Below are 72089 nucleotides of genomic sequence, written 5' to 3' on the forward strand. Positions count from 1 at the left end.
TTTTATTTAGTGTATCTGTGTCTCTTGAATTAATGTTGGTTCTTTTCAATTTCTTAGAGAACTTAGAGACTTACACCTGATTTTTTTATTTGTTTGTTTTCCTTGTTCCTGAATTTTTAAGTTAGCTACACTTTGTGTAAAAGTGGTGCTAATGGTGGAAATTCAATATTTTAAAAAGTATTACATATAGAAGTAATTCTCAAGAATGTTTATCACAGATGTTAATAGGATAACAAAAAAAAAAAAAAGAAGAAGAAGAAGAAGTTGAAGACCCATAGTCCTTACCATTGGGAAATGCTTTAAAACAAATATTAAAGACTTTTTTTCTATAGTGTTTCCCAGGGTCCTTACATCCTGGTGCCATTTTAACCCTTTAAAGGGAGCTCAGGGTATATTACATTTTCTATTCTTGGCTGTATAATCCTCTCCACTTTTATTAAGGAGAATCTCAAGGGATGTGTGTCTTTTTGTACACACTGAGGAAAAAGTCAAAAGAAATTTGAAGAGCAAGGTTATTATGGCAGAAATATTCTCAGGATTGATGAGACTAGGACATTCTGAGAAAAAACCCTTCTAGGAAACCCATCAAATGCAATAAAAATATATAAACTTCAAAGACTCAGAAAGACACTTTTTTATTTGATTTGAGCATTTTTCACTTTCATACCTGTTTGCAAATCACTCTGAAAAATCCAAGAAAACTTAAATATTACATGAAATTATGGAGCTAGGACCACTGGAAATTTTGAACATTAAAATGTGTTAAACTTTAGCTTAAGTAACCAGGGACTTTGTGAATTTTTTTATATTGCCAAAAGAACTGCTTATTTAAGTAGAAGGTGTATTACAAATATTGATCACCAAATCAAACTCACTGCCTTCCACAGTATTTTGCCATTTCCAACTTAGAAATGGAGAAGTGTCATATTCTTTGAAAGTTTTTGTTAAACTCTTTAGATATTTGATCTTTTAGAAACTCACCTATAATGTCACCTGAAAATGTTTCAAATATCTAAAGAAAAGTAAGTGCTAATGTGTGACTTCATCTTGTCAATAACAAATGTGCATTTAGGCAGAACATGCTCAGAAATTGATATTTTTCTCATTTTTTGAAACCCATTAAAGGAAACAGAAGATAGGCCCAAGTTAAAAGCTATGCTCCAGTAACTCAAAATGAGTGAGTAAAGTCTTCCTGTATTTAAAAATTTCTATACTTTTCTTGGGAAATTATTACCACCTCAGGCCTAGTTAAGAACATAAATAAAAATTTGAACTTATTGCCTATAATTGCTTGAGGAAATTCAGAAAAAAAATGAGTACAACTCTTCAAGATAATCTGCCTCACATATATTGACTTTTTTTACCAATTTATTGAAAGATGTAACTAAGCAAAACAATAAGATGCTACTCGATGTCAACAGAAAAATCAGAGTTTAGTAGTGATGTGCTAGAACTAGCTTGTGAAGTTTCCCAGAGTCAGCTATGCTTCTCTTCCTAAACTTCCATTCAAAAGCCTTGCATTAGTGCCCTGAAATGGACTGTGGTAGGACATTTATACCACAGGAATCACCAAACATGCAAATCAAATTGTTTTCCCCAGAGAGCTGTTTATTAAAGATTCATTATAAGTGCTAACATAATGCTTCTAAATTACTAAGAGCATAACATTAATATCAATATCAGTTTTGCTCTATGTATCATGTGAATTACATCATAAACCATATACTCATTCATTCTAAAAGTCTCCAAAAGTACATGTATTGCACATGAAATACATTTTACTATTTTAACATATGGCAAATTCTACAACTAATATCTCAATTGTGATAACTTTCTTCATAGATCTATTTTATTACTACATGTATAATTTTGAAAAACAACACAATATTTGGTATAATTAGTCATTCCTGATGGGAAAAATCAAATTTATAAAATTTGAGAACATTCACGAATAGTTTCATATGTGTTTTTCCATTTGATATGATATATACTTTTTCTAGATGATAACCAATTTATATATATCAATATTTTTTCCTATATGTCTAAATATCTGTATCATAGACTTCATATTTAATTTTCTACCATAATACCTTTAATATATTTGATTCTATATATTCAACTAGGACTTTTTAGGAGACATGGGTAATTATTGATCAAGAAAATTATTTAAAGTTTATTGAATTTAATATTGTCTTTATTTAAGATATTCAAATTTCTGTTCATTGTTTTCAGTCTTAAATCTCCAAACAATAAAAGCTGCCTTCTTGGTGGTAGAATGCTCTTTTTTATATGAAAATTTTTTTCATATGAAATAGGAATCTTAATCATTTTTTTATAGCATATTGGAAAATTTCAATAATCTGATGCATCTATAAGCATTAAAAGGTATCAGATTAACACGGTTAGTACTTTTGTTCTTACATTTAGCTGTCTGCTACCCCATAGGTGGTGGGAAAGGTGGAAGAAGGATAAAAGTTGCTGCCTTACCATTGGAAAAATAAAAGTTTTATTTTTTCCAGGGACACAATATTTCTTCCTATTTAATTTATTTAATAAGTTCGTCATTAAATATCTATTAATTGACTACTGTATGTTAGGCACTACACTGATTCTATAGAAATGGATCAGCCATGGAAGAGGGATAAATGTAATAAATGGAACCAAGTGTAACATGTGCCTTGATGTAATGTTATAGAACACTATGGGATACCAATGAGTGAGTAATACATCTAATCTAGGGGCATGATCACGAGTGTTTCATAGACGCTTTTCCCAAAAAGACTTTAAATATATCTTTATATGAAAGGCATTTCAAGTACAGAGTGACACAAGAAGAAGAATAAAAGCCCAGAACAGCGGGGTACATTCAGGGAACTTCTAGATCCTGTAGTTCTATTGGGAGTGTGGAGTTTGGGGAGAATGGAACGAGATTGAAGGTCACAACTTACAGACTGAAACAGATAACAGAACAAGAAAATTGGGAATATTGACAAGGTCTACTTTGAGAGAAAATAAGCCTAAACAACAGGGGGTGAGAAGGGAGGCTGACAGGAAGAAAGAACAGATTTCTAGGCACTGAGCAGTCAGTGTGTGAGTTGGGAAGCTAAGAGACTGTGCTAAGAGTGAGTTAATCTTCCAAAGGAAGAGGAAATCCAAGTTCTTCTCAATGAAGAGAATTTTGATGGAGATAACCATGATGAAATAGTAGTGAAGATAACAGAAAATAAGAAGCTCAAGGAGGTGAGAGGCTAAGATTAGAATATTCCAATTAGGAACTGGGGTAAAAAGGGAAATGGCAAGGTATAGTATGCCTATGCTCTTGTTGATCTTTAAAACATTGTAGACTATTGAATCACCAAATTACTTACCTTTCTCCAGAAACTACTGAATAAAAATGGTGCTGGAAGATGACTTACTTTACAAATATTTTGACTTGTCACTTATGGCAAACTGTCACATCGTGTGTGTGTGTGTGTGTGTGTGTGTGTGTATGTGTAAATGTTAGAAAGTAGGTGGCATGCTCCAGCACGAGTTATACATAGTGTGAATAAAAGAAAGCAGCTTGGGGTTTTCATGCCAGCAAATGTGGTTGTTTGCTATTTTCCAGGCCATGTTTAGATCCTATCACTTTCACCAGTTTCCAAAGATGAAACTGAGATGTAGTGAGGTTAAGTGAGAATCAGACCTGGACTAAAGCCCATCCTATCTGACAAAGGCTCCACTCCAAATATCATACCAGGCTAATTACTTAAGTGTTTACCTAGGAATAACACTTGCCTCATAAAGATAGAATTAAAGATTTGCAGGAAGGATTAGAAGTGGTTAAGCACTGTTAACTCCTTTCGCCTCCAAGCCAGATGTTTGTTTATGCATGTGTATGTGTACATATGTAAGTAGACATTCATGTGCTAATTCATTCTAGAAAGAACTTTATAAGTGTCAATGATTAAGGAATACATTGAACTACAAAGACCGAATCTAATTATGCAAAGACACAAAAATAATTATATTCAAGAGAATCAACTTTCAAAAGTCTTTTGTTTACTTAAAAAACTTACACCATATACATGTAGCAAAGTTCTAAGCAAATTACTCGTTACTTCATCCACTCATTAACATTCATTACAATATAACAAGCATTAAGACAAATGAGGAATCAAATAAATATGCACATTAAGAGGCACCTGAATTGTTCTTAAATAAAAGTTTTCTTCACTGTTGATGTGTCATGTTACAGTTGACAATAAGAAGGATGGGGGCAGAGTGCAAAAGTTGGGTTTACAAATTATTAGTGGATATTTTGGGATCATAGGGAGAATGTAATGGAAAAGAAAGAGTATACTATGCTATTAAAATTAGTCAATGCAAACATCATTACTCTATGTAAATGTATGAATATGCAAATGGTATGCTGTTACTCCATGTACAAACAGAAACAACATGTATCCCATTTGTTTACAATAAAAATAAATTTTAAAAAAAGAAAAATATAAATTGATTCATGCAGGAAATAGCAGTTTCTATCAAAATTAAAAATGGACATATTTTTGACCTTCAAATTTACTTCCAGGAATTTATCTGACATTCATGCATATGTGCAAAATGATTTATGTACAAGTGATACATTATAGTATTAATTAATAGTAATAGCAAAAATTTGGACACAGGGCTGGGATTGTGGCTCAGTGGTGGAGCACTTGCCTAGCATGTGCAGGACACTGGGTTCGATTCTCAGCACCGCATACAAATAAATAATGGTTCATCAACAACTAATAAAAAAAATTAATCAGTGCTTGCAATATGATCCAATATGGCTAACAATATCTTTATCTATATTCTGTTTTGCAACATTCCAAAAGTATTAAATCAAGTTTTAACTATCTCTGTTTTAATTACATGAATCTTAAAAATTAATTTTAGATTTTTTCTAATGTATTGGGTCAAAGAACCACTGCTTTTTTTCTGTCCAGAGCCTTTTCTTATCATTCTCTTTTGCCCATAGTAGATGATTTTCTGGTCAAACACATTGGCCATGTTATCCATGCTTGGTCAATCATTATTCCCAACATTTTGAGGTTGGTTGATGTGATGGAAATGCACCTTTGACCTAAGCAGGGGTAATTGGGATCCTGAAAGATATACAAATAATGACCTCTTGATGCATGACTAACAATTTTACAAAAGTTAGCCTAATTGTTTTCTGTTTCTTACCATTGAAAGAATCATGAACAATCCTTCAGACTTGAATCACAAGCTTATTTCTAATTCTCACTAGTTGTACAGAGGTAGACAAATCATATCTCCCTGAGTCTGAGCCTTTTTACATACACATGATTGAAATGGAATTGATCTCTAGATTGCTGTCTTCCAAATATTTCATGATTCTATCAACTGAAATGTCATTAATTTGAAATATTTTCACACTACATTCTACATTTATTCAAATATTCCATTTCTGTCCATTTCCCTGATTGTAACCATGTACAATTCCTACATTATGGGATCAACCAAGAAACCAAGAAGAAAGAGTACAAAAGGAAGTCATGATCAGCAGTATTTTGCAGGGTTTAATTATTAATTGGCACTGTTTTCAGGAGAATAAAAATTGTAGATAAATTATCCCTGTCCCAGAAAAGCTATTCATTCTCTACAGAAATAAAGTCTGTTTCTTTATATCTATTACTAAGTATTTTATGTTAGAACTTATTATCTGAATTGAAAACCATAATAAAGTCTACGCCAATTAGATTTGATTCAGGAAAGTTTATTAAACACTCATTCTGATGAAAATATAATTTACATATCACCCAAACTGGGTCTCTTTGGGTCTCATGCTTAGTGCTTTGCTTTGCACATTAAACACTCAATAAATGTTTGTTAAATTAAATTAAATTAAAGGAGTTGCTTTTACTGCAGCTCACATGCCCTTCCATGATTAATGAATCATCACTAAGTGAGAAATTAATGAGTGTGCTCTGCGCGTGAGGAAAAAAAATGTATTCTGTTTCGGAAAGGAACAAAATTTCACAGCAGGAAAGAATACAGACAACTCCAAGAATTAACAAGAAAGAAGCTTGCAATAGCAGCAACTGAAATGTAGATAAACTCAAAAGAGTTCCCCAAATCACTTCCTGGGAGCTGACATACACACTAGCTTCAATTTAATAAAGGCTTCATGAACCCCTTTTTCATACAATTAGAAAGGAAAAAAGAAATGGAAGTCTCTTTCCAGGCTAACTCCAAAGCAGAAAAGACTCCAAAGTCCACATTTCTTACTGCTGTCATGTTTCTAGTCCCTCTGTCCACACTTTTCTTCTGCTTTTCATAATCAGAAAACCAGAACATACAATGAAGTTCAGACTGTAAAACTAGGATGACCTGAAAGAAAAGAGGGACCCTGAGCAATGAATCAATCCCAAAGTAGGCAAAGTAGAAAAATAGTATTTCTGTATCCACATGTGGTTTGTTAGGAAACTTCAGCAAATAGGGGAATCTAAATAATCAGAGATCCAATTGAAGGAAGAACCCAGCATGGAGCAGCTGCTACTGAAGATGGAAATTAATTATCAGTGAAAAGCAGCTCCATACAATAAGAAGTCTGAAGGGTCAAGCAAACAAAACAGATACAAAAACACTAGAGATTCTGGTAGTAGGGAAAGCTGGATATGGTTCAAAAAGAACAAGTCATGGAGAAATTAAGTAGGAGACAAGGAGAAGTCACATTTTGGGGGGCTGGGGAGATAGCTCAGTTAGTAGAGTGCTTGCCTTGTAAGCACAAGGCCCTGGGTTCGATCCCCAGCACCCCCCAAAAAAGAAGAAGTCACATTTTTGGTCAAAGATTTGACAACACCATTTATTCCAACTGGAACACAAGCCATGAGCAAGGCCGTTCATACAGATGGTCTGATACTGAGTCAGCAAGGTAGTGTCCCAAGGCTCTTTATTTCTTAATGATGAACAAAACTGGTCTTGAGCCTAGAACCAGAAAAATGATACAGATAATATATGTCAAATATCTATCATAGAATATATATTTCACTAATCCCATTTTCTTTTTTTATTTTCTTAAGTTATATTACTTAGGGAAAAGAGAGGAAAAAATTTCTCATGAGTAAAGCAGTATAATACTCCCAATTGTTGTTGTTGTTGTTAGTGCCATGTTCTAATAAAAATATCTTGTGCCAACGTGAAGAAGATTTGGGCCTGCTTTGTCTTCTATTTGGTGCAGGGTCTCTGATCTAATTCCTAAGTTCTTGATCCATTTTGAGTTGAGTTTTGTGCAGGGTGAGACATAGAGGTTTAGTTTCATTTTACTGCATATGGATTTCTGGTTTTCCCAGCAACATGTGTTGAACAAGCTATCTTTTTTCCATTGTATGTTTTTGGCACCTTTGTCTAGTATGAGGTAACTGTATTTATGTGAGTTCATCTCTGTGTCCTCTATTCTGCACCATTGATCTGCCTGTCTATTTTGGTGCCAATACCATGCCATTTTTGCTACTATTGCTCTGTAGTATAGTTGAAGGTCTGGTATTGTGATACCTCCTATTTCACTTTTCCTGATCAGGATTGTTTTGGCTATTCGAGGTCTCTTGTTCTTCCAGATGAAGTTCATGATTGCTTTCTCTATTTCTATAGGAATGCCATTGGCATTTTAATTGGAATGCATTGAATCTGTATAGCACCTTGGATAAAATGGTCATTTTAACAGGATTAATTCTTCCTCTCCAAGAACCTTCATCATGTTGGCCTAGGATCAGACTTCCTTAACAAGACTCCCAAAGTGCAAGAATCAATAAATGGGAAGGATTCAAACTAAAAAACTTTTTCTCAGCAAAGGATACAATCAACAATGTGAAAAGAGAGCCTACAGAGTGGGAGAAAATCTTTTCCACATGCACTTCAGATAGAGCACTAATCTCCAAAATTTATAAAGAGCTTACAAAATTTTACACCAAAAATACAAAGAACCCAATCAATAAATGGGCCAAGGAACTGGACAGACATTTTATAGAAGAAGATATACAGGCGATTAATAAATGTGTAAGGGCTGGGGAGATAGCTCAGCTGGTAGAGTGCTTGCCTCCCAAGCACAAGGCCCTGAGTTCGATCCCCAGTACCGCAAAATAAATAAATAAATAAATAAATGTGTAAAAAAAATGTTCAACATCTCTAGTAATTAGGAAATGCAAATTAAAATAACTCTAAGATTTCATCTTACTCCGATTAGAATGGCTATTATCAATAACACAACAATAATAGATGTTGGCATGGATGTTGAGAAAAAGGCACAGTTTTACATTGGTGGTGGAGTTGCAAATTTGGTGCAGCCACTCTGATAGCAGTATAGAGAATCCTCAGAAAACTTGGAATGGACCCACCTTTTGACCCAGCTATCCCACTCCTGGGTTTATACCCAAAGGACTTAAAATTAGCATACTACATTAACGCAGACACCTCAATGTTTATAGCAGCTAAATTCACAATAGCTAGATTGTGGAACCAATCTAGATGCCCTTCAACAGAGGAATAGACAAACTGTGGTGTATATATATATATATATATATATATATATATATATATATATACACCCACACAACGGAATATTATTCAGTCATAAAGAATAATAATATTATGGCGTTTGCAGATAAATGGATGGAATTGGAGAATATTATGCTAAGTGAAATAAGTCAATCCCAAAAAACCAAAGGTTGAAAGCTTTCCCTGATAAGTGAATGATGATATATAGTGGGGTTGGGGGTGGGGATTGGGGTGAAAGAAGAATGGAGGAACTTTAGATTAGGTAGAGGGAAATGAGAGGGGTATAAAAAAATTAAATTAAATTAAATTAATCTCAAATAATGATTTAGTATTCAAAACTATTCTGAACCTAGATAAATGAGGCAAATGCGTCAAAATGTATCAAAAAGATACATTTTATATGTGTTAATGTAATATCCCTTTTGAGTAACCTAGAGAGAAAAAAATATATTTAATTCTGGTTACCTTTATGTTTCTAGTTTTAAGAATTTATTTAATTCAATAAATACTTAACTGTTTTTTCTTTTAAAAAATATATCATGTGCTGTGAATAGACAATAAATCATTAATTTGTGCCCTTGGAAAATAATGAGTGGGAGTAATAATAAGAAGAAACAAGTAGAACATGACTTGCACACTCTTGGCATACATAGGGCCATTTCAGATGGCTTAAGTATCTATAGAGGTAGGAAGGAGTCTACCCTTCTCACGCATTCTTGGACACTACTGAGTTTTGTCAATGGAGATAAGGGTCTTTATTTTTCATTCAGAATAAATTGTTAATGTACTCATCTAACGAGAGTAAAAGAGCCGGTTATAAAATTATACTAATGTCCCCTTTATTATTATTGTGTTCCAAAATTACTCCTTCCCTCCCCCATAGGTCTGAAAAAATAAGCTCAATAATTTCCATATTGCCCTTACTGGGTATCAGTAATCTAAAACAAAACAAAAAAACATGAGTGTTTGCTTTTGTTTGGTCAAGGTGTATGTAGAGATGGAATATAGTTTTCAGATATGATATTGACTAACATTGATATTAAAATTTAATGGCAATTAATTTTATTTCTTTAAAATGGAGAAAATAATTATCTACTGAAACAAATTTCTCCCACACTTGTCAATTAAATATAGATTAGCATGTTTTTCCTTTACTTTCAAAGTTATATACACCCATAGCAACCTTCACATAGTCACTGTCTTTATAATATTTCAAATTTTAAAAATCTGTGTGAATTAGTTTTCTTCAATTATACTAGGACATACTTATTCCTTACTGTAAGATACCACCATCATAACATTTTAGGGCTATAATTTTCAATCTTCCATGATTAAAGACATGATACAGTCATGAAGATTTGCTTTCTTTAGAATTATTATGAAAGTCATTAATTTTAAGATTTTCAGTTCTACCAATGATGCAGAAATTTAAGTTTACAATTTTTAGAATGCAGGCTCAATGTGGACTAAAAGAAAACTTGCTAAATTATATATCAAAATAACTGCTAAAAAGAAACTATGAACACTTTTCATATTAGGAGGCGGTAGCAATTAGTATTTACTCCTGCCAACAGGTTTTTTTTCTTCATTTATGATCTCAGGTTTTACAGTGTATTCAGCAGGCCAGCAATAGCTAATCAGGGCATGAAATAAACTTAAAATGTTTTACCAGCCTTATAAACATTTGTGCCGCTCTATTCTTCACTAGTCGAAAGCAACAAGACAGCCTGTTAGGTGGCTGAATATAGAGTATATTGGAATTGCACCATATGCTGTTTCAAAGAAACATCTGACTTAGCCACGAACATGCTTTTGATTTATTAGTTGACTTCTGTGCAGACATATGTGATTTCTTGATTCTTTTATTCGTGTCACACTTTTGATGCAATCAACCCTCATGTTCTCTTCTCCTTTTCTTCAATTCCTGGGAGAAAATACAATCAATCACTGAGGAAATGTAGTAGGGTAACAGCCCTTTTTCTAATATAATTTTCCTTTTTTATCCTGCTGTTTTAAAAAAATGTACTTTTGAAAGAGAAAATAAATGAAGTGATTTAGTGGTGATCTTCCTCTCTACACATTTTTGATTTTAGAGTACCTCAACTTGTCAATTTTGATATTGAATTGATATAAAAATGATTACATCCCTCTTACTTTTATACTAATTTTATCATTAAAAAGTGGTAGCTTATCAGATCATCCAGAAATTAGAATTCCAAAGTAAAAATGGAATTTTTAAAAATCAGAAGGGTCATTGGTATATGTTCATAAGGGCAATACTGAAATTAAAAAGAAATGTATTTTGTTAGTAGTTGTTTAGTATATATTGAGTATATGCAGATGAATATCAAAGCATTTTACTTTTATTATTACAGTTTATGCTCTCAACCACCCATGAGGCAAATTCTAGACTTAGCCCCGTTTTGTGATCAAATTAACAGAGTCTTAGGAATGGAGTCATTGCCCAAGGTCATAGAGCCAGTAAGTTATCAAACCATGAATCAAGCACAGGCCTATTGGGTCCATGACTTGCAATCCTAAATTGTTCTTCTTCTTGTCAACTTGCAAACATGATATATCATCTATACTCTCTTAGCTTCTATTCCCAAATTTCTAAAATATGAATCATACTATCAACATCTTCAGACATACTTGAAGAACTGAGAAAAGTAAGGCAGAGACATCCAGGGACCTGAGAATCATAAAAAACTCTCATTTCAGAGATGATATTTTATAATTTTATAAGTGATTTGCCCAGATATTCTTACAACTAAGAACCTTTACTTAATCACCTAATTATTTTCAAATCAGGGGTAGAACCCAGGAGTTCTGCCAACACTATTCTTTGACTAAGTACCTTGAAATGGAACTTAATAATTTCAGACCCTTAAATCCTATTCTGAGCTGGAATTTGGTTTGATAGGAAGGGAAACACTAAATTAGGAGGATAAGGGGAACTGCTATCATAATTAAAACTACTTAGTGCTAACCTTGATGCTACATGGTGAGGTAAAATACAATTGTAATTTCAAAGGTCTACAAGCAGATCAGACTAATGGATGAGATGTGGACACAGTATTAAAGTAGGTATAATTAGTCCATCTCTCCCACTTTCTAATGAGGAATGATACTGTGCGGCTCTGATTACTGGGATGTTTGGTTGTGATTGAGTTGATTAGTGGAAATGTAGAACAAAATAAGCAGAGAGAAGGGGATTTTTTTTTTATAAAATGAAGAAACAAGACATGATTTCATTTCCTCTTGAATTCATTGCAACTCATTTCCAACTGTATTACTATGACAAAATTGCTCTATTCCAGTTCACCAGTGACCCATATGGCTAAAGCAAATGGTCAATTCTTAGTTCTCTTCTAACTTTCTTTTTCTTTTTCTTTTTTTTTTTTTTTTTTTTTTTTTTGCATTGGGGGAAGGGAACCAGGGACTGAAGTCAGGGGCAGTCAACCACTGCGTCACACCCACAGTCCTATTTTGTATTTTGTTTAGAGACGGGGTCTCACTGAGTTGCTTAGTACCTTGCTTTTGCTGAGGCTGGCTTTAAACTCCAGATCCTCCTGCCTCAGCCTCCCAAGCTGCTGGGATTACAGGTGTGCACCCCCACATCCAGCCCTCGTCTACCTTTTTAATAACTTTGAGCACAATTGTTCTTTTTTCCTCTTGGTATCCAGAATATCCTACTTTTTCAGTTTTTTTCTCCCCCTTCATTGGTTCCATCTTCTCAGTTTCTTCATATGGTTCCCCTTCTTCCCTCTGATATTTACATGTTGGAGTATCCCCCAGTGTATTCTTTTTTCTCTTTTTTTATGTGTTGTACCAGAAAGGTTTAAAAAAAAAATGAGTGAGTTTCTATCAGGGTAAATTAAAACAAACAGCAAAAGTGTGGAATTGACCTAGATTTCACACTTGTTTATAAAAATTTTGAAAATCCATCAAAGTAAGCATAAATATCATGCTAAGTGAAATAAGTCAATCCCAAAAAACTAAAGGCCGAATGTGTTCCCTGATAAGTGGATGATGATATATAATGGGGGTGGGTGGTGTGGGAGGTGAAAGAAGAATGAAGGAACTTTAGATTATGTAGAGGGAAATGAGAGGGAGGAGGGGCGGGAGTATGAAAGATGGTGGACTGAGACAGACATCACCACCCTATGTACATGTATGATTACACGAATGGTATGAATCTACATCATGCACAACCATAGAAATGAAAATGTGTACAATGAATCAAAATGCAGTCTGTAAAAAATAAAAATAAATAAATAAAAATAAAGACTTTGGATGTAGCAAGTGTGTGAATGTTCAACTTGCAGGGCAATCTGCAACATGGTATTTTTTTCTTTTAATTTTTTAATTTTTTTTATTTTTGCAGACTGCATTTTGATTCATTGTACGCAAATAGGGTACATCTTTTCATTTCTATGGTTGTGTGTGATGTAGAGTCATACTATTCCTGTAACCACACATGTACATAGGGTAATGATGTCTATCTCATTCCACCATTTTTTATACCCCTTTCCCTGTCATTTCCCTCTACATAATCTAAAGTTCCTCCACATAAACAACATTGTCTAATAGTAATATAGCAAGTGGAAAGGTAAATATTAAACAGAGTCTCAGGATTCTACAAAAACTGTCAAACAGACAAAGAATGAGGGTCAGTATGGCATTGTATAAACAAAACCCCTATAGAAAAACGATGTGAAATCTTTCTAGGGTCTCTGTGGCTCAGTGAAAGACAACTAAACTGGCTCTCCCACAGAAGACTATTCTTTTAAGTCATTAGCAATTAAGTCTAGAGACAGAGAAGCATGTCTCAAAATGAAACTCTGGTGTGACTGTCAGCAAATTGAGCCAATCAGGATTAAACAATAAAACATCATGTTTTTGAGAGAGTTGCATTGTCAGCAGCCAGAGGCTAAAAGAAAGTGACCATTTGTTATTTAATATGTCAATTAGGCTTCTAATATTCTGAAGCAGAAAGCAGAGACTGAGAAAGTTACTCATCCCTCAAAAAGAAAGAAATAAAAGAAAAATGTATTCTTTACACTTCACAGGAGAAGATCTACAAGCAATCAACAAACATATGAAAAAATGTTCAACATCTCTAGTAATAAGAGAAATGCAAATCAAAACTACCCTAAGATTCTATCTCACCCCAATTAGAATGGCAATTATCAAGAATACAAGCAACAATAGGTGTTGGAGAGGATGTAGGGAAAAAGATACACTCATACATTGCTGGTGGGGCTGCAAATTAGTGTAGCCACTCTGGAAAGTAGTGTGGAGATTCCTTAGAAAACTTGGAATGGAACCACCATTTGATCCAACTATCCCACTCCTTGGCCTATACCCAAAGGACTTAAAATCAGCATACTACAGAGATACAGCCACAACTATGTTCACAGCTGTTCAATTCACAATAGCCAGATTGTGGAACCAACCTAGATGCCCTTCAGTTGATGAATGGATAAAGAAACTGTGGTATATATATACCATGGAATATTACTCAGTCATAAAGAATAATAAAATTATGGCATTTGCAGGCAAATGGATGCAGTTGGAGAATATCATGCTAAGTGAGATAAGCCAATCTGAAAAAACCAAATGACAAATGATCTCACTGATAAGCGGATGCTGACACATATAGGGGATGGGAAGGGGGCAAGAATGGAGGAAGGAGGGACTCTATACAGGGATAAGAGGGGTGGGAGGGGTAGGGGGGAGAAAAAAAATAACAGAATGAATCAAAAACTATTACCCTAGGTAAATGTATGATTACACAAATGGTATGCCTTTACTTCATGTACAAACAGAGAAACAAGATGTATTCCATTTGTTTACAATGAAAATGAATTAAAAAAAAGAAAAAAGAAAAATGTTGCCTTGTGACTTTTCCTTGGTAGATGCTTTCTGGTGATCTTTAAGGCTAAAAGGCAATTCATATTTTGTATATTCCCATATGTCAACCCACATGCCTCTACTCCAGAGCTCCTCCTCTCTAATCTTCCAGTCTTTTCCTTCTAGGCTTCTGAAGATCACCAGACCATGGCCTGCTTTCCATGAACCTATGAACATTCACACTTGTTTACTTCTCCTTCCATACAAAATGGATGATCAGATTCACTGCTTCTAGTGATTTTTCATTGAGAAAATCTGCCCTCTCTACCATCTTGTGTGGCTGTGATGTAGTTGCCATTCATTCATTGCTTATAATCATTACATAACCAAGACAGCAATAGTTCAGACTCAGGCTTTTTCTTTTTCCTTCTGTATATGAATATTTTCATCTGACCAATACAAATGTGAACTGTTTCTGATCCCCTTTTATCACTGGAATGGAAAAGGCCTTATTGATCTGTTTTCATAACAGTACCATATTTGATGCAGCAGTTGCACTCAGAGCTTCTGCTGTTAGACCTGGGTTAGTCTATAGTCATTTTACTGAATCAATCTTTTTGCTACAAGAGCCAGATTGACAATGAATTTGATATATGATAGAGAACACTATCTCTGCATCTTCTCGCTCTTTAATAGTGGCACTATGTTCCACCATCTCTACTGGAATCAAATATTGTTTTGATTTACTATCTCACCTGAGACTTAGGTGGGACCAGTTTTAGACTTTTCTATTTTTCCTCTCTCATTATTATAGCTCTTACTCCAGGAACCCAATATTGGGGTTAATCCAATTGCCTATTAGATCAAGTCTGAATATATATTCAAGGATAAGGAAGTGACCCCTTGGTGGGTCCTGAGTAAACCTGAGGGATTGGAAGAGACATAAGAACTCCAGTCTGAACAAGGAGCAAGAGATGCCTGCAGGGTCCCTGAAATAGGAGACACTTGGAAAGGGATTCTCATTAAAAGTAATAGCAGTAGTGATGGTCCTGGGGCAGTGGGGCATGTAAGAGGAAAAGCCCTCATAGAACCTTCTCTACAGCAGAGCCCTTCCCAAGCCACTTTTGACAACACTATTTCCTTCAATACCTGATTATCTTCTTCTTCTTGTTTTACTTGTTTATCTATCTTCTATCATCAAAATAGAAGTTCCATGAGGGTAAACACCCTTGTCTTACGCAGCCCAGGTTCTAATTAATTTATGAATTAATAAAGGCCTTACGCCAGAAGCACGAAGGAATAAGGGGAAAGTGGCTGAAAGAGGAAGTGGAGGCAAAGGGCACATCTTGCAGCAACTGTAGGCCAAAGTCAGAATTTGGGTGTTTAACCTAAGAACGATAGAAAGCCAATGAAGGGATTAACAGAAGAACGAAATGCTCATAATTAGCTTTCTAAAATATTATCCTGACTGCATTGTGTACAGTGGATTGGAAGGGATAGAAATGGATGGGGGAAGATCAGTTAAGGAGGTCCTTGTGGTGCTTTTGGGAAGATGTTTGGACTAGGAAGTGCAGAAAATAAAGAAAATTCCTGAATATGTAATCCTCATGTACTTTGGGAAAAAATAAGCTTGAGAGCCATATTTTTAAATGGTTCCTATATCCTCATGATGCTAGTTGACTTTTGAGGTGTCCTCAGTGGTAGAAAGTGAATAATCAGTGGATTGTGAAACTTAGAGTTGGAAAATGGGGTAATTTGGGCAGAAGGCAGTGAGATCATAAGTATATTCCCCATTGACTAGACAGATCTTTTGTGTTTGGCAGGAACGTAAGTACCTACTCTTCTAATATCTGATTAATATCTGAGTGATAGATGGTGAATATTTAGATGGACTCTGAACAGTTTGGATAACTTTAAATCTAGCCTTCACAAACCTGGTTGGAAACTGGAGGGCTTGAAGAGAAAGACTAGGAACTCGCCATACTCTTAGCATCTCTCTAGTACCTAGAAGTATTTGAATAAATAATAAACAGATCAACTGAATCTGGCCGGAAGTTATGGATTGGTGTGGAGGAGGGGAGTGCTACAGATGATAATGCTTCCCACCCAATGAAGCATCTGAACAGCAAGATAATCTGATTGGGAGAACAGGAGGTGGGGTTAGACCTAAAGTGAAATTCATCTTAATTGTGTAAGGATTAAGTGGCCAGTACTATTGAATAGGCGTTCCCATATGTGGCATAAGAAATGCAATAATCTTGTCTTGGAACTGACAACAGTGTTAGATGGGCCTTGTCAGGGTTGAGGCAAGTCAGTTTAATCAGAAAAGTTTTAAGCCCATTCCTGTAACACGGAGTCACAGAAAGGAAATGTTCAAACTACTTTTTTAAACATTTTTTACAGACTGCATTTTGATTCATTGTACACATTTTCATTTCTATGGTTGTACACGATGTAGAGTCATACCATTTGTGTAAGCATACATGTACATAGGGAAATGATGTCGGTCTCATTCCACCATCTTTCATAGCCCCAGCCCTCCCCCTCTCACTTCTCTTTATTTAATCTAACAATAAATGGACCAAGGAACTGGACACTTTACAGAAGATATATTGGCAATTAATAAATATATGAAAAAGTGTTCAACATCTCTAGTAATTAGAGAAATGCAAATTAAAATAATTTTAAGATTTTATCTTACTCCAATTAGAACGGCTATTATCAAGAATACAAACAATAATAGATGTTGGTGTGGATGAGGGGAAAAAGGCATATTTTTCATCGCTGGTGGAGTTGCAAACTGGTGCAGCCACTCTGGAAAGCAGTATGGAGATTCCTCAGAAAACTTGGAATTGACCCACCTTTTGACCCAGTTATCCCACTCATCAGTTTTTACCCAAAGGACTTAAAATTAGCAAATCACTTTTTTGCCTTATTTGAAACAAGTAAAATTCAAGCAAATGAAGATAGTAGCTAGTGGGACTAGCACTCACTCTGGAGATGGTTGATGCCCTAGCCTTGTGAATCTTCTGAGGCAGACAGGCAAGATGGGTCCAAAAGAACTCTTGTTGGCCTCCTGAAATCCCAGTGTCTACCTAGACCCACCAGAGATTGATGTTTAATGCTGACTTCCCTGGATCTTGAGTGGAACATAGGACGAAGTTGCCTGAGAAATACAGCAAGTTAGCTGATCTGGGGTGACAGTTCCCAGGTATCAAAGATGTCCGGTTAAGAGCTTGCTCTTGAAAAGTTCTGAGAATCTTTGGCTCTGATCCTGGTTAGTGACTGAATGTGTAGGCACTGTGTACCACATATGTGCTCTCCAGCTGCACTCTCCAATAGAATAGCCATTAGCCACATGTGACTACTTAAATTTAGTTAAATTTAAATCAATGAGAAATACAGCTCTCAGTCACACTAGCCACTTTTCAAGTGCCCGATAATATATGTAGCAAGTGAGATATTAGACAACTATAGAACATTTCAATCATTGCATAAAGTTTTGTTGGATAATTCTGCTTTAGACTTTCTAAGCATTTTCATTTGTAAAATGGGAAAATAATTCTTGCCTGTCTCATGGAAATAGGGCTTGAAGAAGATAATGTGGGTGAAAAATGCTTTGAAAAAAATATTGCATGCATTATAGGGCAGTGTGGTAGTATGATTATTGATTCTTCACTGGCCCCTAAATTAAACCTCCAGGGCCAAACCAGCACCAGCAGCCTCCATATACCCACCTCTATCCTACAGGAACAAACCAACCTGTGAGGATACAACTTTTTCTGAGGAAATTCTTCAGGTTGCAGAAGGTGTTTATTGAGCATGGTCTCATGGTTACCCAGTCAGCCTCTCTCGGTTATCAAAGTTGCTTGATAGAAGCCTCTCCAAATCACTCTTGCCCTGTCTTGATCACCTGAACCACACTTAACCCTCCCAGACCAATCCCTTTTGTCCTTTTAAGTTGACTAGGAAAATAGCTTCAGTCCAATATGGTTTCCACATCATCCAGTGTCCTAAAGCAGGGCCTGCTTCAGAGATGTGTAATGTGTATATTTACATGAGATTTTTATGCTCAAACAGGTTGTGTTATAGTCATTCTGAAACTCTCAATAATTTAATATTTGGACATATTTGTAATAGAAGTCCAAAGGAACACTGGAACATACAGATGAGCAGAGACACAAGAAAAATCATATAGGCCTGTTTTGTTCCTTACCTTCCAATTCCCATGCAGTGTTCATGATGTTCATGATTTTAAGTAGGAGATTAAACACAGATCAAGTACTAGTATATATGTCACATCCACCCTTGAGAACACAAGGTAGCTGATAGCTGCAAATAGGCCATGCTTTCTATTTGAATCAGAACTTGCTTCAATAACAGAAAGACAATGATGTTCTAAGAAACAGGAAGAACCAAGGAAACTTATCATATTCCCTTACTCATATTCATTCCCTGTATTAGTGACTATGTCCACTGAAAATGATGACACAGAAGGAAAGGATAAAACAAAACAACCCACATGTCCTTTTCCATTCAGTCCATCTTATTCATATAAAGACAAAGGTAGAGTATTAGTAGAATGTGTGTGTGTGAAGAAGTGAGATTTTAAAAGTTGAGATAGATTTGAGCAGAGTTCTCACTGTTCTGGTAAGAAAAAGAAATGTTTATCTGCAAGCTACAAAACAAAGAGTTGTGCAATTTTAGCAATTCCACATATGAATTAAACACTCATATTTTCATTTAAAACAGGCATTACATAATATAAAGAGGAATAGCAAATATGCTAATTAAAAATGTTGATTTCTTTACCTAGAATTGAATTGAATTAAATGGCAAACAAAATATCATGACAAATAAAAGACAGCAAAGAAAGGACAATGCTTCATATTTTCATATCTTTTACTTTTTTCTTACTTTTCAAAAAAATTTTTCATTTTGTATTAAGTTCTGAAATTATGTAGCCAGCCCCAGTCACAACTAGTTATTTGACTTCTCATCTTATTCATTTAATATTGAGTGACTAAATAAAAAAAACAGATTTTGGCAGATGCTCAAGTTTAGAATGTTTCCAAAACAAAAGAAACTGAGGCATAGGCTGCTTTGTTGAGAGGAAGCATAGCTCAGTAATGAAAAGGACTGATGTCAGAGTCAGGGTGCCAGAAGTAAAATTCTAATGCTTGTCAACTTAATTATCTAGATCAATTTACTTAAACTTTATGGGCCTCAGTCTGCTTATCAATAAAATAGAATTTTGGTAATAACACTGCTTTGTATATTGGATTGCTGTGAATATTAAGATCATTGATAAATGTAAAACACTAAAAAATAGTGTCTGGCATCTATCAGTACTACAAAATACCATGTTACTATTATTTCATGAAATAGAAAGTGCTTACTTTTGATCAGAAATCAGTCACTTATAGTGCTTTATTATAAATTAACACTTTTTAAAAAATTATAAGTGATAAATATATTTTCCTTCACTAAACACTATATAAGCATATATTTATATGACTTAAGGTCTTAATAAGTAAGCAGGAATTCAACATGATTTTCCAAAAATGAGTATTTTCTGGTAGTTTTTAGCTTTTCACTAAACACATCCAGACATTCTTTAAAGTAATCTGTCCATAAATAGCCAGACTTCATGATTGCTGCTTTGTGTTTGAGTTACAAACATAATGGAATCAGGAGAAATTTAAAAATCCAAATTACATTTTTGTTAATCCACTAACCACAGAAAAAAAAGTAATTCATAACAAAAGTTAGCTAAACAAGCTTGCCTTAATATATCTTAGAAATTTAACTATATATGGACGTCCAGGCACAAATCATACATTTTATTGATGTAACACAACTTTGAAGGTTCAATCCCACAGAGCATACAGAACTCAGAAATGGGAAGCACTGTTTGTAATTACAAAGACCTAAATTCTTATATCTCTAAACAGCTATGAAACTCTTCCATGTTCCAAATCTTCTTGGATTTTGAATGTAAGAAGGAAATAACTGTCCAGCCTAACTATTAAAAGGAATAAAGTAACATCTTTAAAGAGAGTTTTGTAGGCTGAGAAAACAAATAATTTAACCTGTTTCAAAGTAGGATACTCTCTATCAAAGCACTCTGAAATTATTTTACCAGAAAACCAAAGGATACATTTACCCTTTAAAATAATTCTATCCTGCAAAATATCCTCAGAATTTTTTTCACTCCAGTTCATATTTTTATTTCCTTTTGACTTTCCTCTCCTCTTACCATAGAAGTCGTCTAAAATGAATACTTTCCCATGATGTTTATATCCTCCCAAAGTAACTAATATGGTATCGCATACATGGTGTTAATAAAAATAATTTCATTGACCATAATTTAGGACTTTTTAACAAATTAATTTTACAATGATAGGATTTGAAAGGAGTAAGAAACCGTCAGTTTTGATACTTCCTGTAGTAGTGGCTAAAAAGAATACTTCGAAGTTATAAACCTCTGTAAGCTGAATATTATAAAACAGAATTCTATAAAATAGAATAGATGGTATGATATTGGCAAACACAGTTCTACATACTGAGGGCTAGTTTCCTTCTTAGTTTTGAGAACCTAAATACATTGAAACTGCACCTCAACTACTCTGGATAATGTCAAAGCCTAGCTAAGTGACACTATTTTTTGACACCCACCTTTGTGTCTGGGTCTATTCAAAGTATCTATAGACTTCTGATAATTTACTCCTAGATTCATATAGATTCAAACCAGAAGTTCTCAACATTCATCTAGTACCTACTTTTTATTTTTATACAAGGTACTGAAACCCCAGTTCTATCACTTGTTCAAGGACATGACTTATAAGTATGGAGGACATAAATGATCAAGTCTCCTTCGCTTCAAGCCCAGTTCTTACTCTACTCACCTTTATCTACCTTTCAGGTAATTTTGTGCCCAGATATACTCTGGAGCAAGGCTTAATCATTAGGTCCTTCTAATAAAATGCATTAACTCAGAAACTCAAGAAGAATCTGGACTTCTTGCTGTTTGGAAGTCATGTGATATTCTAGTACACCTATATAATCCTTTATTCTCCTCATGGGTGTTGAGGGATATAAGAATGTTGATATCAGACCATTCCTGAACATCTGCAGTAACGAGTGAAAACCCCTTGTTCATATTGCCTTATCCAGAGTCCTTATTGTTCCAGAGACTTTTTGAAGACATTTCTTGCCAATAAAAGTCATTATAGTCTTTCAGGTTTGGAGGACAGGGAAAATGGAAATGAAGTTCAGCATTGGATGCTGAAGCTGTTAAAGTTAATGGTGTCAGGTTAAATCATTGCCATATTTATTTCTTTCTCTTTACCTCACTCACTTCTTCTGTTATGGCATTAAGATATACAGTAAAAATAAATACATGCAGAAAAGGAAAGTGTTTTACAATGAAATGACTTTAAGCTTATTCCTCTAGGGCCAATATAGAACCTGTTTGCCTGAGAGGTGAAGAGAGTGTCCTCTTCTAAACTATAGGATCAAGCAAGAAGAGGTTCCAAATTGGGGATAGGCTAAGAATCTAGGACTTAGTCTCTCTTATGGATGTAATTAGGCTATTGCAGAAAACCTGCAGACATGGAAAAGATGATCTCAAATAATACATGCAGACAGCCATGTTTAAGTGCAGAATGGGTTGAAATCAGAGCCATAAAAAATTGGCCTTTAGAATCCTAATCCATTAAAACAAAAAGAAATCTTCGAGGACATGTCAAACAGATGAGAGATTAAGAAACTAAGGCCCATGACAGGTAAAGACCTTTCAAAGGTCACGTTACTGTCAAAAACAAAGTCTGTCCTCCTCGTGTATTTTATATTTGTGATTGCTTGCTTAATATTGCTGCAAAGCATAAGTTCAACCACTAAATTTAAATTGAAGTAAACTGCTTAAATCTAGAAAGAGGAGAATTTTGAGATATGTGAAGACTCTGGGAAGAGGATTACATATTTTCCTTTTGTCACTATTCAGTGAGCTCTCCATTCCTGCATGGCCACTGCTTTTGGCTACGATGAGGCTGTGGAAATATTTCTCCTGGATACATCTATTCCCTGGAAAGGAAACTCAATCTGGCTTAAGAGAAAAAAATTCTCTCCAAGTAATGATAAATTGTCTAAATTGAAAGCTCACACCATAAACAAATCTGAACAGCACAGACATCTTACAAAATTAAATTTCCATCTAGTGAATTTGAATGATGTTTTGCAAAAAAGGAGAGGATGATATTTTAAGCCCTGCTTTATATGACTTCCTCCCATCATTTTGTTTTTAAGGCTCACTCCCAGGTAACTAAAAACACAGTCATAAAGGGTTTTCTTCCTTATTTCTATAGAATTTCTTTTTAGTGAAATTCTGAATGTGCTTTGAATGTAACAGCTACAAATATTGTTTCCACAAGAAAACAAAGGCCTACAAATTTTAATGTATAATGAATTGTGCCATTTTACTGAAATTTAATATAAATATATTATTGAATGTGAAAGGAAGTTTAGCCACAAAAAATATTCAGTGTACATTTCTTTTACTATGTTACTGCAACTGAATTTTATCTTTTCATCAGTGTATATAATCTGATTTTTTAGTATTTCAAATTCACCAAAATATTACGTTAACAATAGTACCACTATACAGTTGAAACTAAGATGCAGTTGATTTACTCATCGAAATCTCAGGAATTTGAGTCTTCAATTTTTTTTAATAAAAAATACACAATAAATTTTTATATAACTGTAACCAGGACCCTAAGTATCTTTCTGAATTTATCTCCCACTTCTATCCTGTGCAGCTTGAGACTCCATGCAGTGATATTTCCTCATATTTGTCTCATGCTTTTCCTCTGCTTTGCTCAGCTGCTTTGTTCTTTAATAGTACATGCCTGAATTCTACCCAAGCTTCCACAGCCAGACCAGAGCTTTCCTAGAGCTCAGCATTTCCATATTAATCTGGTTTGGAATAATTGCATATTCCAGACAACCCTCGTAGGCCTTCCCTCTCTTCATGCTGCACTACCAACTTTTACATTATAATGTGAGTATTTAGGAAGTTAAAGTATTATAGTGATTAAAAGTGAAAATTCAAACTCAAGTAACTTGGGTTCAAATCCTGCCATTCTATTAACTAACTACCGGTTTTAAGCCTGACCTTCTATCTTTCTTAGCTCTAAGTACATCATTTATAAAATGGAGATAAAGCAGTAAATCTACCTCAGAGTTACTGTAATAAACTAAGATTTTTATATGTGTGGTGTGGTTTGTATGTGTATAGCTTTGAAAGGTCCCTAATACCTAGTAAGTTCTCAATAAATATAAACTACTACCAATACTCTGATATCATCATCATTACTTATAGTAGAAAGAGCTTCCACTGATAACTGGGTAACCCAGGAAGTGACCTTATCTCGCTAATGCTTTATTATCTGAACTAAAATAGTATTAACCTTTGTATTAGTTATTAATTGCTGCCTAACAAATTATCCCAAAATTAGTGAAAAACACTCATTAGCCAGGCATGGTGGCACATATACTTATAATCCTTAGTGGCTAGGAAAGCTGAGGAAGGAGGATTGCAAGATCAAGACCAGCTTAGCAACTTATAGAAACTCTACCTCAGAATCAAAAACCAACAGTGCTGAGGATGTAGCTCAGTGGTGGAGAGCCTCTGAGTTCAGTCACCAATAACCCTGACCTCACACACACAACAAAAAATTCATTAGTTCATAAACTCTAGGGGTCAGAAATCTGGGCAATACTGATATTAAATTCACAGTTTAGATAACATTATCTCTATTTTCAGAAGGTACAACCTATGCAGCTTTCAGCAATGATTGACTTACAGTGTAAAAGTGTGTTACAATTCTTGTGAATAAATTAATTCACATAGTAAAAAAGACATTACATATGTAGTTTCATTAAGAATCTTGAAATGGGGAGATTGACCTGGATTATCCAGGTAGGCCCATTCTTATCACAAGAATCCTTAAATGCAAAGAACTTTCCCTGGCTATAGTCAGAGAAAGAGACATAATGATAGAAGAATGATTAGACAGATGCCACATTGCTGGCTTTGAAGATGGAAGAAGGGGGCCATAAGCAAAGAATATGGACAGTCTTTAGAAGACAGATTCTAGCCTAGGGACTCCAGAAAGAAGGCAAACTAGTGATTACATGATCTTAAGTTGGTGATGGTGCTATTCTGCTGACCTTTGGAACAACATGCTAATAAACTGATGTTTTAAGTCACTGTGTTTGTGGTAATTTGTTATAAGAGCAATAGAAAGAATACTACAAAAGGGAACATATATAAACTACTCATAAGAAGGTTATATAAAAGTACTCTCTAAATAATTAAAGAATATCCAGGGTCATTCTATAAGATAATAAGAATCATTAAGAGTAAAAATCTCTAACACCACAAATCATGGAGCTGCTTTTTTAAATCACTGTATTATAAACAATTACTTATCATCAAAAGCAATGAGAATATAAACTATTTTATTTTATTTAAGAAATGCTTATAAGACATTTACTATGTGGTAGACAGTTATAAACGCTTTGTAAATATTATTCATTTAACAAGGTTAAAGAATTAACCATCCAGTGGGACATGGTGGTGTATGCCTGTGATTCCAGTGACTTGGGAGGCTCAGGCAGGAGGATTACAAGTTTGAGGCCAGCCTCAGCAATTTAGCAAGACCCTTTCTTGAAGAAAAAAGGTAAGGGTCTCAGGGTATAACTCAGCGGTAAAGTGCCCTGGATTCAATCCTCAGTACCACACATAAAAAGAACTATCTCTGTTTTACAAAGAACAGGCATGGGGTAATGAGATTGCCTAACAGTGCAGAGCCAGAATTCATTTCAGGTGCTATGGCTCCAATTTCACACTTTTAACTACCACATTTCTTTAAAAATAATAACCAAATTATATATAATATTCACAATGTAATCATATATATTCCCAGTAAATTGTTTCGTGTACTTTTTTTTCATTTAGACCTAAAACAACCCATGTATTCTGGGTTATTTTTATCAATTCATTCATTCAAAATCACTAAGGGTCTCCTATGCCACAGGCACGTAGGGAAAGAAAAAAAAAATGACTCTCCCCCTAAAGAGTTCACAGATTAGTGAGAAGAAACAGATAAGACAAAGTGATGTAATAATTTATATATGATAAAATAATATAAGTTCATTGAAGTAAAAGCATCTCTTATGACAACATTTTCAATGAGTTAATGATTTAGAAGGGAAGAAAAGTATCTAAACAATTGTGTGACACCTTAAATAAATACTAAAATGGCCTTGTGTGGTGGTACATGCCTATAATCCCAGCGATCTGGGAGGCTGAAACAAGAGGATCACAAGTTCAAGGCCAGCTACAGCAATTTAGCAAGGCCCTAAAGTAACTTAGTGAAACTCCACCTTAAAATTAAACAAAATAAAAAGGACCGGGGATGTAGCTCAGTGGTAAAGCACTCCTGGGTTCAAATCCCATTTCCACTAGAAACACATAATTGGTGCCAAGAAGCATAGAAAAAGGCAAAATATTTCAGGAACTGACTGAGGAGACATTGAAGATTTTAAAGAAGGAGGATGATGTGGAGTTTTGTATTTTTTTGAAAAATCATTCTAATGAGCAGGGAAGAGAGAAAAACTGAAGACATGAAGCTGGAGGGCACTAACTTGTTAATAAATGACTTAAAGTGCAAGAAGAATGAAGATTTAAATTAAGACAATGTCAGCAAAGAGGAGATAAGAGTTTTGGAGTGGTATTAGAAGACATGATGGACAAGGACTCAGAATATACATTGTCCCCACTCCCATAAACACATGGGCCTCCTTCAGAAAATAATAACAGCACGTGAGAATAGGGAGAAGTTAGAATCAATAGCTATGTAAATACCAGACAAAGAAAGGGCAGGAAAAATATCTGGAGTATTTGGAAGGTCCTGGTGTTTTTCCAAGGCATTTGGACATTAATTTGGAGAAATCAGTCTGGAAAAATGTGCCGCAATCCTTGCAACCTGTGAATGTTACCTTACTCTGGCAAAAGGGAATTTGCAGATATGGTTAAAGTTGTGAACCTTGACAAAGGTAGATTCAACGGATTCAAATAGATTTTTTTAAAGGCTATAATCAGAGGGACATAACCATGGAAGAAAAGAAGCTTAGAAGGATGAAAAGCTCTCAACCCATCACTGCTGACTACAAGACAGAGGAAGAGGACCCCAATCCTAGAAATGTGGGCAGCCTCTGGAAGCTGACAGCCAACAAGGAAAAAAAAAAGAGACCTCAATCCTACAACAGCAAGGGATTGAATTTTGCCAATGAACTGCATAAGCAAAAAACCACATTCTTTAATTGAGCCTCCAGAAAAGAAAACAGACCATGGATATCTTGATTTTGGTCCTTTAGTACCCACATTGGATGCCTGGCCTACAGAACTCTAAAATAATACATTGGTGTTGTTTTGAACTGTTAACTGTGTTAATTTGTTATAGCAACAATGGTAAAATAACATAAGCTCTATGTTCAACTTTTTCCTTAAAAAAATCAAATATATTGATTTAAGAACAATGTAATATGCTAATATAAATTTAACTTCATAAAGTCAGCAATCTTAAACTATGTTAGAAGCATAAATCAATGATTTCTTTACATTTTTATTATTAAATTCCTTAGAATCTAAAAGTCACTAAAAGGCTAAAAGAGGATATAAGATGATATTATATTTTTAAATCATTTCCTTATATTTAAAGGTAAAGAAATAATCGATTTTATTTTTTCTTCAAGTTCTCATAGTTAATGAATTAAATATATTCTGGCTTTTAGTAAGCCCACAGCCAAGCCTTAAAACTCATAGCATGTCTGCAGGAATATATAAATCCTAGGTTTAAAACAACTAATATGTTGCATTTACAGAAGTAAATCATTCACTCAAAGGCAAAAAACATCATACCTTGGTTATTCTGTCTCTGAATTGATATTCTTAAGCTTCTAGAAAGTTAAGGGCCATGTCTGTCTTGTCTGGTTCATATTTATATCGATATTAACAAGCAATACTTCTGGTCCCCAAGAGGTTTTTGTTAAATAAAAAGTGAAAAAATATTTTTAAGCAAATATTAGAAAACTGGAATCAAAGCTTTCCTGAAACCTCAGCTTACTAGTCCACTACAAAACCAAAGAGATAAAATACTTAGAGGTTAAACCCAAAACTTACTTTGAACATTTTCAACAGAAAATTTGACTGCCATACATATTTCCCTCCAATCTTAATCAGATTCATTTAATATAGTTCAAATATCTTCACAGGTAGGTTATCATTATCAATAGATACTGTGGATGCTCACATGACCTACATAAAGCTTTACCAACTAGATGGGCTTTCTGAAAAGGTCCTCTACGCCGGTCTTTCCCTCCCAACACACAAAAATTTAGTTAAGTACAGTACATCTGGGCGTTACCTGAGAAGTGCCACATAGCTGCCTACTTCCCAGCGCTTAAGTGAAAGACTTAGTCTTCTTCAAAGAGAATTTTTCTCTAGAACAGGAGTATCCGGTGTAAATGTTGTGGAAATTGCGTAATTTTAAATTTTTCAAAACATTCTCATTTCAATATATAATCAGTATAAAATTAATATTTTACATTCTTTATTATTTTCTTCCTTCATACCACGTCTTAAAAACCCTGTGCATATTTTACACTTAGAGCAGACCTCAATTAAGACTAACCACATGTGGCTAATGGCTACCATACTGAACAGCTGCAGTCTAGAAAACCTCCTCGGCTATCCCTAAGTGAACTACAAACCCTATTAACTTGTAGCCCCCACTCCATATCATTTGTACTCTAGGCTCTCACGGTGGGAAGGACTTTGATTCACCAATTAAACCATCACCCTCCTATTCAGGCCCATTCCCTGTCCCTCCCACGCCCAAGATGCCCTTAACATACAGAAGGCAACATTCCAGGTATAAATCAAATTGTGTGTCTTTAATGTAAAAATGAATTTGGACAATTTTGGAGTTCATTTGTATGTTTTATCTTGTTCGTGTTTCGTAACAACTGTTCCACAGAATAATTTCTGAAATAAAATATAAGCCAAAAAATAAATAAGCCAAATTTAAAAAAGCATTTCTGTAATATTGCTTTTATAGGATAAGTTATCAGTGTTTAACAATAGACTCCTTGTAAGACTGAGCGCTCTCCTGAGGGGTTTGGGACCAGAACTAAAAGGTTTTTAAAACCTACTATGTGCGGGAAATCTTTACTTCTTTAACAACTCGATTTCGTCCAAACCTTAGCCATTTCTAAAACGGGTTGCACACAACTGCCTGCTGAGCGCTCTTCCTTCGGACCCCACTCTCAAATTTTGACTGGATTCCGCGGGGAGGGCGAGCTGGCTGCACGTGCGCCTGAGAACTACAGGGAAGATCTGAGGGAGGGATTCCTGTCCAAGTGGGCACTACCCCGAATTTACCCGGCCTCTCGGGCGCAACTCTGCAAGGCGGCCGACCTGCCTTCTCCAGCCTGCAGAAGTCAACACGCAGGCCACCGAGCCCCGGGTGAAGGCATGTCTGCACGCACCGCACAACCGTCCTAGCCCCGACACAGTCACCCGGCCCGAGGGCTCCCTCCTCACGAGGTCGTCACGCAGCAGGCCGCTCAGGGCGGACTAGAAGACCCCAAGGTGCGGAGGCACCTCGCCACCACCCGGCGGCGCTTCTCCGGCGGCCCGCTGTGGCGTCCGCAAGGAGTCAGAGTCCTGCCCCCGAGAGCCCCAGCTTCCCGGCGGCCCCTTGACACTGCAACCTCTTCACGCCCGGCCCCGACCCGGGGCTGACCGGTTCGTGACTCTTCTGCCAATCAGAGACCGTTTCCCCGACCAATCACCGAGCGCGTGGTGTCTTCTTCGGCCCTTCGGCCCTTCGGCTCTTCGGCTCGTCCGAGTGCTCGGGTGCTGGGCCCTCTCCGGCCTTCCGCAGTTCTCTAAAGCGTAGTTCTCACTGGTGGTGCTATTTCCTTTTTTTTTTTTTCCCCCAGCCACTTCCGGGTCCTGCGTCGCTCCGGAAACCCGTGAGATCCGGAAGCCGGGATAACCCACATTCTGCTAGGAAAAAGCCAAGCTTTCCAGAGTATGTTTCAGAAAAAGTTACGCGGAGCGTGGGCGTTTCGCAGGCTCCCAAGGTCAGTGTCTGCGCGAGAGCGCCGGCGTGCGAGGCCGAGGTCTTGCTTACAGCGGGAAGTCCTGGAGTTTCACGACCTTGTAATTCTCACTCTTTAGTTTCTCTGTTTATTGGCTTCCTGTCTTCCTGGGAGAGGCAGATCAAAGTCTCTTGATTTCGGGAAAGGCTGTACAGCAAATACAAACGCCTACAGATTTTCTTAGGATCGCGCCTTGGGGGTGGTGGGGGGAACAACACGCAGCTAGACTCGAACCCCTCTGCATTCCACGAATTGCCTTTTTAGAGGCGAACTTCGAAGTATTTTCCTCGTGAAGAGATTTGCATCTTATGAAAGCCTTCAAGAATCATCCAGGATGCAAGCTTTACGTAAAATCTGAGGGTTCATATAAAGGGTTACATGTACTACAAAAAATTGAGTAACAGGTGAAAGTGCATTCGCTTAAAAGTTTTGGTTTTCTTATGGAGGGAGATAGGATTTTCCTAGAGAATTGCGGAGTTTATTGGATTTCTCATTGATTCCTTATAAGGAATGTGAAAATCATTAGCATTTTTCTTTGGGTCTTTAAAAGTCATTGTGTGTGTATTTATTTAGGGACCATTCTCCATACACGGAACATTTTGGTGAAAGACTTTTCATAGGATGAGACCAGGTTTTGAAAGTTCAGGTCTAATGTGGTTTTTGTATTCAGCGGTGCCCCTTGCAATTTTTTCTATAGATAGTTTTTAGCAATTACAAGGAGACTAAGGCTTCTTCCACCACAATTTGTAGTCTAAACACGTCTACTTATGTTACTTTTAGTTATATCTGAACATACAAATTTTGGTCGGCTAACTTTTTTTTCTTTTTAAACTACTATTCTGATCTTGCCAATATTATCAATTAGTTGTATCCAGAAAGCTTAGAGTTCAATGATCTTGAGCCAGAGATTTGAAAGAAGGGAGATAGTAAATTACTTTAAAAGTAAAAAAGAACCTCTAATTTTTTTTTTTCCTTCTTCTTTTAAAAGGAAACAAAATAAAGGTGCTGGCACATAGAATACTAAACGAAGTCAGGCGAATTCGGTTCTACTCCTGATTCTGGTTTGCCTCTCTAACTTTACCATTTCAACTTCTATTCTCTTTATTTTTAGAAGTTACAGGTAGCAATCTGTGGGTTTAAAATTGTTTCATTAAAAATTTCTATTAAGTTCCTGGAGCCATGCAGGATAGAGACAAAGCAAAAAATTAATTATCTTAGACTAAATGATCTGCCTTTCCTTCTGGAATTGAAATTCTTTTTCTTAGGACAGTTATTCATTTATATTCAACATACATTCATTTGATTATTAAATTTTTCTAAATTCTGTATTCACAGTTGATTTATTGCTAAAAGCCATAAACGTGCATATTCAATTTCACTTGTTTTGTAGATGTTTGAAATTTAATTTTGTATGATTAGAATCATCACTCCTTATTTTCTTTTCTTCCTCATACCTTTTATTTTAGCCAAAATTTATGCTTATATTGGTGCTCATAATAATCTTTTCTATAAGGAGCTCAGGTATTTTCCACCTTACATATTCAGTATGAACCTTAGAAGAGGATAGCAGACTTGCCCATTGTAACGTGTTTAGTAAAGTCCTAGCCCCATCTTTCCTCACATCATCAAATAATTCTAAAGTTTCTGCCTCTCTTGCCCACAGACCTTGTGTTCAGATTCCTATAACACAAGAAAAGTGTGTGCCATGTGCACAGTCTATTTCTAGACAAATGTTCTACTCTCAGTTGCTTCCCTTTTTTTTTTTCTCTCTTGATGATGTAGATTGGACAACCAAGAAATAAACTGCATGTTCCTTGATCTTTTTCATGTGAAGTGATAGTAGTTTCTAAGCATTCTGTGTCTCTTTCACTCATCAAAATGTACAAGCCTCAGGAGAAAAGCCCTGAATTGGTCTATATGCCTCATGTCTATGAACCTGGCACTGCCCTTTTAAAACTTAGCCCTGAGGTTTCTATATATAATGGAGGCAGGGAAGAGTAGTATGTGCTTATATCCTTTTCTATATTGGTTTTTACTCTATTTAATATATTTTCTTTACATCAGAATTTTGCTTTCTTACCTGACTGTCTGGTAAGATAAAATTCCATGAGGTGAAGGTGAAGGTGAAATAAAATTTCATCCAATTTTCATTTATTTTTTTCTTACTGTTAAAATACAAAAACCAAGAACTCCAAAATAATTATTTTTCAGTTATGATCTCTCCCTTCTAGTGTTCAATGGATGAGTTGGTATCACCTCTACCTTGCATATAGTATGTGTTCTTAATAGTTTAATGATGGTCATACATATATTTTTCACTGACATGCTTACTCTGTTCAGATTTGACATTTTTCAATTCTTTTGAATTGTTCTTTGATCACATTTATAAAAAAAGAAAGAGGTACTGTAGATTAGATACATCCCAGGCAGCATGGGCAACTTTACTGCATTCCTTTAATTTCTTTTTCCATCTATAGTTCTGAAAGTTTGTCTGTCAGTCTGGTCTCTGGAATGATTCTGAGGAGGAAATCAATATTGCTTTGCATTTTGTGGGATTAAACTTGATCCATGCTTACCAGATATCCATCCTACTCACTTCTTTCTATGTTCCAGTTTTTCTAGTATTGCCAGAAATTTAGTAATTGCCAGCTTGATCTTAGATTATTAGTCTTCTCAAGCTTTAATATTTATATTCTTAAAATAGAGCTAATACTGTGTTGTGTGGATCCAAAGAGATAAAGAATTTAAAAGAAATATGTTGTGCCTTACAAATAACATGTATTACATTGTAGTTCCTCTTTTTGGGTTTGTTTTTGTTTGTGTACCAGGGATTGAACCCAGAGGTACTTGACCACTGAGCACATTCCCAGCCTGTTTTTATTATTATTTTTTTTGTTTTGAGGTAGGGTCTTGTTAAGTAACTTAGGCCTCACTGATTCGCTGAGGCTGGCCTCAAGCTTGGGATCCTCCAACCTCAGCCTCCCAAGCTACTGGGATTACAAGTGTGTGCTACTGTGGCTGGCTGTGGTTCCTGTTATTCCATTGCTGATTTGTTTTTTGGAGAAATTCTGCATTTCTCTGGTACTGTAAAAGATGCAATTGAATATGTATTCCAATAATTTTCAGGACTTGGAATTCTCTTCTTAAGCACTTGGATTGTAAAGACTCTTCCTAAATGTATAGAGCATTTTAAATATCCAGTTACTCCAGGTATATCATATGTCTCATTTGTTCATCCTTGGATTAGAATTTTTGCTGTAGTTCATGGCTCTACTCTTAATACTTAGCCTCTTAAAATAACTCCATCTGCATGTCTTATAGTACTATCCTAAAGTGTTTATCTTTAACTTTTAGGCCAAAAACCGCCTTATCATTATAGGACACTGGTTCACAGCATGACTTTGCCACTTCCAGCTGTGTTTCATGTAAACTTTTTGTTCCCCAGAGTTTTTATTTTAGAGTAGAAATAATAAAAGAACATCTTTCTTTGTATTATAAGGATTAAGTGATTTAATATTTAATTTTGTACTTGGCAGTTAGCTATAATAGTCACTTGTTAGCACTCAATAACTGGTAAATAAGTAGTATATGTTCATTATGGTTGTAAACTAACAAATCCATTGGGATTGTCTTCCTTAATGTTTCCCTCTTGCCTTCTATGAAGGTTCTTTCTTACCTGTCCTACTCTGATTTCTCTATTTTAGCATTTTCCATACTCAGTGTTCAACATAACCATTTCTGCAGTTGGAAATGGCTGCGTTTGTTTGTTTGTTAAATTCCTTCCCTTTCCAAGATTTCCTAAAACGGTTCCTATAAGGATTCTAGATAGGTAGTAGACTTTTTACATTTGCTTCCCCTGCTCCCCCCACGACTCCACCCCAATGGATGAAGACTAGTGTGGCAAAATGACTTGTCCAGTCACACAGCCTAAGTGACCTGGGTCAGAACACAGAACTAATCAAAGCCTGTTTAATACTCCTCCCATTTTCTTAAAAACAACTCTTTATTTTTGCAAATATGCTTTCTCTCCTAAAGACTCAGAAATAACAAGTTTCTGAAAGAGAAAAGTATAAAAACCTTGCTGTTCTCTTGAAAACATATTTGTGAAACTAGAACAAGATATTAGAAATTGTTTTAAGATTTTTAAAGTCTTGTATAATTTTTAAATACTTCATCAAGCACACTATAACTAAAATAAGGCAGTTTATTGTATAAGACAGTATAATCTTGAGAATTGTATTTGAGTGTTCTCTAAATGAAAAAATTTAATTATTTTCCCCTTTGTGGCAAGCTTCAGTTCCTGTACATTATTTTGAGGTAGGTATGTTTTGAAGTTTATCTTTCATATATGTATGAAAAAATTTTTTAGAAAAATTTGTTATGTACCCCTTCCACCTTCAAAAGAGAGACAGAGCTCTTACATGAATATTAATGAGGATTTCATTGAAGTTAAGAGGAATTTAAAGATCTAGTGTGTGTAGCACAATTTTAACATTCTGCATTTCTTTCCTATATCCAGATGAGTATGATTAGGATTTATAACTACAGCTATTTACAAACTATTGAAACTTAGTTTATATATAGTGAAAGGGAGGAAAAACAGAGTAGTGACAAGTCACTTAGCAAGTCTGTGGCAGAAGTGGGATTTGAACTTAAAGTTGTTGATTTCTAGGCCTGTTCAGCATGCCAGAGGTCACAGTGTACTAATGGGTCTCAGCCATAGCTTTTTCTGTTCTACTCATGTTTGAAATGTGTTCTGGGAATCAGTGTCCTGTTAAATCCCTCTTTGATGCATGTCCCCTTTATTAGTATTGATTTCAATACAATGGACAGTAAATCTATCTGACTACACAAAGGAAATAAAATAGTAGAGTATAGGTTCAAAACTTAAGATCTCCAGTAATAGTATTTTATTCATATACCTCATATGAAATCTTACTCTAAAACTTTTAAAAAATTACAGAGGAATAAAATGAATATTTGGTCCCGTCTACTTCAATTACTAGAAAATTTAATGTAATGTGTCAGTGACATTGTCATTCTAAAAATTAGTCAGTTATTGTGAAACTGAAAAAGAACAGCCTGGCAAGGGATACCTGGGTGAGTATGATAACTTACAGATTAATTGTAAATCACATGTTTCTGCTGATAAAGTTTACAAGGCTGTAAATTTAAATGTAGAATTTTTGTAGGCAGTATACATTGACAGATATGTTTAATGGTAATACATCTAGTACTGAATGTCTCAAAACAGGTCAATAATAATGTGTATATTGATAGCAGCAAAGTAGGAGATGTTACTTGGTATTATAGTGAAAATCCATGTTATCCCTTTAATCATAATTACATTAATATTGACAAGCCCTTGACAATACCTACATTATTATTGATAGATTTCTGTCAATAACATGTTTTTAAATAAAATATATTTGTTCATTATTTGTACTATACTCAATAAAAGCTCTAATGCACATCCTGAAATTTTCTTTATTCCTCAGTGAGTTAGTCATTTGTTTACTTGATGTAGATGAAAAAGTTTCTGTTTTGGGAAATGAAAAACATGAAAGTGTGAGTTATTTAAAGGATAAGGTCATATGCTGCTGCTCTTTGTAAACAGTTTTTTTTTTCTATGAAGGAAAAGCAGTGTGACATGTCTAGTGATAAAATGTCAGCAGGAGACCTTTTTAATAGTTTCTAGTGCTGGATCACTTTGTCTTAAACATATTTATGTGACAAGTTAATCACACTAACATGAGTAGATACACTTTTTATCTGGGCATGATTTTGCCTTAAGCATCTTTTTCACATATCCTTAACATAGTAGAATCCTTCTTTAACCCCAGTATTATTTATTATAAATTATAACTTTAATCCTTTACTTTTATGTTTGTCTTTGAATGGATAATAAATATTTCCTTCTTAGATAGCCTTTTAGAATCTTAAAGTTAATATAGTTTAGAAAATGGGTAAGAGGGTCGCAGGATTGCATGTTAAAAGTTGGAGTAGGAAATAACATTGTTTTGGGCACTGACAGAAATCAATTTGAATTACATCTAATGGTATTTGACTCAAAACAATTCCAACTTAAGAAAAAAGTAAACTTTTAAAATTACTATCCAAGTTTGAGCCTACATTTATGAAACTAGGTGCTAATCTAAAAGTACCAATAATATGGGAATTGTTTGTACTTAAATTCCTGAAAGTAAAGTAGAAAATAGACTGACCAAGGTTTGGGCATTAGTATTGGCAATCGGTATAATAGAAGTCAGAAAAATACTAGCTTACCAAAAATATAGGGGATTTTTTTTCCAAATGTAAGGATATTGTAATTTCCTTTTTGATTTCCATAGTTATCAATGAAATAAGTTAAATTACTTTGACTTATCCAGAAAGTTGTTAGCATCTTGGTTAGAACTCTGAATTGTAGGAATCCTATAACTGGTCTCCTGGAACAGCAGTTTTCCTTTGATTCAGTCTTATTGAACTCTGCCATTAGATTAATCTTTTAAAATTTATACTGTTATGTCTCTTCTCTTCAATGGTTATTCATGCCTACAGAATCAATGCAGTTGCTTTAACATAAATGCTTTTTTATAATATGGCCAGGCTGGCCCTTCAGCCAGTCTCTCCTGTCAGCCTCCTGTGCTCTGGTCATGACAGATGTCTTGTTTTTCACTTCCAGATGACAAATGTAGCTACACTGTTGTGGGCTAAATAACCAAGAACACGATGCTCACAGTGATACCCATCCCCAGCTAGACCATGGCCAGGAGCTCACACATTTCAGGACTTTTGCATAACTTGTTCCCTTGTCCCAAATATCATTTTTCTTTGCTCCGTCTGGAGAGTTTTGTGACCCTTTATAGTGTTTTCATATTTTAAGTTCATTTTTTACTTCAGCGATCATTGGCCAGTCCTGATTGCATCCTTTTTTTTTTTTTTAAATGCTTGAATAAAAGGAAGTTAACTGACAGTTAAATATTTACATAGACTTTCTGGTACCTAGGAGAATGCCTCTCATTTGGTAGATGCTCAATAAATATTGGTTCAGTTGAAGAACTATTTGTCAGAGAATTAGAATTTGCTAAAACATAACTGTTTGCATTATATTGAGAATAACTCTATGTGATTTAAAGGCATTTTTCTTCGCTTCATACCTATTGTGAACAAATATTCTATAGCAGTGCAAGGAGGAGTATTCCATACCTAATTATTGAACTTCTAGTTGGGAGGGGGCTGGCGGAGTTGGGATGAGGGAGAGGGAAACTAAATGTAGTTATATGTTGATGATAAACTCAAGGTTGCAAGCTTGTCTTGAACTGTCTGTACTGTGCTCCGTGGAGCAAAGCACCCTGGAGTCAGATGTTACTAGTGTGCGTTCCTGAGGTTTCTTTATTTCCAGATAACAGTCACAGGCATATTGGTGGGGATTAAGTAACCAAGGGAACTGGAACCCAACTCTGTTTCTCTAGGAATCCCATTATATCTACTTTCAGACAAGATGCAGGTTAAAAATGGAATGTGCTACACTGGACCATGTCCCTGCTCCTCCTGTCTGACCCTCCTACATGTACACATAGTGGTGACATCATGTTCATGGGTTAGCTATAATTATTTTTTCATGATGTAGTCACTACTTCCTGAGGAAAAACTCCTTTTACACAGGTTGTCTAAGGCATTAGAATTGGTAATGAAGATTTCAGCTTTTCAAATGAGATTTGCCAAAATCAGTTCAGGTCTTGTTCTTTTTATGCTCATCCCTAACTAAAGCAGCAACAATATAGTAATAATGCTGCTTTACAGTTTCCAAACCATTTCCATAACATCTAGTTTAATCTCAACAACCTTAGGAGGTAGCTGTTATTTCCAACTTTTCAGAGAAAAATTTAAGGCTAATGAATTTTTTTAAAGTGCATAGCAAGTAAGTGCCAGAACTGGAACTAGACTTTAGGTCTGTTTGATTTTTAAATGTGCTTTTTCCACTCCTTCACAGTTGCTTAAAGAGGAATGTAGAGCATAGCAGAGGTGTTACACTTTCTTGAACTGTGATGTAAAATGAACAGTGTTTGCTGTATGTTTACAACTAAAAGAAGTCACAAAAATAACTAGTTTTGGAAAATAAAGCCTGAGACAAAAACTAGAGAAACATTATTTGTCTGAAGAAGAGAAGACTGAAGAGCAGTTTAATAATAAGTCTTTTTGGTCTATTAAAGAGTCTTAAGCAGGAAAGAGAGTGAGACCAGCTGTTCCTAATCTACACTGAGGCCAATCCTGGGGAGGAAAAAAGGAAAGAAAAAAATGTTAAACTATAACAGAAAGGATAAGAGAATTTTTTTTATAAAGTATTGTTAAATATTAGGTCTGTTTAGAGACTGTTAAGTCTCCTTTTCTGGCAGTCATTAAACATTTCTATCTTTACTAAATGTTCTAAAGTATGATTCCTGCAGATATGAGCATTTTGAAATGCTTGATTCCTATGAAAGAACACTCGCTTTAATGGTTTTCTCACTAAATATTAATAAGGGACCTGAGGACCAGATATTTTCTCTGCCCATCCAATTCATCTGGATGTACTTACTCAAAAGCTATGGAGTGTGCACATTGATTATCTACCAAACTACTTATTGTATTGCATGTAACTTCATAAAACACTTACTGAGCAGCTACTATGAGCCCATCATTATGGTAAATTCTAGAACTATAAGATTAATAAGGTATTCATCAGCCACAATCTGGAACTCTCACAATCTGGCTCTAGTAGGCAATCCAAAGGAAAGTGATCTGATCCAACATTTAGACTGTGGGGAGATGTGGGATCAGACTTTTGGAATTACATTGGTGTCTAGTATGGTTAGAGCTTTCCAAGAGTAGTTTGACAATAAGAGAGTCTTCCTTATCTTCCTGACTATAGAATTTGAAATCTGGGGAATATTCAGAGTTGTAGATACTTTTATAATAGAAGAGTTACTTGTGCCACATTGCCACATCCTGAATTATAGAATTGTGCTTGAGGAAAACCGAGCTTAGTATGAAAGTTATTTTGTAGGTGGCAGGTGATTTGAGAATAAAGGCATTTTTTCTTAACTATGTTTAAGATAGGGAAAGAAAATGTATTCTCATGATAGAAATCACAGTACAGATAATTGAGAGCCCAAGTGAATCGCATAAGTAGTTTCTGCCAGAGTTAAAAATGGTAATGATCAATGGGAACTAGGGATACTTACAAAGAAGTTTTCATAAAGAATGTTGAAATAGAGTTGGAATGTGGAAGGGCATATAGTTCAGTACAGTGAAGGAAGGAAGATAAGTAGTTTAGGTATATGAGAAAAGGTGCAAAGGTACGACTGAAAGATGCTCTGGAATTAAAGGCTCCTTTGGGGAATGGTGGGTTATATGACTGCAAAGATTGAGACACTGGCGCTTCCTTAGATATGAGATCTCTGTACTTTACCCTGGGAGGAATAATGAGGTAACAAAGAGGTGATTTGGTAAGTATGGGCAGACAATTTTGTTAGTTTGGTTTAACTTATGAAGTGTTTAAAATAATGTTTTTTCTTCAGTTACTTAAATGATGTAAATAAACTAGAGAAAATTTGTTAAATGCAGAAAAAAGTGAGAAAACTAATAATAACCTTACTGATTTGTGTGTGTTTGGAATTTGAAATTATTTTCTTATTGAAAGAGTTTTGAAATATTATTTATGCCTTTGAGAATATGCAGTGCTTTACACTTCGGTTGCTGCCTCAGTTGTCTATTTGCCTGCCTCCCTTTCTAGACTGCATCCAAGCACCTATGGTAACCAGGTTGTATCCATTCTTAACAGAGTCAGTGAATGATCTTAATCTCACAAGGACTAATTAATAGAAGAAAGGGAAGACCTGTGTCCATGAAAGATTTGTAACCACTTCAGTAAATACATAAATGAGCACTAATCAAAAAGAAGTAGGAGTTAGAGGTCTGCTGGCATGCAGCCTTGAGCTATATGGGCAATGTGCAAAAAAAACAGAATTTTGCTTTGAAATGGATTAGTCTGGTAGTTCTCAACATTTGTTAAATTTGAGAATGTTAAATATGTAAACTCTTGAGCCCCACTCCAGGTCTTAATTATCAGAGATTCTAGTAATGAGGCCCAGCAATCTAACAAGTTCTCTTGAGTAATTCGGACGAACTCTTAAGTTTGAAAACCACTAGATGAGAGGGACAATGAGACTATAGAGTTGTGATGAAAATTGCAACATAGAAAATAGATTGCCCTGAGATTTATGTATCTTTACCATAGATATGTGTATCTTTGTATCAAAGAAAACTTTTAGAATAAGATTATATTTTTACAAAGAAGACTGAATGCATTATAAATAGATAGGATCTACTTGTTCATTAGATCACTGCCTTCCTGATTTTAGCATTTAATTAGATCAAATAGATATTGGGCCTATCTACCAAAAGGACCCCAGATTTATAAAACTCTCCACCAATGTTTTCTTTCCTGTATTCACATAACTGCCTACTAAACTTTTCCATTTAGATGTCTCATCTAAGTCTCAGATCTCTAAAATTGCATGTATTATCTTTTCCTTCCTGTTTCAGAGAACTGGATCACCATCCATTCAGTTTTTCACATCAGTTATTTTTTACTTAATTCTCACCAAATAGCATCAATTCACTACCTAATAGCTTTCAAAAGTACCTTTTTCTTTTCATCACCATTGATACTTGTCTAATTTAGACCATATTAGTTTCTCACTAGATCATCTTAACAACCTCTTAACTAGTCACTATGCCTCTAGTCCTTCTCACCACCTCTAATTCATTCTCAGGGTGGCTGGAACAAGCAGTCTGAAATGCAGATCTGATTAGTTACAACTATTCTGTGGCTCCCCATTACCTTCTTGATGACATGCCGCCTCTTCAGTGTGGCTTTTCACACCTTTAGGATATGTTTTCTGCTTTCTTCCAGCCTTATCTCTTGTCCTTGCGCCCTCATTCCCTTTGTCATTCCCTCTACTTAGCATAATATTTTTACTTTCTTTTGCCAGACTCTCACTACTGCTTAGATACTGCCCTCTAGGAAGCCTTCTCTGACCTTCTGATGTGTAGTTGTATGCTTAGTGCCCTGAAATTTCCCTTGCCTATCACTTACTACATCTTACTTTTTTTGCCTATTTGTTTTGTATAGCAGACCCTTGCTTTCCTCCTGCCCTTTCCCCAATAGATTGTAGCTTCCTGAAGGGTTGAGACTGACTGATGTACTATTATATCATTAGCTCTAATACATTATTTAGCAAATAACAGATGTACCACAAATATGATAAAATAAATCATAAGTGATGTTCTGGGTATGGCAATTTGAAATAGTTTCAAAGTTTAATGGATAAAATTTGTATTTTTGGCCCCAAACTTGCTACCTATTCATTTATGCATTCATCTTGTATTTATAGAATGCATCTGCACTCCAGGAACTATGGGTGTTGCTATGATTCAGTTATGATAATATGCAAATAATCATTACATCAGTACTTATCCTCTAATGGAGGAGATAGACAATTAAACATTACTTTGTATACAGAGCATAGAGACTAAGAAAGAGGATGAATAGAATGCAATGGAAGGATCTAGAAGGGGCAGCTAACCCCAATTTGCAAAGTCAGGAAAAAGTGATGCTTGAGCCAGTACCTAAAAACAGGATAAAAGTATGGGAATGTTATGTTGCATGCAAAGAGAAGAGACAGTAAATCCAACGGTGAACAAGAGAAGGTGGGACTAGGTGTCAGTGTTTTAAGAAGGAAAGCAAGCTTGATAGGCTTGAGGAGGTTTGTGTTAACATTGCAGTGTGGGAAATGCACTGAAAACAGCAGAAGGTAGATAGACTAATTAGATGTAATGGTCGGGGACATCCAGAATTTAAGATAAAACTGTTGGGGACATAGGGCATTGAGTGAATTAGAAAAATACTTCGGCAAAAAGTCAACAGTCTTTGGCAACGTATTAGATTAGTAGAATGAGGAAAAGGAGCTCTCTTTTTAACCCCTTCTTTCTTTCTTATAGGTGCCATCAAGTATGAGGCAAGGATTTCACAGAGGAACTTGTGGCAAAAATCTCCACTGCCATAGCAGAGGGCTGTCAAGTCTTGAGGGAGCCTCAGGGAAGGGGAAAAGGTGAGATCTCCCCAGAAGGCTGTTGGCATTTATGGGTGAGAAGCATTCCTATCCTCTATCTGGCTTAATAGAAAACAGCACTATTATTCAGTGGTTATTTTTGTTTTCCTGTACTTCATCTTGTTGAGCAAAAAGTCTCCTACCACTAAGTCATCTAGGATCTGGTAATGTTAAGACAGACCTCTTGAAACATCTTCTATTGTCAAATATACTCCCTAGTCCAAAAAAGTACAACTTTATTTTAGGATATGCCTCTTAATTCTAACAAATAAAGTTTAACCTCTTTTTGGTTAAAATTATAATAGAATTTTAAAGGTGACTTTAAAGGTGATTTTTGTCTTCATCCCTTTGTTTTATAAGTGAAAAGCACAAGGTAAGAGAGGACCAACTGAAATGATTTATTCAAGATTTCATGGCCAGCTAGTAGCATTGACTCTCTTAGGATTCATGCCTCCTCCTCCAGCTCTTGAATGCTATCTTTGTGTGGTGGACTTTTCAAAGGATTTGAAAACATGATTGAATTCATTGTATGGAAAGCCCAATTTACATTTTTTCCAGGTTTATTGGTAATTGACAAATAAAAAGTGTAAATTCAAAGTAAACAAAATGAACATTTCATATATGTATACAATGTGAAATGACTACCACAGTCAAATTAATTAACACATTCATCACTCATCATTACGTAATATGTGTGCGCATGAGAGAGACAGACAGACAGAGATGAGGACACTCAAGATCTACTCCCTTAGCAAATTTCAAGTAAACAGTGCAAAAGTAACTGAAGTTACCATGCTCCACATTAGTTCCCCAGAACTTGTTGGTCTTATAATTGAAATTTTGTACCCTTTGGCCACAATTACTCCATTTTTCCCCAGGGTTAGCCCTTAACAACCACCATTTTGCTCTTGACTTCTGTGAGTTCCACTTTTTTTAGATTCCACACATAATTATAAAATTACACAAGGGTCCCATTTTAGAAACTCTGATTTTTTTGGTCATGTTCTATATTTGCCAGTTCATCAGCAAAAATTTGAAATATCAAAACAGGTCTTCATACAAGTCCAGCAATGACTGGGTGTTTTAATTGTGTTGGATTGCACTTAATGTGTTTTAGTCAGTCATGCCTAGCTAACCATTAATCAGCTTCTTATACCTTTTTTTTCCTTTCGCACCTATTTGTTTCCATCATATATTTTTGAAATTATCATAGCATGTCATTATATTACAGTTTATTTTCTTTTAGTACTTCATGATGTGTACACTTTTATTACTTTAACAATGACATTTCTGCATTCTTCTTGCTACATGGTAAGATTTAGTAGCATTTGTGTTTTTGACAATAGTGTGACAGAATAATAAATAACATTGTTCATTGATTTTTCTAACTTCCTTTAACCATAAATTGTATTCAAGAAAGATTAAGTGACTGTTGGAAAAAACAGACCTTTAACTGTGTGAGGTGGCGCATGTTTGTAATCCTAGAGACTCTGGAGGCTGAGCTGGAGGATCTCAAGTTTGAGGCCATCCTTGACAATTTAGCAAGGTCCCCAGCATATTAGTGAGATCCTGTTTCAAAATAAAAAAAAGGACTGTTGATGTAACTTAGTGGTAAAGTGCCAGTGGATTCAATCACCAGTAACAGAAAAAAGAAAGTAAGAAAAGAATAAAAATTATATATACCTTTGGAGTCAAAAGAAATATTAGAAATTAAACTGAGATCTTGACTTACCATTCATTGCCATATTCTGTATAGTTCATTTTATTTATATATTCATAATATTTCTCCATTTAGTCATGTTATTGAACCTCATCTTAGTTCCAGGATTTTAATATTTCTCTTCCAGAATATCTGAAAAGGACTATTGCTTAGACGTATGCTTGTGGAAATGGGTGCAACAGCTTTTCTTTTCTCTTTTCTTTTTTTTTATAGCTGTCATTCCTTTGATGAGGAGGGCCAAGAAGAAAACAAAAAGTAGTAGAAAAGAAAAGGGAGAAAAAAAGAAAGGAAGGAAGAGGAGAGAGAAGAGAGAGAAAGAAGTTCCAAGTAAGAAGTGATTGCCTGCCATGAGGTTTTACACTACTGAAAGGCCTGTCTTCTGTGTGCCCTGTGTAATTTGTCAATCCCAGTTTTAGTTTTCCAAGTATAAGTGGAGGAGGTAGTATAAGATTATAACAGTTGATGATGTTCCTTAATTTTATTTTTTCCTAGAGACCTTCAGAGAGGACATGGCACCCAGAGAAGAGCATATGAAGAATACAGACAGAGTGCTCAGAATAAGTCAGTTGGATGCACTGGAATTAAACAAGGCCCTGGAGCAACTGGTTTGGTCCCAGTTTACTCAGTGTTTTCATGGATTTAAGCCAGGACTGTTTGCTCGCTTTGAACCAGAGGTGAAAGCATTCTTGTGGCTTTTTTTGTGGCGATTCACCATCTACTCCAAAAATGCCACTGTGGGACAGTCAGTTTTGAATATTCAGTACAAAGACAGTTTTTCCCCAAGCCTGAGATATCAGCCACCAAGTAAAAACCAGAAACTCTGGTATGCTCTCTGTACCATTGGTGGGAGGTGGTTAGAAGAACGATGCTATGATTTGTTTCGAAACCATCATTTAGCATCTTTTGGGAAACTTAAACAGTGTGCAAATTTTGTGGTTGGGCTTTTGAAATTAGGTGGGTTAATTAATTTTTTGATTTTCCTTCAACGGGGAAAGTTTGCAACTTTGACAGAACGTCTTCTAGGCATTCATTCTGTATTTTGCAGGCCCCAAAATGCCCGTGAAGTTGGGTTTGAGTACATGAATAGGGAGCTCCTCTGGCATGGTTTTGCTGAGTTTCTAATTTTTCTCTTACCACTTATCAATATCCAGAAATTGAAAGCTAAGTTGTCTTCATGGTGTATCCCTCTTACTGGTGCTTCTAATAGTGACGGTACTTTAGCCACCAGTGGCAAAGAATGTTCTTTGTGTGGAGAGTGGCCCACCATGCCTCACACCATAGGATGTGAACACATCTTCTGTTATTACTGTGTTAAAAGTAGTTTCTTATTTGACATGTACTTTACTTGTCCTAAGTGTGGCACAGAGGTACACAGTGTACAGCCACTGAAATCAGGAATTGAGATGTCAGAAGTGAATGTACCTTAGAAAGTAAAATTGTTTCCTCTAAGAAAAATGTATTATGTATGAATCCTTAATGTTAGTCATCCTAAGTGTACTACTTAGATGACTTTTATAAGACTGGTACTTCCCAGTTACCGTCTTCTCTTCCTTTGGGAGACATGACTAAATTCTAATCACTGGAAACCACATGATTCTAAATATATTATATAAAATATTTTAAATCATTGCATTCAGTTCTTAATATCAGGAATAAAGGAGAGTTTTTGTCAGATGACTACTATGAATTCTTCATTTTGCTACTTCTAGGAAGTAGAACTCTTAAAAATAAAAGATTTTGGGTACTCTGGGATGTGTATACATTTATTTTGAGAGATGATATAATGTCATAATCTGACAATGATAAGACCCTGTTGTTTAAACCTTAAGATCTGATACCTCAGTTGTAATTTTAAGCTTTTCTCTGAAGTCAGTTTTCAAGAGGTTCAGTTCATGGCTGTCAGATCCCTTCACAGTTGACTTCTTATGTTTAGAAAGTAAAAATTGCTTAAGGCAGCTTAGAAGTGAGGCCTGGAAACTACAGGGGACAGCTGGCAAGAAGAACACTATTTCCTGGATCTCTTTCTCTAGTCTTTGATTTGGAGCTTATGTTCTCAGCAAGCATATTGGTGGTTTTATGAAAAACCAGAGGTCTTTAGCATAGTAATAATACAGGGGTACATATCAAGATGTACTTTTCTCTTTTTCTCTGCATTTTTCACTTAGAAGTTAAAAATGAATATTCTACTAAATAATAATCACAAGAAAATATTTGGACAGTTTTTAAGTTACTTTACCTTAATAATGGCACTTATTTTTAAACAAGGTCTCAATTTTTTTGCTTTGACAATAAACCATAATATATAATAAAATAAATTGTGTTTTGATTAAAATATATATGTACATGTATATGTAGACATATATAATAGAAATAATTCACATGTAGCTAAAGTTGGACATAGGATAGTCAAGACTACTTTGAAATGATTATTACACAGGCAAAACCACACCACCATATTAATTTTTTTTTTAATTTTCAAATGGTATAGAATTAGCATGAGCAGTGATTTGTCTCAAGTCTTAACTAGAATGTTTGGAAAACCCAGTCATTATATAGTAAACACCTTCCTAGAATAAATATAGAACAGTGAAAATACAGGAAAATTTGTTCATTTTTCTCTTCACCTTCCATTCAACAAACATGTGCCAGGAACCGAGGTAGCTACTATGGATACAATGGTGAGTACCTGGGGAAAATAGTTACCATAATGTAGTTTACCTTGTGATTAAATGGATTCTGAGTTTAACTTAGGTTTAATTTAAAATAAGAGAGCCAACAAGTTTTGTACTTTGAATGTAAGAGTTTTTCACATATTTTAAATTTCACCTTTTTCTTCTCAAATTTTAAAACATTATTGTGAAAAACTTCAAAAGTTCAGGAAAAAATGAAGTTCTCATTTTTTTTTCACATATCATCACAGTATACTGGTTCATTTTATGGTATACACATTTCTTATTTACAGAATCGTTTAACCATCATTGGGCATTTAGATTCTACTTTCTCTTGTAAATAAATACAATGATGAATCTGGAGTATAGTCAGGCCTCTTAGTTCTCATGATATAAACCAGTCCATACTGAATTTGCAAAACGGAAAATAATTTATTGATTTATCTCAGTGAAGAATCAACATGTACACTGCAGGTCCAGTCTGGTTATAGGTGCTCAAATAATCCTCTTCAAAACAGGGTCTCTTGGCCATCATTTTATGATAAACACTATACATGGTGTGGGGGACACGAACTCAGGTTCAGATCTTACCTGTGCCAGTCAGTTATGTGTAACTTGAGCAATGCACTTAATCTCTACAGTGGTACTTTGTTAGGAATGTGTTTAGGATATAATAGTAGTTGCTTCCATTACTCTTAATATTCTGATTTGGCTTCATTCTCGGGCAAAATGATGGCTACTTTGATGGTCAAGGTTTATATTCTGCCAGCTTTCTGATCGCACTGAAATGACATCCTCTTCCTGATAGTCCCAACTAAAGTTCTATAGCTCACTCTTTTTGCTCTGTCTTGGATTACACACATTCCTAAACCAGTTACCACAGGAAAGGGGATGAAAAACACCACTCCCACTTATTCAAATGTGGGTGACACGCCTTCATGTATACCACATGAACCTAACAGTGCTGAGGGAAGGCTACTCATCATGGAAAACCAATCTGCTCTTGTAAGAAGGATGGACACTGGGCAGATAAATACAACAGATTTCTAATAAAGTTTACATTTGCCGTCATTATACCTAGTCCATTTGCAGTCTCATTTTATCAGTGATCCATTTTGATAATATTATTAATAAATAACTTAGAATATAGATTTGAAGAATTAAATGAAGTCAAGATTTTGTTAAACCTACAATTTTATTATTTTGATAGCTGAGTAGACTCTAAAGTAGATTCCCCTGTTATAATTTTAACATGAGAATATTGTATGTTAAATGCTAACTAATAAAGTTATCAGTATTATGGAGTCTTTTTTTTTTTTCCCTTGAGACTGAGTTGCACTGTGTTGTCCTGACTGACCTGACCTAGACCAGCCCAAGTGATCCTCCCGCCTCAGCCTTCCCAGTAGCTGGGGTACTTTTTATTTTTTAAAAAGTTTTATTTAACATTTGCAACCCTGAGAAAATGATAACCCACATGAGTTCAGAAAGTGAATGACTGTTCTTCATTGGACAACCAGAACCTTTTAGTTCTAGCATACTAGTATAGAAATTTTAGCCAAATAAATAAACTTAGTGTCCCAGATTGGGTTCTGTGGAAGCAGAGTTTGAAAGGGATTTGAAATGCAAGACATAGAGTCATTTTTCAGTATTGGTGGGAGGTAGGTTTCAGAATCCCTACAGGTTTACCAAAATTGCAGATGCTCAAGTTCCTCATAAAATAGCAGAGTATTTGAATATAACCATACACGTCCTCCCATACACTTTAAATCATCTATAGACTACCTATAATATTTAATGCACTATAAGTAGTTCTAATATATTGTTTAGGGAACAATCTGAATAAAGGCCATACATGTTCAGTACAGATACAATGTTATTTTAATATTTTTCAATCTGTGATTGCTTGAATTTGTAGATGCAGAAGGAAGCCATGAATTCAGACATCTATAAATCAAGGATCCACTCCTGTGAAAGGAAAAGGCAGAAGAGTAGGAAAAGATGAGAAATGTAGATTGTAATGCAGGCCTGATAAAACAACCAACCCAGAGTGGAGCTCTGGAACTGGTATTCTATCAGTCACTAGGTACGGGCTGCCCTGGGAAGCCTGTGACACCACAGACATTGCAGTTTCCTGCAGTAAAAACAAACCCTAAAGGAGCTAACAGCTTCAGGCAGTCTGCTGACCACACTCCACAGCTGGGCTGCAAGTGCATCCTTGAAGGAGGAACTAAGTGGCATATAATAGTGTGTCTTGGAATTGTCTTTCCATTTCTTTCATATATATTTTTTTTTTTTTTTAGGATTATAGGATGGTTGACACACCACACTCATAAAAGGTAATCAATGAATTTATGACTGACTTAAATACCCAAGCGTTTGCTCCAGGAGCTCTTCCTCACTGCAGATAGCCGGGCCTCTTGGGCACATTGCTATGACAGTCCCAGAGACTCTGTTCAGTCCCTGCCTCCCTAGGCAATGCCAAAAAACTTTATTTCTAACACTGAGGCAACTGTTTCTACTGCCTAGTGACCTCAGGGCTCAATAGGCAGGAAAACTGGGTCATATTTAGCTACATGAATTTTCTCTTTAGCCACAAGAATCCAATCATCAGTTATGAGTTTTCCCTTTGGAAAATAACTTTTACACTAACAGTTTTCTTTTTTCTCCCATGCAACTTGTTCTCAATTCAGGTTTTCTTATGTATTTAAACTATCCCAAGTGGTTTTGATGATCATCTCTAAATTTCTAAGCTAGCAATAGGAGCTAACAAAGAATGTCCTGCTTTCCGGATCCCAACTTCCCTGCCTGCCTTTAAAGAGTGATGATGGGTTTTGAACAAGATGATTTAACTTTAAGGTTCCATTTGTTCACCTATAAAATGAATATTCAGTAGTATCTATCTACCTCTTAGGTTAGCAATGGGAATTAAGTCATTTTCTTTATTAATTGAGCCCATACAGACATTCTGTACTGAAGGATGTATTCATAAATAAAACCCCTGCTCTCATGGAGTTGACATTCTTGCAGGAGAGACTGACAAACACATATATAATTGCTGATTTTAGAAATACTCTGAAGAAAACAACAGGCTGAGGAAAGTGACAAGGGATGCTGTATTAAATTGCATGTATGAAAGGCCTCACTGAGGAGGTGACATTTGAAAAAAAAAAAAAAAAGGAAATGGGGAGAGAGCCAAGGAAGAGAGTATTAGGATGAAGAAATGACAGGTGCCCAGCCTCAGATGAGAGTCTATTACATGCTTAAGAAATGGAAAGAAATCAACATAAGTAAAAGGACAGGTGATGTGAGAGGTCCAGGGACTGGTCATGGAAGGCCATGCAGACCATGAGGAAAGGAGAACTGAATTTATTTCCAAGTATGAAGTAGTACAAAGATTATAAGCAAAGAGGTGATAAAATTTACATTTTCCAGGATCTCTGAGTAATTTGTGGGGAGATATAAAAAAAAGAAAACCAGATCAAAGGTTACAAAAAAGAGTAGCCAATATGAGCCATGATTGTCATTTCTATTAGGTTTGTTGTACTTCAGCAATAGAGGTATTTAAGTAACCTCAATAGATTTTCATAGATTACATACACCAAAGTTCATACACCTGACACAGTTCTCAAGTTCCTATTTAAAGGCTGCTTTATTTTGAATACAAATGAACTTTGACCAACAGTAAAAATTACTGATAAAAGGAGAAAAACCTATTTTATAAAAAGCCTATTTATGATAATAAGTAATGGGCTACTTAGTATCAAAGAAAAAAATTTTAAAAACTATGTAATCAAGTGAAAGAATAGGAACATACAGACTCTGACTATATAATTGTAATTTAAAAATGTTCTTGTGTCTTCAATAAAAGCTACCCCATATTCTCTATAATTTGATTAAGAAGGCAGGAAAATGGGTATTACTATATTTGAGAAAAGCTTCAAAATATATTGGCACTTAAAAACTTGATTTATTTGGAACATTACCTTTTAACCAAAGGCTGTTTTTCCTAATAGCGCTCAATAAGTGACATGTTACTGTATTAAGAAAGGAAATTTTCAGCAACATAACAATTCCAAACATACATTCTAGCCAAACCAATTGGTCATATTGTCCATAGAACCCATGGTATTAGGTTCTTGGAAGCTAAACTTAGTATGTAGCTTATATTTATACAAAACTAGTATGTAGTGTATGTTTGTATACAAATAAGCAAATATTTTGCCTGTGTCCTTTTTCTTCAAAGAATATGCAAATTATGAAAGGAGAATTTTCACTTTCCCAGGTAATCTATTATTTCCTGTTACCAAGAGACAAAAAACTTTTTAAAATTTCTTTATTATTTTTAGTTTAAGTCACAACATTGTCCTTCACTGAACCCTGAATTCAGTTTCTATTCTGGCAACTATAACAAGTCAAACAAGTTTAAACCAAGTCCCTCCTGAGACCAAGAGGTCCAAAGGTACAGTATTCTCCACGTAGTTCACCTTCCTCATCCTTTGCAGTCAAATAATTTATTTTCCTTAACAGATTTAATTGGTACCTTTCCTAAAACCTCAGCACCAATAAAACAAAATGTACACATTAGGTTAAGTAAAACTTATTTTCAAAATCAGGTTGTTGTGGACAAGTTGTATCCATTAACCTCTAGAATAAATCTGAAGGAAATGGTAAGAATTGTGCATATAGAGTCACTGAATAGATGTTCTACACAGCATAGTTTATAATAAAGAGGTGAAACAACAAAGGAATAAATAAAATAACTAGTTCATCAAAAACTATTATATGAGTACCATGGTAAAAATTTTTATGTAAAAGTATTCGTTAAAATTTTTAACTGAAGTGCTCATGATATGATATATGAAAGGAGGATACCAAATTAAGTACAATATACTCTTAACAATGAGACAAGTACATATACATATATATAACAATAAATGTCTAATTCAGTTTTGATTTTCTTCTTTATGCTTTTTATTCCTCAAATTTTCTCCAGTGAGCATGTATTACTTTTCAATTAGACCAAAACAAGTTATTTCTTGAAAATCTCATGGTCAATTTTGTTTCAGTTTAATGCAAAGGTAATGTCTTCATAGCTAGTAAGTAAGTTTTTTACTTATTTAAGAAAATTTAGGAGATAAAAGGTTCTAAATCACTCTAGTCCAGATTTTTGTATAAAAATAAAGACTTTTGTAGCCAATCACCACTGTCAAAAAAAGTCTGAATTATTTCATGCATCTTAAATTACATATTAAATACCAGACTCCATACAGAATGCATATTTTTGAAAAACTGGGAAGTACATAGGGAAAAAAAAGTAACAGTTCACATTCCCTTTTCCAAAAGTGCATATATAGTATTTGTGAATAAATATCAGTATTTGCAAATAAATATACTTTATTTACTTTAAAATATCTACAGTACACCAGATGAGAACACCTGAAAATGGCAAACCTGTAAAATGACTATTTCCTCAACTAAGAATCAAAATACAGGGTCTGACCTAGAATTTTTTATTCTTTGCAGATATAGACACAAAAAATTATTAGAATTTTGAGATATTTTTGTAGTTTGGCAAGAAGAGAAAACTCAGGCTTGAAGTTTAGCTGAGACTTTATCTAAATAGTCATAATTCTGAATGACTGCAGCCAGTGATTTTCCTGCTCATGGAGGTATTCAGGAGGTTCCCTAGAAAACAGCTCACTAAGTATTCAAGAAATAACCTCCTTCTAAGGGCCTCAATTCTTTTCAATTTGTAAAAGTGACTTTTTTTTAATCAATAAAAATATACCATAATAATATACTAATGAAAGTTATTATTAATTAACTTTAAAATACTTAGCTCCAGACCAAATATAAAAGGCAAATTAATTCTTTGAAAGACCAACCCTGTAGCTTTTTCTTCTCAGTGCTCCTTCTCAGCTCTAGCAGAATTCTCAATTTCAACTAGATGAGTCTTTCGACAGTGAGCTTGGTGAGGACTGACTGACCCAACTGGTACAATATTGAGCAGAGCAGCTGATGGAACTTCCATGAGTATATCCCTAATGGTGTGGAGAGGCTAGAACCCCCAGTTTGTAGTGTGTCTTAGGAGTGCCATTTTTAATTTTTAATGTTCCATGGTGTTCTTGCTTTAAGAGAAAATAAAAAACAATTGGAATTCAGGAGCACTATAAGAGAATAGCTTTTCTTTGAAAATGCATGCAATTTTGGAGCTGTCAATTTCAGCTATGTCTCTTTAAATACTTTTTCTTCTAGAATCCAACTGGGTAGATGAGTTTTTATTTTTTTTAATTCCATTATAGAAGTAATAGCCCTGTTTGGGTGTTTTGTAAGCAGATAATGTTCTGCTGGTGACTGTCTTTGCTGTAATGCATTGCTCTGAATTCAGAATTCTATTATTTTACATCTACAGCAGCCTAAAGTGTATTTTTTATAAACAGCAAACTTCACCTCATAAAAATTCATTACATAAGGACATAAACAAGTGCTTTTCCTTCTAGTCATTGGCAGTAAGTGATTCATCAGTTTTCCACAGAAAACCAATTTCATTGCAGATGTTCTGTAATTTCCAATATCCCTGAATTGTAGAACCATATCACACAATCCCAATGCAAGGAATGTGAGGACTTTTTTTAAGGTCTGCACTTAGTCTCTTTAATAGGATTGAATATCATTTGCTGTCTCATCAGTTGTTTTTTTGTTTTGTTTTTTGTTTTCTTAATTAAGAAATCAGTCTCCCTTTCTTCCCTTCAGATGTGGATTCCACACATGGATGGATATCTGTTAGGAAAGTTCAAAGCCAACATATTCCTTAATGTCTGAAAATAATCACTTCTTTTTCTGGGGTCATAGCAAAAATATTAAGAGAAAAAAATTTTCAAATCTAAATTCTTTTTCTTCAATAGTATTTATTTTCACTCGTTGCAACTTAAGAGTGAGGGAGGAGGGCAGAGGGCTAGGGAAACTCAGGAAATGGCTGTCTTTCAGGTAATGATGGACTCCTGAGTGTTATCCCCAGATAAATTACCTCCACTGATACATGAGTTTAGTTTCATCCAGTGTTTCACAGGTGAGAAATGGAAAATGGGTATTTGAATATAAAATACAGAGATGAAAGGCAAAGAGCCTGCAGACTCAGTGATGGTCTAAGGCCATATGTGATAAATGAAAATTTCTCAGAAATGCTGACAGTGAAAAAGATTAAATCTCTCCTAAAAGCCTTGAGAATTAAAGTTCACTCTTTTTAAAAACACCTCAATTCTTGGATTGACAGGTTAAATTTAAAAGCATGATAATTAAATGTATTAAGAATATGAAGTTATAAGGTATTGCATAGGTGAAGCCCACGTTATAATAATCAGTAAGATTCTGAAGCTGGATCTTATGTATACTTCTTCCTCCATTGCAGCTTTTGTTACTTACATATTTCCTTTGATGAGCTACCTAAGTAATGTCCATGGACTTGTCTCAGAGGACTACTTTTAATCAGAGATTTCCAAATGTGTTTCAAAAGTGTTAAGTATCTGCACATCAGTCTGCCACAGTGCCTGGAATTCATGCAACAGTGAAAAGTAGTATAAAGGCAAAGGATTATCTACAATGCAATAAAGTACCTGGGATGTATTGTCACCTCTAGTGATAGGAAATGATTCGAGCAGCCATGGAAGGGCAAAATATGGCTCCTACACATACATCTGTAAACTAGAAAAATACCAATCAGATTTCCTTGTCCTCACTCCCCAATTATTACATATTGCATAAGAGACCTGCAGAAGCCTCTCAAGGACAGTGGCATTTGAGTCTAGTAGTTAACATTTGTGGGCTATCTTCAGGTGAACAGCTTTAAAAAGGAAAATGAGAAGAAAACATATTCTTGAGATTTAACAAATGAACCCCTAGTATTTAAGTGTAGATGAATAGTCATCAACAGAAAATAATCAGGGACCTACAGTGTACCAGACACAGAGCTCAGTGAGCATAAAGGATGCAAAATAGATAAAATCATATTTTCTGTCCTTAAGGAGCTCACATTTTTCCTGAAAACTAGTTATCAATATGGAAAGCAGATTCCAATAGGAGCAGGGACTAATGCAAAGGCAGGGTGAAGCCAGTTCATAATGACATAAGGTGTTACCTGGAGAAGAAAGAATTGGTTGATGATCCAAAGTGGAGATCTTTTCTGGGACTGGAAGGCACACACAAACACTCTAGGTGAGGCTGTTAAAGGGACAGATGAATAGCAAACAAATTTTGACTGAAACAAACCAAAAAACCCCCCTTACTTCTACCCAGTGGCTGGTACTCTTCTAGAACTTTGTATTCTGTGAGATGTTATAAGCCGCACTTCACTAAAGAGGAAACTGAGTGATTTGCCCAGATACACTGCAAGTGTGAGAACTAAGGTATTTCTCACTCGAAATCCACTCTTCCTACACTACCAAACCTTCCTGCAATTTTATTTCACAATTTCTCCCAGAGGTACACTGTTCAGTTGGCTTAACCAAACCTTCTGCATTACACTGATCTCAACAAAAATCAGAAATGTATAAGAAAAATTGAAATTATTACTCAGGTGTAACTATTTTTCAGAGTAGTGGCTATATTAGAGCAGATACGGGATAGAATGTTCTTAGTAACTGAATTATAATTGATAAATAAGAGACAGTTGAGGTATTGTTGTGATACTTGGGGACTTAGGAGGAACAACCCCTATAAAGTTTCTTTTTCTCCATGAAATGGAGATAATGATTTAAAAAGGGAAAGAGTTATTACTGTTTTCTTAAAATTCAGCTGTGTGCCTGGTCCCTGATGGTACTTGATAATTAGTTGGAAAAGTAGAAGAGTAGATGTCAAGGAAAAAATAAAACATCAGAGCTATTCATATTAACCTGCATATTAGCCAAATTATTTTCTGGTGAGGCTGTTTTTAATAACAATAATGCCAAGTATGGTTTGGAGTCTATAGAAATTAGAATCTTCTTAAGCTACTTTACAAGTATAGACTGTTTTTGAAATCATATTTGTTATGTGCATCAGGAGCTTTAAAATGTGGCTCCCTTTCTAATAGAAATTGCAATTCTGTAATTTAATATTACTAGTGTATGGAGATATTTATTTAGCAGGATGTTCATCTGTGTTTACTATGGTAAAAAATGGCAATAACCAAAATCTCCAATAGTAGATAGGCTAAAGAAATCATTCTTTAAAAGAATATTTAATAACATGGTAGTATTTATTATTTATCATTCAGTAAAAATTAGAAATTGGTTATAAACAGAATGTGAAATACCTTTCCATTTTTGTGAACACAAAATATTAGCACATTTATATAAATCTGTAAGAAAAGACTGGAAGAATTTGTAGCAAAATGTTGGCCCTATCTGGTTGAATTGAGTAATTTTTATTTTCTTATATGTGATTTTCTATATTTTCTAAACTTTCTAAGATAAACATATAATTCTTTTAGAAAAATAAACAAGAAAATGAGCAAAAAATGAGAAAAATATTTTACAATTATGCAAAGATAAAGGCATGTGTCCTTAACCCCCACTTTCCCACCAAAAAAGATTGAATAAAATACATGAGAAGAATTCTCAGAAAATGAAATAAAAATGGCTAATAAACTTATACAAATATGTTCCACTTGGCTAACAAAGACATACTAATTTAGAATAACTATACACCAAGTGAATATGAATATTTATTGGTGATGAAAGCCCAGTAATGATATACTCTAAGAAAGATATTTGCCCCTATAAATGAAAACCCTTAAACAACTCACAGTTTTTGACCCAAGATTTCCACTTCTTAGAATGTATTATAGAAATGCATTCAGAAATGTGGACGATATATGTAAAATATATATGTTACAAGGTTTTGTGCACTCCTGTCATTCACGTGTGTATATGAGAGGAATTTATGGTATACATCTTAGACAAAGGGTATATTGAGTCCCTTGAGGTGTTTTGACTGAGAACTGAAAGTGAAGGGAGGAGATTTATATTCTGAGGCTGAGGCAAGGATGATAGAAAGGAGGACATAGTGTCCTCCCATATGCCCTGCCCCAACCCTCCTAGAATAAGTATGATCCTGTGTATGATCAGTGTTCTCTAAAGAAATCAAACAAATGTCATTATAGTAAAAATATTTATTGTATTTTTAGGAACTTGTTCATTCAATTTTGAAAGTTACAAAGTCCAAAATCTGCAGAATAGGCAAACATGGTACAGAATTCTGTGTTGTTAGAGGAAAGCCAGTCTGTTTGTTCTATACAGGTCATCAACTGATTGGACAAGGAAACCAACATCATGGAGGGCAATATGCTTTATTCAAAGTCCAGGAATTCAAATGTTAATTTCTTCTAAAAATTTCTCATAGACATACCTAGTATAATGTTTGTCCAAATATCTGGGTGTCCTGTGGCCCAGCCAATTTAACATGTGAAATTACCATCACACACTGTGATGGAGGTACTGCCAGCAGAAGATAAAAGAGATGTTCTCAAGAAGACCCTGTTAGACACACCTATGTGCAGTGTTGCTCAGGGACCCAAGGGACAAAACTTGGTCATTTTTTTTTTTTTTCATTTTTAAGTAGACTATAGCAAAGCTCTGATGCATGACTACTTTAATGAGTACCATCTTGACATATCAACATTTACAATTCTGGAAACTGACAAGTAAGGTCCCATTCTCACATGGTAATTTGTTATACAACAATAGATAACTGTTAAAATAATCTCTCTTAATACTGAACCTGATCTTAGACTATACTCTATCAAGTGACAATAAACTATTGCTAAAATAGCAAATATTAGTTTGGTTTTTCTATTGCATGTTGTCATATAGTATTTTCATTTAAGAATCAATGGTAGTGTCCTAAATTCAATAAGTTACTTTACCAAAAACATGTACATTTCTAGTTACTTAACAAATGCTACTTGAATTGAAATATTATTTTAGTGAGATAACTTGTTTGATCAGGCCAACATCAATGACCTTGAGGGACAAGGGCATTGTTTGGTTGCTGCTGCTGCTACTATCTTTTACCTTGAGCATCTATCAGAAGCATTCTATAAATGGATGTTGATAAATGGATTTCCCACGAATTAAATGAGATCCCTTCTTTTGAAATAATAAGGTATTTAAGTTTCACGCGGTTCATGTGTTTACATCTGATCTTTCCAATGTTTGTTTCCATCTATTTCTTTCAAACCTGTTTAAATTGTTATTATCAGAAATAGGAGAAATAGGTATTTGTTTACATAATTGCTAGACCCAATGCTCTTCTTGCAAAAAGTAGTTACTCTCAGCTGCTCTGATATATTAGAATCTGTCTCTAAATTCTAGTGAGAACCACGAATTGGAGAGTGGTATGTGTTCCAAGATGTTCAGTAGCCTCTCAAGCCAGAAAATAGGGTGTTTATCTTCCAGATCTTCTACTTTTCCTTCAAAAACATAGAAGCAACATGATCTGTGTAGCTAACCTGCTGCCTCAGTTTCCTCTTTTGTCTTATTTTTGGTACTGGGGTTTAAACACAGAGGCACTTAACCACTGAGCCACTCCCTGGCCTTTTTAGATTTTATTTTAAGACAGGATCTCACTAAGTTGCTTACGGCCTCACTAAGTTTCTGAGACTGGCTTTGACCACGCAATCCTCCTGCCTCAGCTTCTGGAGCCGCTGGGTTTATAGGTATGTGCCACCATGCCAGGTTCCTCTTTGTCCTTAATGTGCTCTTTTCTTTTATCCATTTTCTTTCAGCATTTTCCAAATACCTGATCTCTATCAATTACATAGTTTACAAAAAGCAGTTTATTTTTCTTAAATTTGTTGCCAATTTAGCATTAAATTAAACCGAGGAATTTATATTATTATTCTTACATTTTTACTTCAGCTAAATAAAGATACTCCACTTTAAAATAAGAATGATATCCTATATGTAAATATGTCAAATCAAGGCAATTCCATTCAGCAATGTGAGACGGCCCTAATTTTCCAATTCTCTACTTTACAAAATCCAGGGAATGAGGGCACTTTAACTAGCCAAAGATCAATAAAGATTTTATCCATGGCTCTTCATCCTAGAATATTTCATCAATTCAAGTCAAATTTTAATCTAAAGCTATTTTTTTTACTATAGTAAAATCATAGTCAACTGTAGCAAACATACGGGTATGCAAATATTAAAAACTCAGTATTCCCTCAGGCTTTTCTATTTTTTTTCCCCTGAATCTTTGTATTTCAGGAAATATATATATATATATATGTGTATATATATGTATATATATATATATATAAATGTATATATATATAAATATATATATATACATATATATATATATTTTTTTTTAACCATTAACCAAGTCAAGTACTGCCTCTTCTATTCCACAGCTAGCTCTTATCTATGAGCATGGATTAGCCATAAAAATTATTTGGCAACTACTCATAAAATAACAGACATTAAAGAATTTTTTTGAGGAATTCATCTATAAAATCTTCATCAATATAAAATCTTATAGGTCTCCATTCAATAACTGAATTCACTGTCTTCCCGGACCAGAAATGATACAAAACGAAAGATAGTCGTGCTTTTCAGCAGGTTTATTTACTGAAAAGGTTTACCTACCATTTCAAAATCATTGTTTACTAGTCATAAATCAGTTTTCAAAGTCATTAAAAAAATACAAAAAGAAGTCCAACTTCTTTTTTGGGCGTGATTTATTTATGTTTGTTTGTTTATTTATTGAGATGAAGTCTTGCTATGTTGCCTAGGCTGATTCCAAATTCCTAGGCTCTTGTGACCCTCCCTCCTAAGCCTCCCAAGTAGCTGGGACTATAGGCATATGCCAGCACATCTAGTTGAGAAAGGGATGGGGGTGTCTTTTATTGAGATGAAGTTGTCATAAAAGTGAGGGAACTTGTGTTCCTTACATGACATGATTTCAAATCTCTCCTCTGTGGTTTCTGCCTAAGTCTTTCTATTGCTATTGCCAAGCCAACATCACTAACTTCTTCAAGATTCATTGTTCCTCATCTAGTTTTTCTTAAAAGTTACATATTAATATGCAAAAAAAAATATTTTTGCACCATTTTTATTATTCCATGATTTTACTCTTCAGTAGCTCTTGTCTAATTATTTTTATCAAATCTGAACTCTTTGACTCTCAAAGACCCAACTGGTTAAAAACTCAACTGATTTTTATTGCCCCAATCATCTACCTCTTCACTATGTTCACCATTTTTAGGCCTCAACGCAAGGAAACTTGTGAATCTTTCCTTGATTTCTTTTTCTCCCTCACTTTTGCATTCAGCTGGTCTCTAAGCCCTGTTAATTCTGTATTTGCTTGTCTTACGCATTCTTTCTATCCACTAGTCTTCTTTTCTACTTCCCTGCCCCAGTTTAAATTGTCATAATCTCAGACTTCCTTGCCCTCCAGTCCAAATTAATCGTGCTTCTCCACTGATTTACAAGCTCTTTGATGGTTTCTCAATTAAGTAAAAGGAAAACTGCCCAGTGCACTTGGCACAGCATTAACCGATCCTTTTCCCATTTACTCTCCCCAGTAGAAACACCATAGATGTCCATGGTTTTGTGGTTGGATGATTCCCACTTCTTCGCAGCTCTGATACTCTCTTCGTAAGTGTCAGGAGCCATGGTGGCTATAATAACTTTTTATCTTTGTTTCTAGTTCATGTCAATTATCAGTGGCCTTTAATAATAATCACTCTTCATAATCAAGTTAGGAGCTAGCAGCTCTGGTTAATTTATTGTGGATAGAATAAGTTCCCTTAATATTGCACTTTAAGCTTTACCACGATTTCTGTCTGTTTTCTTGTCCTTAAATGTATGATGTAAATGTATCAATTCCACTCTCCATGGACTCTGCCATGTTGTAAATGGCAATAGTGTGTTTGAGTAGTTTTTGTACCTTTTCCTTATTATCTAGCACTTTGTGAATTTTGTATGCTTTCTTACTGGAAGAAATTTTCTATTCTTGCTCTGCAAGTGCACACAATGTGCATCTTCATATAAGAGCATGATCACATGCTTTCAGCTATGTTGGCTGCCACATTTACTAATCATTCTAAGTAACATCAGAGGGTTTTAACCTGTGAAGAAGCTAGGTCCGAATCTGTTTTAAATTTGCTCCTGCTATGTTATGTTAAAATATCAAGATGTTTTAATGAAAAAAATTTAAATAAAAGTTCTTATCAGCAGAAAGCTTGCCTGACTCCTTGTCATCAAACCCTCCTGACGGTTCAAGTGGAGACAGAGTAGACAAAAAGTCTCCTAAGGGTTTAAAATAATTTGAAACTCAAAAGATGGAAGTCTGAGCAGAAACAAATCTAAACTTAAGATAAATCAGAATACCCAGGTTTCCTGCATTGTTCAGAAGTGACAGACGTTGCTATCTCTCCAAGGCTCAATATCCTCTTCCTTGAGCAACATATTTCCCAAAAATAAATAATCAAAAACAATTTTGGTTAGAGCTTAAGTATTTGAATTAATCTAGAATTCAATACCTAACTAGTTTTGAGTTCTTCTCAAAGGATTCAAATACAAGAAGGAAAAGCAGCTGGACAGGTGGACCTGGTGTGCCCCACAGCCAGGGACTCCAGGAAGCCCTGGCTATGAAGAGAAAGGTTGTGAACCCTAGATCGAAGAAGACAGTGAGTGAAAATGAAATAGGGTAAGGCAGTCTGCCATATCACAGAGCAAGAAGAAAAGAAACAATTATTTTAAAATTGGTCTCTCATTTTCTTTGTCCTTTCTATGGAGTGAATCATTAATATTTATGTTATATTAATAGTATTTGCCTCATTTTGAAAAAGACAAGTCTCTAGAGTTGGTTCCCATTGTTACCGATCAATGAGGAGACTGGGGTCAGATTTTAGCTACCTACGAAGACAATGGAACCATCTAATTGTGATTAGTCTGAACCATAGCCCCAAAGTCTTTGCAAATCTAATTCAATCCATCTGTTATAATGGCAAGCATCCCATTACCTTATCTGATCTCTGGCATTCTTTAAAGGGGTGTTTTTCAAACTACGGATCATGACCCACAGGGGGTAATTAAATCAATTTAGTAGTTTGGAGCTAGCCTTTTCAAAAACTGAAATTTTAAAAAAAATAAAGCAAAAGAGAAAATATGTTTCTTCTCTCATGAGAAGGATAATGTGTTAGAATAAGCAAAACTACACTTGATATCCAAAGGTGTTGCATGGAACCTGTAGGATTTCCTTCTTACTGGTGAACCTCCTCTAACTTCACAATCTGGAACATGTGGTCTCCATATAGGGGTCACTGCAACAGCAAAGACAGACCTTGAGGATCAGAGAGGTGTATTTAAGAGTCAGACCTGGAGGGGATTTTAGTACTTTTGTCCATAACCCATGAGCCAGTAGTTGGTGGTGTGGATGAAATCTAACTACAAGAATGGCAGCACAATGAGCCCTTCTGCCTAAACAGAAGACGAAACAAATGGAATTTTTATCTCACCCCTGCATTTACATTCACTCTTCATTGAGTCGAACATTTATAAGCTTCAGTAGAATAGGTAATTTACATAGTCTAACAAATACCTCACCTTTCCAGGAATAGCAAGCAGATATTTTGATTTTCCTATTATCATTGGTGTAAAAATCCAAGTTTATTTTTACATATTTGGATTTTTCCAACAAGTCAATTAAATTGAAATATATTGAACTTCTACTGTATCAGACTCTGTGAGAGAATCAAAAATGTATGGAATGGCAGTTCTTCCCACTTCTCTATCATCCTTTTCTCTCATCATCATTTCCCCAGCCACATGTTCCTATTGAGCTATACCAAAAGGCTGCAGACCACCTCATAGAATGCCTTCTGTCCTAAACATATGCAAAATATCCCAGTCTAAGAAAAACTCTTAATTTACTGAGAAGAATTTCAATTCTGGTGAAGAATTTCTGGAGGACTGGACTATATGTCTGAGCTTCTGGTTCCTTTTGCTCAGACTCTCTTGATGGATTCTTTGTGCATTGTCCCTTAGTCTTTAAAGCTTTGGATTCTCCTCTGACTTGAAAGGGCTATAGACTGACTTGAATCATTCCTTATTCAGAGTGTGAAGCCCAAACCCCAAACATGACTTTATGTGAAGTTAGGGGTTTTAAAGATAATTAGCTAAATGCACTTATAAGGGTGGGGTCCTAATTTGGTAGCATTGGTAGCCATAAGGAAGAGGAAGAAAGAGGTTTCTCTTTCTCTCCATGTGCTACACATGGAAGAAAGGTCATGTAAATACACAGTGAGACCTTGGTCATTTGCAAACCAACAGGTGACTCTTCACTAGAATCTGACCATGCATGCACGCTAATCTCAGACTTCCAGTCTCCAGAACTCTGAGAAATAAATTGTTATTTATACCACCCAGTTCATGGTGTTTTGTCATGGCAACCTGAGCAGGCTAAGAGGGACACCTACTTTGTATTACTAATTATGGCATGTAAATATTATTTCCTTCTCTGTGCAGGTTCCTCTTATCTCTCTGAGCTGAGTTCCTTACTTCCATCTTTCACTGCATACCTTATACTCAATTGTCATTACTGATATACAAATCCTGTCCTCCACTGAAAATGTAAATTCCTAGAGAGTAGACTCCAGTCCAAAGACAATGTCTAGTCATGAAAACACACAAAACTAGAAGTGGAATGCTATATCCCAGTATCTAGAAATTGTTACTTATTCAATATTGTGTTGGGTGTTTTATACATTATCTATGTTAGTATTTACATTAAACATCAGACGCACTGTTATCACCATTTTTCAAACAAGAAAACAGGCTCTATTGGTCTCCAAAGCCATTCTGTAAGGAATCAGAAAAACTGAGATTTGAACCACTATGTAGTGAACAAAAAGGCATATTTTTTTTTGTAAACAAATGGAATACTTGTTGTTTCTTTGTACATGGAGTAAAGGCATACCATTTGTATAATCATAAATTTACATAGGATAATGTTGTTTGATTCATTCTGTCATTTTTTCCCTTCCCCCCACCCCTCCCACCCCTCTTTTCCCTCTATACAGTCCTTCCTTCCTCCATTCTTACCCCCCTCCCTAACCCTAACTCTAACCCTAACACTAACCCCTACCATCCCCATTATGTGTCATCATCCACTTATCAGCGAGATCATTCGTCCTTTGGTTTTTTGAGATTGGCGTATCTCAATTAGCATGATATTCTTCAATTTCATCCATTTGCCTGCAAATGCCATAATTTTATCATTCTTTATGGCTGAGTAATATTCCATTGTGTGTGTGTGTGTGTGTATGTATATATATCACAGTTTCTTTATCCATTCATCAATTGAAGGGCATCAAGGTTGGTTCCACAATCTGGCTATTGTGAATTGAGCAGCTATGAACATTGATGTGACTTTATCTCTGTAGTATGTAGTATGTAGTATGTAGTCCTTTGGGTATAGGCCAAGGAGTGGGATAGGTGGGTCAAATGGTGGTTCCATTCCAAGTTTTCTAAGGAATCTCCACACTGCTTTCCAGAGTGGCTGCACTAATTTGCAGCCCCACCAGGAATGTATGAGTGTACCTTTCTCCGCACATCCTTGCCAACACCTGTTGTTGCTTATATTCTTGATTATCGCCATTCTAATTGAGGTGAGATGGAATCTTAGGGTGGTTTTGATTTGCATTTCTCTTATTACTAGAGATGTTGAACATTTTTTCATATACCTGTTGATTGCTTGTAGATCTTCTGTGAAGTGTCTGTTCATTTCCTTAGCCCATTTGTTGATTGGGTTATTTACATTCTTTGTGTAGAGTTTTTTGAGTTTTTTATAGATTCTGGACATTAGTGCTCTATCTGAAGTATGATTGGCAAAGATTTTCTCCCACTCTGTAGGCTCTCTCTTCGCATTGCTGATAGTTTCCTTTGCTTAGAGAAAGCTTTTTAGTTTGAATCTATCCTACTTATTGATTCTTGCTTTTATTTCTTGTGCTATGGGAGTCCTGTTGAGGAAGTCTGGTCCTAAGCCAACATGTTGAAGATCTGGACCTACTTTTTCTTCTGTAAGATGCAGAGTCTCTGGTCTGATTCTGAGGTCCTTAATGTATTTTGAGTTTAGTTTCCTGCATGGTGAGAGATATGGGTTTAGTTTCATTCTGTTGCATATGGATTTCCAATTCTCCCAGCACCATTTGTTGAAGAGGCTATCTTTTCTCCATTGCATATTTTTGGAACCTTTGTCTAGTATGAGAAAATTGTATTTATTTGGGTTTGTGTCCGTGTCCTCTATTCTGTACCATTGATCCACCTTTCTATTTTGGTACCAATACCATGCCATTTTTGTTACTATTGCTTTGTAGTAGAGTTGAAGATCTGGTATTGCGATACCCCCTGCTTCGCTCTTTCTGCTAAGGATTGCTTTAACTATTCTGGGTTTCTTATTCTTCCAGATGAATTTCATAATTGCTTCCTCTATTTCTGTAAGGTACGTCACTGGGATTTTAATTGGAATTGCATTGAATCTGTATAGCACTTTTGGTAGTATAGCCATTTTGACAATATTAATTCTTCCTATCCAAGAACATGGGAGATCTTTCCATCTTCTAAGGTTTTCTTTAATTTCTTTCTTTAGTGTTCTGTAGTTCTCATTGTAGAGGTCTTTCACCTCTTTTATGAGATTGATTCCCAAGTATTTTATTTTTTTCGAAGCTATTGTGAATGGGGTAGTTTTCCTAATTTCTCTTTCCAAAGATTCATCACTTATGTATAAAAAGGCATTAGATTTATGTGCATTGATCTTATATCCTGCTACTTTACTGAATTCACTTATGAGTTCTAAAAATTTTCTAGTGGAATTTCCAGGTTTCTCTAAGTATATAATCATATCATCAGCAAATAGGGATAGTTTGAGTTCTTCTTTTCATATTCGTATCCCTTTAATTTCTTTGGTCTGTCTAATTGCTCTGGCTAGAGTTTCAAGGACGATGTTGAATAGAAGTGGTGAAAGAGGGCATCCCTGCCTTGTTCCAGTTTTTAGGGGGAACGCTTTCAGTTTTTCACCATTTAAAATGATATTAGCCATGGGCTTAGTATAGATGGCCTTTACAATGTTAAGGAATGCTCCCACTATCCCTATTTTTTCTAGTGTTTTGAGCATGAAGGGGTGCTGTATTTTATCAAATGCTTTTTCTGCATCTATCGAAATAATCATGTGGTTCTTGACTTTAAGTCTATTGATTTGGTGAATTACATTTATTGATTTCCTGATGTTGAACCAACCTTGCATCCCTGGGATGAAACCCACTTGATCATGGTGCACTATCTTTTTAATATGTTTTTGTATGCGATTTGCTAAAATTTTGTTGAGAATTTTTGTGTCAATGTTCATTAAGGATATTGATCTGAAAATTTCTTTCCTCGATGTGTCTCTGTCTGGTTTAGGTATCAGGGTGATATTGGCTTCATAGAATGAGTTTGGGAGGGTTCCCTCCTCTTCTATTTCATGGAATAGTTTGAGGAGTATTGGAATGAGCTCTTCTTTAAAGGTTTTGTAGAACTCGGCTGAGAATCCATCTGGTCCTGGATTTTTCTTTGTTGGTAGCCTTTTGATGACTTCTTCTATTTCATTACTTGAAATTGGTCTATTTAAATTGTGTATGTCCTCCTCATTCAGTTTAGGCAATTCATATGTCTCTAGAAACCTGTTGATGTCTTCGAAATTTTCTATTTTGTTGGAGTATAGATTTTCAAAATAGCTTCTAATTATGTTTTGTATTTCAATCGTGTCTGTTGTGATATTTCCTTGTTAATTCCCCGAATTTTAGTGATTTGGGTTTTCTCTCATCTTCTCTATGTTAGTGTGCTGAAGGTTTATCAATTTTGTTTATTTTTTCGAAGAACCAACTATTTATTTTGTCGATTTTTTGTATTGTTTCTTTTGTTTCAATTTCATTGATTTCAGCTCTGAGTTTAACTATTTCCTGTCTTCTACTACTTTTGGTGTTGGTCTGTTCTTCTTTTTCTAGGGCTTTGAGCTGTAGTGTTAGGTCATTTATTTGTCGAGTTTTACTTCTTTTATTGAATGCGCTCCATGAAATAAAATTTCCTCTAAGTACTGCTTTCATAGTGTCCCAGAGATTTTGATATGATATTTCTTTGTTCTCATTTACCTCTAAGAATTTTTTAATTTCCTTCCTAATATCTTCTGTTATCCGTTCATCATGTAATAGCAGATTGTTTAATCTCCAGATGTTGGAGTAGTTTCTGTTTTTTACTCTTTAATTTATTTCTAACTTCAATCCATTATGATCTGATAGAATACAAGGTAGTGTCTCTATCTTCTTGTATTTGCTAACATTAGCTTTGTGGCATAATATATGGTCTATTGTAGAGAAGGATCCATGTGCTGCTGAGAAGAAAGTGTATTCGCTCTTGGTTGGATGGTATATTCTATAAATGTCTGTTAAGTCTAAATTATTGATTGTGTTATTGAGATCTATGGTTTCTTTGTTCAATTTTTGTTTGGAAGATCTGTCCAGTGGTGAGAGAGGTGTGTTAAAATCACCTAGTATTATTGTGTTATGGTCTATTTGGTTTCTGAAATTGAGAAGGATTTGATTGACATACATGGATGAGCCACTGTTTGGGGCATAGATGTTTATGATTGTTATGTCTTGCTGATTTATATTCCCTTAAGCAGTATGAAATGTCCTTCTTTATCCCTTATGACTAACTTTGGCTTGAAGTTCACATTATCTGAAAGAGGATGGATAATCCAGCTTTTTTGCTGAGCCCATGTGCATGGTATGTTTTACCCCATCCTTTCACCTTTAGTCTATGGGTATCTCTTTCTATGAGGTGAGTCTCTTGCAGGCAACATATTGTTGAATTTTTCTTTTTAATCCAATCTGCCAGTCTATGTCTTTTGATTGTTGAGTTCAGGCCATTAACATTCAGGGTTATTATTGAGATATGATTTGTATTCCCAGTCACTTGATTCATTTTTTTAATTTTATTTATTTATTTATTTTTGACACAACTTGGTTCCTCCTTTATTTGACAATTCCTTTAGGATAATTCCTCCCTTTGCTGATTTGCTTCTTTGTTTTTCATCTCTTCCTCATGGAATATTTTGCTGAGAATGTTCTGTAATGCTGACTTTCTTTTTGTAAATTCTTTTAGCTTTTGTTTATCATGGAAGGATTTTATTTCATCATCAAATTTGAAGGTAAGTTTTGCTGGGTATAAGATTCTTGGTTGGCATTCATTTTCTTTCAGGACTTGAAAAATGTTTTTCCAGTCCCTTCGCGCTTTTAGGGTCTGAATTCAAAAATCTGCTGATATCCGTATTGGTTTCCCCCTGAATGTAATTTGGTTCTTTTCGCTCATAGCGTTTAAAATTCTGTCTTTATTTTGTATGTTAGGTGTTTTCATTATAATGTGCTTTCATGTGGGTCTGTTGTAATTTTGTGTATTTGGAGTCCTTTAAGCCTCTTGAACTTGATTTTCCATTTCATTCTTCAGATTTGGGAAATTTTCTGATATTATTTCATTGAATAGATTGTTCATTCCTTTGGTTTGTTTCTCTGTGCCTCCCTCAATCCCAATAATTCTTATCCCATAGTTCTTGGAGATTCTGTTCATGATTTCTTACCATCTTCTCTGTTTGGCCAACTTTGTTTTCAAAGTTAAATATTATGTCTTCAATAGCTGAGGTTCTGTCTTCCAGGTGTTCTATCCTATTGGTTATGCTTTCTATGGAGTTCTTAATTTGGTTTATTGTTTTCTTTATTTCAAGGATTTCTGTTTGGTTTTTTTTCAATATCTCTAACTCTTTATTGAAATGATCTTTTGCTTCCTGTATTTGCTCTTTTAAGTGTCAATTGGTGCGATCTTTCAATGCCTGCATTTGCTCTTTCATCTCATCATTCAATGCCTGTATTTGGTCTTTCATCCCATCATTTGCTTCCCTGATTGTTTTAATTATGTACATTCTGAACTCCCTTTCTGTCATTTCTTCTGCCATGCTGTCATTGGATTTTGTTGATATAACATCTAGATTTGTTTGGGGCATTTTCTTCCCTTGTTTTCTCATATTGTTCAGGTATCAGTAGACCGCTGAGATATTGCAGATTTCCTCTATTGACTTATAATATTCCTGAAGATTTCTGGTATATCCCCTCTTAGCCTTCAGTAGCCTGAAGTCTTAGAGGAAGTTGATAATGCGGTGCTCCACAAGGAAGCTGCCTCTCTATGGGTGGTGGCCTTCAGGTGGGGTTCCCTGCTAGTGGGCCGAGGTGCCTCCACTTGTTGACCAATGGTCATCCAAAGGGGAACTAGGCTGCAGGCTGAGGCAAGGCCTGTTTGGGCCTGTGTCTCTGGTTTTACTGTCCTTGTGGGAAAACCTCACCCAGCAGGGAAGACTCACCCCGGTGGGGAGGTCTCGCTGGTCAGTTCCCCTCCTAGAGGTTCCCCTCAATCCACAACTACCGCCTGGGCTGGGCTGCCTTCCTCTGCAACGTTCCCAGGGGCCTGGACCTACCTCCTGGGCCTGGGAGCCTCACTCTTCGCAGATGAGTCTCCTTAGGCTGCCTCTCCTCATAGAATCTGCCCGCAGTCCTGGAACCTTTGCTCCACCCTTAAGCATGTCTCTGTGCGACTCTTCCACCAAGAAGCCACCTAGGTCCTGGGACCCTGCTGTGCACCTAATCGCCTGGCTATGTGGCCCCTCCTCTGAGCAGCCACCTGGAGCCCCATAGAGTCACTCCGAGTCCCAGCGACCCGCTGCACGCCTCTTCCTCTGGGCAGCCACCCGGTGTTCTGGTGTGGTCACTAGGAGTCCAAGCATCTCACTGCACACCTCCTCCTCTGGGCAGCTGCCTGTAGCCCTGGTGCAGTCACTCCGAGTCCAAGTGACCTACCGCGCTCCTCCTCCTCCTCAGGGCAGCCCCCTGGTGTTCAGGAGTGGTCACTCTGAGTCCAAACAGCTCGCTCCATAGCTCCTCCTCTGGGCAGCGGCACGGAGCCCTAGTGCGTTGCTCCGAGTCCCAGCGTCGTGCTGAGCGGCCTCCTCTCCAATGCTCCCAGTTGTCCGAGTTCACTGCTCCAGCGGGGGGAAGGGTGTCTCATTGGGCAACTCTACTTCACAAAGTTCCCTGCGATCCAGGACTACCACCCCATCCGGGACGCCTCCCCAACGGGAGAGACTCACCCAGTGCTTTGAGTTGGTCCCAAGTCTCTCAATATCTCCTCTTCTTGAATCCTGAGTCCTGGAGCAACATGAAATGCAGCCACCCTCTAGTCCGCCAATTTGGAAGCCCATATTTTCTTTTAATATTGCATTCTGAACCTTCTCTCTGCCCTTTCTCCCATCTTACCAACCTTTTGGACTTTGTTTGACAACCCTAGTTCAGACTGAACCACTGAGTCATCTCTAGGCATACCTACTTCCCTTTAGCTTTCTTTGTCCCAAATCTTTAACACATTGTCACCTACATTATTTGCACTGATATTGCTTAAAACAATGCAGTAGTATACTATTGAGTGTCTTCGTATTTTATTATTTAGTAATTATTTTCTTTAGTGTTCTAGTCATTATAACACAGTTCATGAATAAATTTAATAAAACATGTTTGTTCTATTTTTTTAAATATAATCAGATTTTCTTTTTTACCATATTTGTTACTATAAAATCACAAGTTAAGTACTTTGTTAAATTGCTTAAATCTACTAAATTTCTGCTATCAGGAACAGAAATTTCTTTGATTTTTTTTCCTACCCTTAGAAGGCCTTCATAGTGATACGTGATATGAATTTCTTAAATTATTGCAAAAGAAAAAACACTAGATTCCTTAAAATTATGCATATTTTGATGATTCAGATAATGTGCATTAATGCAAACAGATTAATAATACTAAGAGTGATTTATATTCATTCTCTGACAAAATCGGTTCACTAAAGCATAAGAAAATTCTAAGGTTAAAGAAATCCTTATAGTAGAAATATATATATATGTGTGTGTGTGTGTGTGTGTGTGTGACAACTAATATATATATATAGTCAATCAACCTTTATTTTACTTATTTATATGTGGTGCTGAGAATTGAACTAAGTGTCTCACACATTCTAGGCAAACACTCTACCATTAAGCCACAACCACAGTCCAAAACATACAATTTTAAAACAAGTCTTTTTTAAATTAGATTGACTGTCCTCAATTCATATGGCCTTGAAGTTCTATGAGTCATTTTTGGTTGAGTGTAATCCACAATGAGCCAGAATAGTTGTAAAAAGTAAATTAAAAACAGTAAACTAGTAATAACACATTATTTTCAAAAAAAAAAAAAAGCCATTTCCTGATTACTGATAATGCTGCTTCTTGTTCTCTGGGTACTATCCTCATATAGTGAAAGATCTCCAAGATTTCACTCAAAGATATTCTCACTAAAGGATTTTAAATAAGTTAATAACCTATTGTACAATTATGATATCTAGACAGTATAAATTAAAGTCATCATTCCAATAAATCTTTACTCAATTCTGGTTTTAAGGTATTTTCCCATACTTTGAAATCAGGAATTTTTGTGGAGATAGAATAAAAATCTCAGAATGTGCCCAAATTTCTCTATCAGATATTGTCACTATGTTTGGATATACCAAAAGGGAATTCACTTAATGATAAGTTCTTAATGCACTATAATATTACATAGATGTCGGACTGGTTCCATTGATTATATTGTTAGAAAAGAAATTAATATAAGGAATTGGTATTGTTATTGACTTTCATTTAATTTTTATAAGGGTTGTTAGTCCCAGGCCAGTTGCCTCTTAATTGTTCAGTAAGGTCTTGGGTGGCTTTCAGCTCAACCTGTGTGTTCCCATGGAATGCAATCTAATTGCAAATATTGGCTAACCATGAATCATGTAATTCTCATTCCATGGAAAGCCACACATAAACTTCCCCCACTAGGAATAAATTCATTCCAATTACCTGATATTCTAGATTATTCACACTGCCCTTCTTGTTCAGTTATTCAGTACATATCTTTTGCATGTCTACCAGATGGCTGTGTTTCAAATAAGAAAAATGAAATGGGAAGACATAATTCCCAGCCTCAACAGACATAAAAGATGAAAACCAGTTGTTAAATGTATTAGGAATTACTGTGTTTTAATCGTTACAACTGCCTTGTAATATGAGGGTCACAAATTCCCCTTTTACAGATGGGGACAACAATAAATTCAAGTTTAAGTACAAGTTCACAGATCAGTAGGTTACAGAACATATATTCACATCAAAGATTAGTTCCAAAACATAGTCCTTATATTATTTTCTTTTGCATTCTTCTAGCAGTCTAAATATACAAAATTTACTGACTTTATTTTGATAGCCTTAACCTATTAGTCCTCATGTACTATTCATAAAACATAATTTTCCTAGCTAGAGTACTCCATTTTAACACATTTTATTTCTTTAACAAAAAAAAGTGCTATCTTAAAATATTCTAGGTACTAAAATACTGTACAGGGGCTTATGCTAGAAATAAGTTTTTATTTCCCTCATACGAAGAAAGAATAGGTCCACAGAGACCACCCAGCATGTGCTCCATTCTTTAGGTCCATCTTGGGGGCACAACAGACTTTGATTTAGAAAGTGTGGTCATAAAGAAACACAGCCTGAAGAAGAGCCAAAAAGGACTCGGTCATTGTCGAATTTGAGGAACAATTTTTAACACGCCAGGAAGAAGTGAGTCAATACGGAAGAATGTAAATCAAAAGGGTACATGTAAAAGGAAAAACACAGTCACTTTTGTGTAAATTGAAAGATGTGTTTTTGCCAAAAGGAAATTCTGAGAAAAATCTCTTCTGCACATGAGCAAAGCATAGCAAGTTCTATTTGCTTTCATCCCTTCTG

General features: G+C 35.4%; 1 protein-coding gene across 2 annotated transcripts; it reads left to right on the forward strand.

The window, feature by feature from the left end:
• Positions 1-29415: 29415 nt before the first annotated feature.
• Positions 29416-47424, forward strand: Pex2 (peroxisomal biogenesis factor 2). Of its 2 annotated transcripts, none has more exons than XM_047527807.1 (4): positions 29416-29613; positions 41677-41821; positions 43720-43833; positions 43999-47424. In XM_047527807.1, the coding sequence occupies exons 2-4, from the start codon at positions 41818-41820 to the stop codon at positions 44931-44933; spliced, it is 1053 nt and encodes a 350-aa protein (XP_047383763.1). In that variant the 5' UTR covers positions 29416-29613; positions 41677-41817; the 3' UTR covers positions 44934-47424. The 2 variants fall into 2 exon arrangements, with proteins under 2 accessions (XP_047383763.1, XP_047383771.1); XM_047527815.1 differs by having other exon boundaries at positions 41677-41786.
• The last annotated feature ends 24665 nt before the right edge of the window (positions 47425-72089 follow it).

Source organism: Sciurus carolinensis, chromosome 1, assembly GCF_902686445.1.
Source record: "Sciurus carolinensis chromosome 1, mSciCar1.2, whole genome shotgun sequence".
Taxonomy (NCBI): Eukaryota; Metazoa; Chordata; class Mammalia; order Rodentia; family Sciuridae; genus Sciurus; species Sciurus carolinensis.

Bases quoted from the DNA above. Each gene is read 5' to 3' on its own strand.
- Pex2 (XM_047527807.1), top strand. The intron at 43,834-43,998 runs GTAAGAAGTGAT...ATTTTTTCCTAG, and splicing joins GAGAGAGAAAGAAGTTCCAA to AGACCTTCAGAGAGGACATG.